Genomic DNA, 71817 nt, shown 5'->3' on the forward strand with positions numbered 1-71817 from the left:
TTTTATTATTTGCGACAGTTACATCTGCACGTATCGGTTCAGCCAGGGCCATCTGGAGACGTTCTTCAGCGATATACACTAGATAAAAGGAAGGAATGCGATATGCGAATGCGATACGCGATAGAACGAAGGAATTCGATATGAGTAGCACAGCCTTCTCATTTATGCCAACATAAAACCGGTGGCCACAAAGGTGCCACACCAGACCTTGTAGAATTTCCGCGCTTCCATTCCAGCGTGCTCACAGCAACAAGGATGATGACGAAGTTGCATTACCGAAGCTGGGTTCCAGTAATGCTGTAGCTGATTATGAAAGTTCTGGCTAATGCTCATTCTGATTGTGGTCATCAGCATTCTTATTTTCATCACAAATAATGGGCCATCGCAATGCCATCCGTCCGTGTATCAGAAGCAAAAATAAACACAGAAAAAGCAAGAGGGTCATCTGCACAACAATTCTTATCCAACAAATTTTATTTCACCACCAGTAATACCACCAGACCTCTAGGGAAGTTTGTGATGGTAAGAGCAAGGCTAAGATGACCTAATGTGCGACTTCAAAGAAAGGAAGAAACTGTAGAAGAAAGCTAGGGAGGTTAACCAAGGAAAGACGAAGAACTGTCCATCTGACTGTGCTACATGTGTAAATGGGAACAGGAAACTTGAAAGGAAAGGAAAGGACTGGCATAAAATAAAGGATAAAAAATTTGGGAGAAAAAAAAAACATGGCATGGAAATGGCCAGTACAAAGGCAGCACCATGGGCAAAACAAAAGATAGGCATAAAAGAAGCAGGAAAAATGACAAAATGGGCAAACGAAGGATGCTGCATGTTGGTAACACCCCTACAGCCCCTGTGACTGTTTTTCTCTCTTAATCACTGCAATCTGCTTCTTTAAGGCAAGAACTGATTTTGCTACTTCAGCTCCATCTGGTCTAAAACCACTGAAATATGTCTTATTTTCTGTGTACATAATGTAAATAGGGTACATAATTTCTAATTTTTTAAAAATTTCTCCTGAAGTGTCTGCTCCTTCGTGGAAGCTTTCGTGACTAACTGCCTCGTAGAAATGCATTTGCTTTGTTCATTTTTTGCTCTTTTATGCTGACTCTGCTTGTATTTGTTTATTTCATTCTTCTCCTCTTCTCCAGTGCTTAAGTATTTTATCATGGAATTGTTTTTTCTTCAAAAATGTTTTTTGGCTTTTAACCCTGTCGGTTTATTGGCTTTAAACCTGCCATAGCTTTGCTGGAAATAGTTCCTCACACAATTTTCCTCTTTCTTTTTTCTGGGAGAGGAGGCATGAAATTTTAAAAGGTAAAGAGCCCTGCAGCGACTAATGAACACTTGCACTACTTTCTTTGTAGTTGGAAGTACTGAAAGCTATAGTTCCACAAACCCAGAATGGAAATGCGCGTTCTACATGATATCTTCTAGTCTCTGGTTTGCTTTTGTCGAGATTTTGTTTAAGCTGCTATTAAATAGAATTATTGCGACGTAATGTAACCTGACAACATTAATCATGTACCTGTGTGACGTCCCCAAGCATACAATTAATGACAAATCTTCTAAGCGTACCTAGAAAAACGGAAAATCTCTTGAGAGAGTTTCTTGATGCACATAACTTAGTAATATTAGGCTTGGGTATTTCACGGTTATTGAATCTAAGCTAATGCAAGGGCCACTACCTAAAAGCATTTCAACTGGAGAAAAAAGTTGACACAGGTGCTGCAAAGGCCTCGTAGACAGGCACCGGCACAGAAAGCGTGTTTGTGTAGCATAAAGTACACTCACAAATACGATTTCCATTTACAAGCATTTCTTGGAAGCTCTATCCAGTTCGAACTTCCATTCGCTAGAAAAGCAAGTAGTTGTAAAGAGCACCTCAATAGATTGCGAAAACAATCAGCTGACGCATTCAGGGGGGGGGGGGGGGGAGGCGTGTGAAACATGTTAAATTAGCGCTGTACAGACGGGGGACAACCAAGAAAATACTATACAGGACGAGCGCTGCATATCAACTGAACTCTTTTGCCACACACAAAAGGATACATACACAAACAGCACATGCGCGAATACGGGGGAAGGCACCAGGAAAAAAATCAGGGGAAAAAAAGCAATCAGGGGGAAGTGATTTCTTTTTAAAGGAAGAAGGAAAATAAATGAACTGGGGATATTATTAAGCTCTCATGGGAGCTCACCTGCATTTAACACAGCCCGGAAGCGGGAATAGTTTGGGAAATAGGATAGGAGATAGAAAAGTAAAGATTAGAAAGGTGAGGAAAGAGTAGAGAAGAGTAGTTCCACTGTGGTCGATTCCGTCGCACACAACACACCACGAACACTGTTGGCTGGCGTAATGCTGCGTCCGGGAGACAAGCCTCGAAGGGAACGGTGAAGCGCGGAGGCAAGCATGGTGCGACGAAGAGCGAAGTCTGCGGTGGTCCCGACCGCTTTGGAGACGGGTACTGGGGGCGGCGGGAGCTGGCACTCGACCGCCCACACCAGCAGAGCGAAAGCCGGGCGACGTCCAACGGCCCGCGCTTGCAACAGGCCGCCGAAATGAAGACTCTCCGAAGCACAGGAGCACGAAAAAACACCTCCGCTCAACTCCGAAGCGACGACCGAACTCCCCTGACGTACCCGCAAAAGCTACCTCTCCGAGCGTACGAAGTACCCACTAATCTACGCGCTACTCTTCTCAGTTGCGGAGAATGCAAAACTGCATCTAACGCGGCAGCATGGCACAAAAGTTCGCTACCTACCACAGGAAAAACTTCACACAACGTTTTTGCACAGCAAAGTTTTCACGGCGCACTCACAGCAACGGTGGCTGCCATGATGGAATGCGTTGGTTACTAGGTGAATACCGACTACTGCCGCCAACTCTGGTAGGCAAAAAGGCAGCGGGCAACGCTGTGAGGGTGGCATCATGTCAGCGCCCGGGTGTAGCACGGTTTCAATGCACGGGCTGGCCGGGCAGCTTTTCCTCTAGAGTCAGTAGTATTAACTCTATGGCGCTCTCCGCCGCTCACCCCCTCTCCTCTCCGATAGCAAACACTCTCTCGCGAGGGGCATTGGATTGGATTCGATTGGAATGGATTAAAGTGGATTGTGTTGCGTCATAGCCGCGGCAGACGCGCTGGGGCCGGCGCATGTGCAGTGTTCTCTCTTCCGCGGTTCCCTCTCCTTCGGGCGCGCTGCGCATATAACCGGTGTGCCGTTCTCCGCCGAAGAAACATCCACGCTTGGCTCAAACACCTAGAGTCCACGCCGCTTTACAAGTACGCCAACGTCGTCATCGACTGGGACCGGCTTACGCAGTCCCCTCAATGTTATGCGCGCTATAAAACGCGGCCCCTTCGCCGCTCCGCCTATGCATCGCATCTACACAGGGGTTCCCGCGAGGGGAGGTGGGAGTTTTGACTTATGAAACCATACGCGTCAGCATGTGTCCAGCAAGTTCGGTTTAAGCGTAGAGTAGTTACTGAGTTCATTTTTGTCGACGTCTGTCTTGTCTGCTCCAGACCCGCCGCTCGACCGGCAGACTGCCCCGACGATTTCTCAGTAACTCACGATGTCACCCGCGTTGTCCCGTGACCCGTCGTAGTCCGCACCGTCGTTGTCCGAACCCCTCCCCCTACACTATATAAAAGAAAAGACTATCCGGCGCCAGGTTTCGATCCCTCGACCCTACGGGCGGAACGCAATGTACATGGTACTCTACCCACTGCGCCACAGAGCCGACACAGAATGGGACGCTATGAACGCGCCTTATATCGTTGACTCATTCAAATTACTGCTGACGAGCTCTCTCTCGTCAGCAGTTGCCACAAGTGCAACAACATTAACGTAACGCAAACTACTTAACGTCGTGCGCCCCCGGAAATGCTCTGCATTTGATCGTGCCCCTCGCGAGGGGGATGTTTGACGCTACCTCTTGCAAGACCGAGTGCAACCGCCGAGAACAAGGTCCCACGAGCGGCGCGCGCGCCGTGGACTGGTGGCGCCATCTGTCAGCTGCGACGCGAACTATCATCAAGGCAGTCAGAAAACCGAACGCGCGAAATACAAACTGGGCTTTAACAAAAGAACGCTGTTTTTATATATACTTGGAGCTATGCTCAACTGCTTGCTTACTAATTGGTATAACATTTCCTGCCGCGCAAGTTTTGCTCGCTCTTTGAGGGTTAAAATTCCTGCTTTAAGGTGGGAAACGCGTTGTTCGGCGGTCGCCGGTTGCTGTCCTTTCGTCTGCAAGGCGACAGCTGTTCAGCTTGTCACAGAGTACTTTTCTCTTGTTTGTTACTCCCTTCGCGTGCTCGCGCTTCGGACATCCGGATTTTCTGGACTGCAGCAACACTGAGGCTTGCAAGAAATGTAAGATAAACGTGATTGATTATGGTAATAGGTTATTTCTTACTCTTGAAACAATCAGCTGCATCTTATAAAAACGCATTAGAAAGGCACGCGCTAATTAAGGGGTGCGCTGACAGCGCCGCATTTCCATTTTACTTGTCCTTGAAGGAATTTTTGTTCGCAATGTTTGTCACCCGCTTGGAGCACAAGTATGGGTTAGAGTGACAGTTCGCTAAAACAACAGAACAGCTTGTGGCGTATAACTTTTAATTACTATTGATATAAAGAATTTGGTGTATACCTCTTTTAATTACCAGTATTTGTAAATGTGAAAAAAAAAAACGAACAACGCAGCAATCCCGTCCAGAACACAAGTCACAATGACAAGACGGACCAGAGCTACTACAGCCATGTAATCGCTAGAAACTATTTTTTTTTTACCCATGCAAAATGTCAACCTATTGTGTTATATATGGCACCAGCTAAATAACTCCGAATTTAATTTATTATGGCGGAAAACAATCATTGGCAGCATGCATTTAAAAAAGTGTAGAGGAGAGGACCCCCCCCCCCCCCCCCTATCTATTTCCAGGCAGCCCGAGCAACAGAGAACTAGTGTTCTCTTCTGCAAAATCCTTTTTTTCCCATTTAGCCTTCCCCCTCCGATTAGCACCAAAAGCAGCGGAGGCAGCCTTGGGAGCCTGTTCTGGACACGCCACAGCTGTTCTCCACTCTTTGGTCGATGCCGTGCACGACTGAAGGGCCACATGTTTTCGTTTATGCACGCGGCAACACTGCACAGGTGCAAACGCATCGCCCTCGTACCAGCTGCACCTTCTGCCTTTCTTTTTTGTGCGGGCGGCGAGAACAACAGCAAAGGGCAAAAATCTATCTGAATCCGTCTTAGCTTATAGCAGTTTTGCTTACTGCACACAAGGCAACCATGTTTTGTCGCAGCAGTGTCTACATGGTCATGGAACATAACAAACACGGGAACATAACAGAAAACAGGCGTGGAACGTTGGCGGAGTCCCGAGTCCTGACAAGATGTTCTGTTGTTCCCGCCGCAGTATCACCCTCACTCCCAGCGGGTCAATCTTAGGGACGAACGTTGCGAACAAAATTAATTCAAAGATCAGCAAAATAGAAATGCGGTGTTGTCAGTGCACCCCTTTAACAGCATGTGCCTTTTTAATGCGTCTTTCATAGGAGGCAGCTGATCATTTCAAGGTTTAGAAACAATGAATTAACAGGAATTCTTGTAAGCCTCAATGTTTCTGTCGTCCATAAAATCCGGATGTTCAATGTGGGAGCACGTGAAGAAAGTAGCAAACAAGAGAAGAATGCGCTCTGACAAGTTGCACAGGTGTCGCCTGGACGACAAAAAGACGGCAGCTGACGACCATCCAAGAGCACGCTTTATCCCGTGAAACCGCCGGGGCGCTCGGCCGTTCGAGCGGCGCGTAGCAGACGACCCGTCTCTAGCAGACGACAAGACAAGCACCGGCAAAAATGGACCCAGTAGCTACTCTACGTGTAAACCGAACTTGCTGGACACGTGCTAACGTGTATGCTTCCATAAGTCGAAAGAAAATTTTACCCGGACCTCACCGTAGCGCGATAAATGCAGCACGCGCGCAGCGAAAAAAGCACGTGACGAAGCGGCGGCAGCCACCGCGTACTCCCGCGGAGGCTGACTGAATAAACTTTATTGAAGTAAAGATGGAGGAAAGGGGAAGGGGAGAAAGGATGAAATAATCATAGGTGGAACCCTTTGTCCAGGGCTCCAGTGGCTTTTGCTCCCGTCTTCGCCCGGCTGATTAGGTTCCTTTGGATCTGTAAGTCGGGGCTGGCGAGGGCGGCCTCCCATGATTCACGGGAAGCCGGTGGCGGGTTCTTTTGGTGTTCGGCCCCTGCCCAGAGGTGTGGGCAGGCCCACGTGGCATGGAAGAGGGTAGCAGTCTCTCCGCATAGCCTGCAGTCTTCTGTGTAGTCGGGGTGCCGTTGTTGGAAAATCTTCGCCCAGCGAGATTTATGTATGAAGGTGTTCGTTTGAATCTTACGTAGCATCTGGGCTTCACTTGCTGTTAGTTCGCGATGCGGGATTGGATATGTAGCCCGCTCTTTTCTGGTATTTTGTAGGTATTCCCCGTACGTAGTGGTGCTTGGGTATCGTAAGGCGTCAGTCACAGGGGTGTGGTGAGAGAAGTCGCACGCTCGCCTGTTCGCCGCCTCGTTACCCGGCAGTCCCTCGTGTCCGGGGGTCCACGTAATGTTGTGAACTTTCTCGAGGGATTCCGGAAGTACCTTTCTAAGTGCAAGTGGTATTCTTCCTGCCGCTAGCATTCGCAAAGCCGCTTGCGAATCGGTGATGATGTTGAGGCCGCGGCCATTTCGTTCTCCCCAGCGAATCGCGAGAAGGAGGGCTCCGGTCTCCGCGTGCGTTGTGGTGGTGTTTCGCATGGTGATGCAGTCTATGATGTCCGCTTCACGGGTGGTCACCACTAATGCCGCCGTTTCTTCGTCATACTTCGCTGCATCGACGTACACCGTATTATCGTGATGTTCGAATTTTTTTTGCAGGAAATTGACCCTGGTCTTTCTTCTTTCTACGTGTATATTAGGATGCATGTTTTTGGAAGGGGCAGCGCTTTGATGTGGGATCGTTGTGCAGGGTTTAGGTCTGTTTCCGGCTCTTGGCGTCTGCGATCGGGTGGATGGCCTACTTGCCATAGGATCGCCCTCCCCGTGCGGGACTTTTCTAGTCGTATTCGTTGTGCTTGAAGGGTGGCGTGTTTTATCTCTTCCATGGTGTTCGTGAGCCCCGGGTGAGTGAGCTTCTCATTGGAGGTGAACTGGGGTAGGTTGAGGGCAGCTTTGAACGCTGTGCGGATTATGGCGTTGATGTGCTCTTCGTCCGACTTTGGGAGATTTTGAAATGGTAGACTGTAGCCAATACGAGGGATAATCATTGCTTCCCTCTTTGTGTCTTCTTCCCTCATTCCAAATTTCCGGTTGTTTGTTAGCCGCTTGATTATGCGTGCCAGTTGGGAAGATTTAGCGCGCAGTTGCGTTATGGTGGTGTCCGCTCGAGCATTTCCTTGCAGGTGCATCCCGAGTATTCTTATTTGCCTCCTCTCTGGTATGGGCGCTGTTCCTATATATATATAGTTGTACTGGGGTGTTTTTGGACATTTCTGTGGTGCAGTGGATTCGTAGGAATTCCGACTTTTCTGGAGCGCATTTTAGGCCGTTCTCCAAAGCAAGCTTCGATATCCAGTTCACTGCATTTTGAAGATTTTCCGCCTTTTCTTGTAAGGAGCCTCGGTTTGCCCATAGTGTAATGTCGTCTGCGTAGATCACGTGTCCGACATTTTGGAGTGCCTGTAGTTGTTTGGCACTTTTAATCATGGTGACGTTGAATAAGAGGGGGGATATGATAGATCCCTGTGGGGTACCGATGTTTCCCTGCTGGAACGGAACTGTTCGTAGTTCCCCCAGGCTGATCGTCGCTGTCCTGTTTTCAAGGAAGGCCGCGACGTAATTGTAGATTCTTTCGCCACAGCCTAATTTGGTCAGAGAGTCTAGTATGGCTCGGTGGGTGACATTATCAAAAGCCCCCTTTAAAGGGGTCCTGAAATGCCTTCCGCCGATGCATGGATGTACATGTAACCAAATAAAGCAATGTATTAGCAATCTCCTCCTGCAAGAATTTTGTTAAAGCGATGAGTATTAGCTGAGAAATCGTAAATCAAAAACCGCGCATTATCGTCGCGCCGTATTTCCTCCTCCTTTCAACTGTTTCTTCGCTGTTGGCCTCCCCTCCCATGATGCTCCGCTCCTCAGCGGTGACGAACTTCCGCTATTGCGCTCCCACAGACTGCCGTCTGCTACGGGCCAGCCCTTTCGGCTTTTTCATCTTTGTTGACCCCATGGACACTCCTCTAAAGGCTGGAAAAGTGAACGAAGGACCTGGCCGCATGTGTGCGGCCTGGCCTTGCCCTTTCGCGGTGTACGTAGCTGCCGTTGGTATCGGCGGCGAATTTGCAGCCGCGCGGGGAGAATCGCGCGCTCGTTCCCTTTGGTGCACCGCGCACTGTTTATCCAAAAAGCGCGGTCTCAGATGTGACCCCGCTGGTGCCGGGTGTTATTTTGCGGCGGTTGTAATACCTACTACCGGCGGCATGTGAAAAAGGACATTTTAAACCGACACAGAACCCGTGCACAAAACGCGCCGGATTGGATCGCTTTATCAGCGGCGATGAACGGGAAGGCGCAGAGCAAACCAACGCCGCACTCGATCAGCGAGAACCCGTGTTCTGACAAGCTGCACCCATGTGTTGCATTCAACACTGACGGGAAAGCGTATGTTTGCACTTGTTTGGATAGTCGTAAAATGTCCAAACACTCCGGCACTCCGATAGCAGATGAGCCGGCGAGACATTTCGGAAAACATTTGACAGATGGCGCCGTATGCATTAGTGTGTCGCTACGCAAAACTGATTAGACCATTAGACGCTCTACCGCTCTACTAAAACTCCCCTCGCAGTGTTTACGTAGCGGGATGCAAAAATTTAGCGTTTAGCGTATGCAAAGGCCACAAACGCTGTACTAAAACTCTATTAGCAGCAAAATAGCGTGCGTATGTGAGGCCGCTTGCGTTTACAAAGCTGCACGCCGAGCGCGTACGTTTCAAACCTAGTGACATCGTTTAAATACACTGGCAAGCACAGTGTAACGTAGTCAGATATAAACCGTATGCTCAGGCGATAAGCAAGAGCTTGTTTTATGTGATTGCGCATAAAGGCCCGTTCGCACTTGCGACGAAAGCGAGTGCAAGCGGCAGGAATTCCGTCGCTTTGTCGCGCGACGATCGTTTTTGTCGAATGGTCGATGGTCGGGACAAATTTTCGTCGCGCGACAGAATTTCCGTCGCATTCGCTCGCTTTCGTATGGCTTTCGTCGCAAGCGGGAATGGAAAGTTCTGCCGCTGCCGTCTGCGCCGCAGCTCGGAGGTAACCGCGCGATCTGCTCGGGCCGAACGACCGCGCACACTCCCGCACGGCAGCGCCCCAAGCTGCAGCCGGCCGCGTACATCGCTCCCGGCGCCCGCCTGGAGCCCGCCCTCGGCACACTAGCCAGTATATTTCAGGCACTATAATGGAGGACATATTTTTTGCTTCCGATTAACCTAGTTCTTTGCCCCTGTGTTTTTAAATACGTGAAGTGGTTAGCACGTCGTCCTCACGCAGCTCTGTATCGTCGTAGCATCGCTGATTGTCCGAACGAAGCTTGCAGCTAAGCCAATGCAGTGACCGAAGCTGTGTGTGTGTGTGCATCGCCTCCTGTGTGTTGTGGACGCGTTCGTTTCGCGATGAAATGCGACATTGTACTTCTGCGGGTGGATAGTGCTTCCCATGGTCTGGATTATCTTTCTCGAATGACGTACGACTCAACCTCGCATGGGGTATGTGTAGTGGGCCTGGCTAAAAGCCTTCTCGCTTGCGCGCCAGAGTTGTGACTTGCTGTTCGTCCACGCAAACCGGGTGTGAGGTGAGTGCCGAATTTACGACGGGCAGGAGGAGGCAACCCATCGTCTGTCAATCGCGGTTCAGACTTTCAACGCATGTTGTGACGTTGCGTTCGTTCGAAACGCATCTCTGGATTGTTTTGAAGTTGAATAAAATGTACGCGTCAAACCCTGGCATTCGGCTCAGGGCGTTCTCTGCGGTTGCACCAAATAAGTGTCACGGGGCTTTCTTTATGGTACGTACTCATGTAACATAAAATCCATGTCGTGCTATGGCCGTGTTGCATTCAATACAAACGGTTAAGCGTTTGTTTACACTTGTTTCGTTTGTCGTAAAATGTCCAACACTCCGGCACTCCGCTGGCAGATCAGCGGGCGAGCCGATGCTGAGCAGACGACTCATCTCTTTGCCGGAAGTGCGTGAAAAAGCCGCCCAATAGCAGGATGTCTAGCTCATGACGAACATATGGGAATCGATGATGTAGACATGTGAAGATGGCGGCGTCCAAAAACACGAAGGGAAGGGTGAGAAAAAAGCGACAAACTTTGCAACAAAAGTGTGAGCTTTCCGCTGCGCGTAAAAGAGTAATACTTGGCACAGATGATGTTGACGACCCTATCTAACGATTGCGCTAGTTCATTTAGTGTGCTCAAAATGCCTTTCAGGGCCCCTTTAAGTCGAGGGCTAGTACCAGGTTTTCCCCAGGGACTTTTTTGTCCAGTACTTCTTTCTTGAGTAAAAGGAAGGCATCTTGCGTTGAGAGATGTCGTCTGAAGCCGATCATGCTGTTCAAGAAAATATCGTTGTCCTCCATGTAATTGGTGAGCCAGTTGGCCACAACTCGTTCGTACACCTTACCCAGGCACGAGGTAAGGAGATAGGGCGTAAATTTTCGATTGTGGGGGGTTTGCCTGGCTTGGGGATGATGGTGATGTCGGAGTGTTTCCACTCTGATGGTACCTTGCCCTGCTGCCATAGTTCTTCGTTTATATATTGAGCGAGGGCTCGGATATGACCGTCACTTAGGTTTCGAAGCATTTTATACGTGATGTTGTCTCGGCCGGGCGCGCTGTTCCTGGTCATACTTGCCAGCGCATGAGAGATCTCCTCCTGCGTGATGTCCCGGTCTAGCGTGTCATTTTTTACACCTCCATACGTCGTCTTTGGTTGTTCTGTTGTTCTTCCCAGGGCCCCGTATCTGTGTTGTAGGGCTTGCAATAGGTCAATGTCCGTGCCGGGGTAACTTCGCGCGGCTCTTGTTAGGTGGTGCGTCGTAGCGCGTTTCGCGGACATGGGGTCCATCATTCCACGTATGAGTTTCCAGGTCTTTGATGTACTGAGGGTGCCCCGTAAGCGCTCACAGAATGAATTCCAATTTTGCCTAGACAGATCACGGGCATGATTCTGGGCGCGTTTGGTGAGTTTCTTTATGCGTGCTTTTAATCTCTTGTTGTGCCTTTGCTTCTTCCACCGCTTGACTAATTTGCTGCGCTGTGCCCAGATTTTTTCCAAGTATATGTCGACGTCCGGTGTTGCTTTCGTCCTGGTGACGTGCTTGGTGCAGGACTCGTGAAGCTGTTTTATTCCTTTAGTCCATTCTTCTAGGTTTTGAATGGGTTCGTTGTTTTGTTCGTTGGCTCCCTTTTGTCGGAATTCTGTCCAGTCGGTGAGTCGCGCCTGCCCCAGGGGTTTACTGAGCGAAGATGCTTGTACTGTAACCCGTATGATGCAGTGGTCGCTGCTTATTGTTTCCAATGTGTTTTGCCAGAAGATGCTCCGGTCAGATTCCCATGTGAGGGCTAGGTCGGGGCAAGTGTCGCGTTGCCCCCTTTGGCCATAGCGCGTGGGGTACATAGGGTTAATAATGAATTTGAACCCGAAATATTCCGTTGCTGCGATGAGCTTGTTTCCTTTCTTTGAGTCGAAATTGTATGCCCAGTGGGTATGTGGGGCGTTAAAGTACCCCACTATCACCAGCTTATTCTTCCCAGCCCCGCGAGTGGCCTCCCAGAAGAGGTCTTCGAATTCCTCTATTGTGTGGAACGTAGCTTGTACGAACGGGGCCAGTCGGCTGTGCGATGTCGTCTCACGTACGCTGAAACTGTATGCAGGTACCATCGGCGTACACCAAGCATAACCAAGCGGTCACAGGTCAACATTACTCAAGAGCGCCTATTTTGCTGCGGTCTGGAAAGGCTGGCTGGGCCCCCACACAATACATAATCACAAGGAACTCTCTCACGTTTTCAGATAGTGCTTCTAACAATATGAACTCCGGTTTATCTACGTTGTCGGCCCGAGAAAATCGGAGCTTCGTCCCGCTTTCGGATACGCGACTGCGAAGGCATGCCTGCGAAGCGACGGGCACGTGACGCTGAACGTTTCACGCGATTTAGAGAATCAACCCAACGGAAACGCCAATTATCGGGGTCCCCTCGCGGGAAGATGGGCGTAATTTTTTTGTGCTAGTCTGACTGCTTAGTAGGGATGTCTTCCTGGCTTCTTCCCACCATTCTAACCTTGTTTTACTAACCTTTTCTGCTTTCCAATTCGTTTTTCCGTTAACATTCAAGCCAAGGGCTTCCAGAAGCTGGATGTCTCCCTCACCGAGGACTGGACGGATACCTTTGCACTCCGTTGCAATATGTCGCATGGTTTCTGGATCCCTGCCGCAACCTGCGCACACTTCTTCCTAGCTGTACCGGCTCGCGGATAAGCGCTTTTGTCCGCAAGCAGCCCGCCCGGGTTTCCAAAAACCAATGCACTCCCTTTTCGTATTATCAAAGAACTTTTCATTCGTGATCTCCCGCTTCCCGATTCTATGGATATCTAAGGACTTCTTTGCGTCCATTCTTTTTAAAACGAAAGTGTTTTATTCCCGGATACACCAAGATTTTACTGACATTATATCCGCCACGGAAGTGACGTCAATATAACGAAGCAAGCGGCCTGTAAAGGATGCACCCCTACCTTTACCTTTAAAGGGTGCACCCGCTGCCTTTATTAGCTACGAGGATGAAACTTACCTGCAGAAACAGGGCATCTGCATAGGCTCGTGTGTCGCACCCGTTTTGTGCAACATATTTTTATCCGATGTTGACCGTGCCCTGCATGACGTACTTGACACCGATGTTGTTGCCAAAGTTTTTAGATACGTGGATGACTTTCTTGTTCTTTTAAGAAAGCGACCTGGTTTTACTAATGACGAAGCCATTCCTGATGTTTTAAAGGCCTTTGAGGCGCATATGGAAGGTTTAACATTCACCCATGAACTTTCATCAACTAACCAAATACAGTTTTTAGACATCACGATCACTTTTTTAGATAATCATTTATGTTGGAGCTACCACCCAAGGTGGAAAAAAGAACTGCTTCCTTACGATTCAGCCCACTCGAAGACCGTAAAAAGAGCGATAGCCACTCAGTGCACCCGATCATCACTCATGAAATCCTGCCCTCATTCTATGCATGAAAGTTTCGATGCACAGCTATCTCGCCTAAAGGCCGCGGGTTTCCCGGAGCCGGTTATGACCGCTGTAGCGGAGACCTTACTGAAGAAGCTGAAGGTCAGTGAAAGAGCGAATATGACAGAGGAGCAGCAGAGAGCCACTAAGCCTCAAGTCGTACCATATGTCCATAGAACATCCCATAACCTTAAAAAGGTCGCCGACAAGTACGGGATTAAAATGGTATTTTCGGCCCCTGTGAAACTTGCAGGCATGTGCTCACGCATCGCAGAAGGAAACAAGAAGCGTGAAGGGCGCGGCAAGAAGCACGCCAACCCCTACGTGGACTGCAAAGTGGGTGTGGTATACCAAATACCATTGAAGTGTGGCAAAGTCTACGTAGGGCAGACCGGACGGTGTATTAATGACCGTATGCGAGAGCATGACCTCTACGTAAAAAACAAAACGAATGCCCACTTGCCCGCTCACTGCCTGGCCTGCACAAATGGGGAGTGTGAACCACTGTTAAAAGAAGTTCAGGTTCTGCGCAGGTCCAGCGACACGAAGGCACGGGAAGTTTTAGAGGCTTACCCTATAAGAAAGAAGGGAGAAGGATGCGTGAGTGACACATCGGTGTTTCTTCATAAACCAGAGATTATGTATCTTGACATGTGTCTGTAGCGTTGTGTTAGAGCTGCCTGTAAAGATTGTATTACTTGTAGGAATGCGCATGTGTGACAAGATAATAGTGCACTTATATTTGTGTGATCTGTTCAATAAAGTTTAGTTGAGAGTTTGCGCTCGTACCGTCCGTCCTGTGTGTGGTCTGTTTTTCGCGCAAAGCCCGTGTTTATTCACCAAGGTGCACCCCTGCACTCAGAGTCTTCTTGCGGGGAAGCAACCTTTAGCACTAAAGGGTTGTTCGTTTTCGGGTTTTATATTTTAACACGAAAGTGTTTAATGTCGGCATACACCAAGGTTTCACTGACGTCATATCCGTCACGGAAATGACGCCAGTACACATTTGCCGAAGCGACGCCAGCAGGACGTCGCTCGCCAAGCACACCCACAAGACAGCCGCCGACCCGCAAATCATGCTCAGCTGCAGATTTCGCTGCGCATTTCACTTTCGTGTTTTACGGACCCCTATGACAGAGGAATCAACCACAGTTCTTTTTTTCCCAGTTCGTTGTCTCCGATGCTTTCACTTCGTATTTTATTGCCCTGGTCGTTTCCCCTGCGCTTCCAGGTTCCATATAATTTGTCATACAAGACTTCTGGTTCTTTTTATCAACTGTGTGTCCGCACTTTTCGTGTAAAGATACCGTAACACTCTGGCCGCCCATCTCTGGTCATCAATATTTTTAAGTCGTTCTTCAAAACATATTTTGCTCTGCGCTTCTGTCACTTCAAAGGAGGCCCATCCCATGTCTCCCTGCACTGCCTCAGTTGTTTTACTGGGTTTGTATTTCGTTACCCAGGGTATTGTTGCTTGTTGAACGAATACCGATTCGTTACGGGCGGGCGTCGTCATTAAAGAGCAGAACTTCCGACTTTGCTGTGCTAAACTCTTATCCCAGTTCAGTGGCTTCTTCGCCGTACATATCTGTGAGTTGCTGCAGACACTGTTGGCTATCTGCTACTAGTACCGAGGGCCGGACACTTCAGCTAGTTTCGGTATTGGAAATAAAGTGTCACCATGATGGTGGTAGCCAAGCGAAAATTCAGCAACTTTAGCATATGTGGCTTTATCCTCCCAAAATACGCAGCAATAAAGTAAAGCGATATTATGTGTAGAAATAAAATGTGTTCTTGGCAATTTCCTTTTTTTTACACCTTATATATTTATTTAGTAGCTTCATTCGTTGCGCTGACGGGCGGAGCTTTCGCTCTTATCTCTTTTGCTGCCATCCTGTTCGTCTGCTCCTGCCGCTTTCACTGTGTGCACGGGTAGAAGTTTTGTAGTGTGCCTTGAAGGTGAAAATTTTGGTGTCTGTGAGTGTGAACGGGCTCAAGATGTCATAGAAACTGAGAAAAATACACAAGGCGTGCTGCGCTGACAACTCGGGGAGGAATAGCACAGCGAAATTTTTCCTCTTCCCAGCGGACCTGCGGCAGGTAAGCACACTTTTTATTCAGTCTAAGTTATGAAGAAGCAAGCGCTATCCTTATAAAAAAAACTGCTGGGTGAACAAAAAAAATATTCCGCTGTTGCTTTACAGGGAATTTATTTTTGTTCGGTACAACGCGTTTTTCAGTAATGTTGTAAGCATGTGAAGCTACTTGTCGACAGTTTGTCTTGAGCCGATTGATGCCAGCGGACGCTCAGACGGAAATTTCGCTTCGTTTGCGGTTGCTCTTCTTTTTTTCTTTTTTTTACGGGAGAAAAGCTTGCAAAGTATGTTTGCCCAATGTGCTTAAATGCTTCTTTGATAAACTTGTTTGGATTTAGGGCGTTCTTATAGTGACATTACCACCTTTGAATGTTTATTACAACAATGCCCCCCAAATCATTTACGTAGCAGCTGACCGCTTGCATTCCGTGTTGCGAGAAGTTCGAGTTACCTGCGCGACGGCCGAGCTGCGCCCCGCTTTTCAACCTGTAGTACTAGGACACGATTTTTGTACCTTCTTTCCACTCTCATCGCTTTTACGTGCTTTTCATTTGGATCCATGGTAGTATTTCTTCCACTTTTCTAGCTATAGAATGTTTCTTTTGAAGTGCGAATGCACTTCTTAAGCGAGCCTGAAGCGTCCGCCGCCGTCCGTATAGCAACAGCTGCGGGTGCGCGCGCTCCTCGTCTTCCTTGGCAACGGGGGGAGATGGGCGCGCGCTGCCTGGCCGCTGACATGGCACATACCCACGTGGGGGATTGGCCAGGAATCTCCTCGTCTTCCTTGGCAACGGGGGGAGATGGGCGCGCGCTGCCTGGCCGCTGACATGACACATACCCACGTGGGGGATTGGCCAGGAATCGGGCGTGAGAAGGGCTAATGCACCCGCTTAAAGGAGTACTGACACGAAATTTCAAAGCTGAGATACGCTCTAGCAATCAAGTACAACGACAACACAAATAGGTGTCTGTGAATAAATGCATCTTTCTTTCTTTGTAGTTGTGTGTGTGTGTGTGATCTCTCTTTCGCGAACATTACCGAACCGCGCAAATTCAACTCCTGCATTCGCACTTTCACATTCTTCCCCTCGGGTAAATGCGGGGAATTTTTTGAGCTAGCAAGTTTACAAGAATAAGAAGAAAAGTGCTTGTTAATGGTGTGCGAAATGTGCTGGTCATCTGCACTTCATAATCATTTTATTATTCACGAACATGTGTTATTATGAAACGTCATTTCTGTAGAATTGTATTGTCCACAGCGAATGAACGTGGTGGCCTCTGCAGCAATTTTCTGTAACCGATGTATTGTACGAAGGTGTATTTTATGTTTGTGTAAACGACTTTTATGTTTGTGTACTTAGATGCACGGCTTTATGTTATTGCGGCGTGTATTGAATTTCTTCGTTCGCGATACGTTGTTAACAAAATCAGTGAATAAACCACGTTTCCCACCCACTACTTTCTTTTGCCCAAACAAAATTGACACGCTTCCGGGCGTGCTGGCTCGCGTGTATTGAAGTAAGAAAGATTTCCAAACAAATGCTTTGCGCACGTGCTGAGAGTCCAAGTAAATCAGCGACTGAAAGCTGTCGAAAAGATGAGCAGCAGCAACCCAATCTGAAAAGAAAAATGCAAGCGGTGTTGGTACCCGCTAGCGGCAAACGATAAGCGGCATGGCGTTTCCTCCTCGCACATCTATATATACGAAAGCGTTGCCACAGTAGCATCAGTGATTTTCTTGTTTTTTGGTTCGACAGTTTGGCCTACCAAGCACCACGGGACAAATTGCCACCAGTGACGCAATCATCGCTTAGCTGGGGGGTATACCAGCTGACCTAGCCGCGGTAGTACTATGTTCAGCAGAGTATTGGTTTGGGCGAGTCGTGCATAGTGAAGTATCGAAGCACAGCACAAGACGAGGAACAGAAACACAGAAGACGACACGCAGAGCATTAACTTCCAACTTTCTAATTTCCAACATTCACGTTGACGTTAGAGCTCTGCGTGTCCTCTTCTGTGTTTCTGTCCCTTGTCTTCTGCTGTGCTTCGATACTTAGGTAGTACTATGGCATCTGCATATATCAGTCCCGGGATATGTTGTTTCACTTCCTGTCCTTCGGGGCTGTAACATAAATTGAAGCCTATTTTACAGTGTTCAAGTTTTCCTTTTAGTCTTCTTCTTGTACTTTTCTTGATTTATTGTTTGATTGATTGCTAGTGGTATACCCTTTGAAACGGGGTGATGACGTGTAATCTTACCAAAAAAAGAAAACGACTATATCTATGCTTTACACTAGGGGTTCTCAAACATGTTGGTCTCAAGGAACCCTTCTAAGCTCCATTAACTGCCAAGGAACACCCCCCTCCCCCCTTCTCCCGCTATCATGCAAGCATTTTTCATTCGGTTCATGCTAGATTTTTTTCCTGTCGACTTTATGCGAGCACGTACACTAGTGGCACCCTGTCTTCAAACAGGAGAAATGCGCATGGGGTAATATAAGGCCGAGATGCAGTTCAATCGTTTAACCGCGTGGCCTGTTTCCGAGCGTGGATGGCTACAAGCTGCTTGCGGGGTTTATTGCGCAGCCCACACATTTCTCTTGTGCATTGAGGTGTGCTTATTGACACTCGGGCTAGCCATCTACGCGACTTGGCGAGTGTGGGACCAGGGAAAAGTTATCAGTGGCTCGCGGAGCCCGGAGAAGGGGCCTGCGGAACCCCTCGGTTCGGCGGAACCCACTTTGAGAAACCATGCTTTATACTATTCGTTTAATACTTGCGCTGCTCTGAGAAGCGTGTATAGATGCTCTGAGGGCAGGCACTTTTTTCTGTAGCTCCACTTTTCGTCCACAAACATTCTAATCTTCTTCTAGTTGCCTCGACAGCCTTGAACTTAACTCCCTCTGTTCTTCCCTTAAATCCTAGGGCTTCTGGAAGCCGAATATTTCTCTCTTGAAGATTTGGATGGATGCACTCGCATTCTAAAGCTATGTGCCGCATAGTTTGTTTCTTTTCCACAGACCACGCATACCCCATTATTTTTTTTTCGGTATACTTCCCCACAAAGCTCTTAGTTCTCAAGCAACCTGCTCTAGCCTCAACAACCGAAGCACTTCTCTGGGAATTATCGTAGAAATTTTCCTTTCTTATGTCCAATTTCTCCTCCCTGTGCATCTCTAACGACGTTTTAGCTTCCATTTTTTCTCTCCATTTATTCGTTTATATCTGCCTTGCTTCTTCTTTGGTTACCTTGGCTGTCTTTGATCCTCCACTGTTATTTCCGTATTTCATCGTTAGCCTTCTAGTTTTTCTTAACCCCTGCGCATCCACGCTTTTCATGTATAGGTACAGTGCGGTCCACTGTTAAAGGGAAACGCTGACACCGAGAAGTGGCGAGAATCGGAGACAGCCGGCACATGCGCACTGACCACTCCAGGCAGGAGAAGCCGCTCTGTCGTCTGCTACGGCGCTTCGCCGTGCCCCACAGATCCTTCGAGTGCGGAATTCCCCAGCTATCGCAAGTTGAGCGGTGCAGCGGAGCGCCGTAGTAGATGGTAGTAGACGACAGAGCTGCTACTCCCGCCTCATGCGGTCAGTGCGCATATGCCGGCTGTCTCCGATTCTCGCCATTTCTATGCGGCGGCGCTTCGCGGAGCGCAGCAGCAACGTGCTCGCCGTTTCCCTTGAACAGTGGACCGCACTGTGCCTAAAAACTGTAGCTGTTCACCTACACATTGATCCATTGCTCTCAACCTCCTCTCAAAACATATGTTACTCTGCGCTTCTCGACCTTCAAACGACGCCCAGCCCATATCTCCCTGCACTGCTTCGTTAGTTGTTTTATACCATGTGCATGCTGCTAACGACAAAGGGCCTACCATTCGCTGGTTCACTTCAAGACATGAATGGGGGCGCTCTAGTCGCTCGAATTGACCACACGTGCCCCGCATGAGCTCCGCAATTTTTCGAGTGTTGAGCCGAAATCCTCGTCTTGGACCACAAAGACCAGTGCCAGCGGACGCCGGAAGGTGTAAGGAACGATATGAAAACGTTTTTTGGACATTCCTACCCTTTTCTGGTGGTAACCCACCTCATTGGAAATAATAAAAGGGGCGCTGAGCAGACGAAGACGAAGTAGAAACATACACCACATACAGGCGCCAACTTCCAACTGACCCACTTCCTTCGTTCGTTCGTTAACCCACCTCGTTCGTTCGTCACGTCGGAGCTAGGCTTAGCCGCTAGGCCTAGCTCCCCACAACCACCGCGGTTATGGAAGTCGTAGTCGGAGAAAACATCGATCCCGCCGAGCTCAACCAAGGCGGCTGGACGAATGCTCGCCGCAGACAACGAACCTACCTCGACGCCAGGAACGGTTCCTTGTAAGCACCCAACTCGAACAACCAGCAACCCACCGGCATCGCCACTTCCCGAGACGGACATCAAGATCGTACTCCGACCGAGAGGGGGACTGGATCTCAGGTCAGTGGCTCAAGCCTTTCTGCGGATGCCATTTTTCGAAAAGCCAGCCTCCCGCAGAATCTGGTAGACCAAATACGGGTCCAACACGTGGCCAACTACCTGCTGATAGGTACCCCCTCGGAATAACGCGCACAAAAATACTCCGTCGTCTAATCCCTCACATTCAAAGGGCAGCAGTACGAAGTCGTTGCACATGTGTCCGCTCCCGCCAACACGGCAACTGGAGTGATTTTCAACATCCCCGAAGACGACGCACCCGAAGAGGTTTTCCAAAGCCGAGCGACTACAATCTACAGATTCTCGCTGCGAAACGGCTCGGGACCTCCAATAACGCTCAGGTCCTGTTTAATGGCACCCGGGCCCCCTTCTGGATTCGTTACCGAGCCGCGATGTACCGCTGCAAGCCCTTCCGACGGAAAACGGAGGCGTGCACCGCGTGCTGGCAGCCGGGGCACCGCCAGGACGTATGCCCCAACGCAAAGCCACCCTCAAGGTGCCCTAAGTGTGGAACCCCTAACCCCGACGACAACCACCCGCGCCTCCCCAAATGCATCGTTTGTGAAGGCCCACACATAACCGGTGCCACGGACTGTCCCCGCCGCTTCCAACCCCGCAGACGCCCCCAAACCTACGCTCAAGCTTGCAACCCAGAGAAAGATAAACAGGACGCCCAACCCTCCAAGCAAGAACAACCCAAAGAACCCAGAGGAAGGAAACGCCCTGCCACCGGTCACCAACCCCCTTCCAGCCAAAAGAAATCACGTCCTGGAGGACCCCAGTGGCCCAAGAAACAGCCCATACAGCCATCTCAAGACAGACAGCCGAGCGGCGACGAACAAGTGGGCGGCTCTGTCTCCCTCTCTAGCATCAGATAGGAGATTGAGTTGCTCAGACAGGATAATTTCGCTTTGCGCCAGGAAAACAAAGCTTAATATCGCAAATCGAAAACCGCACTCTAGAAGAACCGAACACCCCACTCCCCGCAAAACAACGCAGGGCAGTCGGTGAGACCTCCCTATCTGCAGCTGAGAATGCCACGCATGACGAGCAGCATGATAAGAGAATCACTGCCCTCGAAGCAAGCGTCTCGTCAACCTGGAAGCTCTTACACGAGCAGAAAAATGAATTTGTCGAGCTTCAGCAACACCACCAAACTCAGCAGGCTAATATGTTAACGATTCAACCCAATCTCCAAGTCTCCAAGGTATATATAACATAGATAACCTCCGCGCTGAACTGCTCACGTAGCTTGCTGCGGACGAGCACCGCCGTTCTGTTCTCCGTGGGGTCCGTGCAAGTGACGTATCCCGGGAGTTTTGGTTTCCCGTTTGTCCCCTGTAGAGCAATTACATCGGGCTTGTTTTCTTGCCCATCAATGTGTAACAGTAGTTCCGCTTCTTTGTTGCGAATCCCGCGGCAGTTCTGTTGGTATATAACGGTGGTGTACCCCCCCCCCCCTCCCCCCCCCCCTCCCCCCCCCTTCCGGTCTTCTGCTTCTTCCTTGGCTTCTGCATCATCCTCTTCGGTCGTCACGAGTCGACCGCACCTTTCCGCGATCGCGTCTTTGATTCTCTCGGCCCGCTCCTTTTTCAGGGTCACGAAGCGGTTCCTCACCGACGTTGTGGCTACACTTAGCGCTAGGCGCTCGTGCTTTACCGAGAGCGTGTGAAGCTGATTCTCGACAGCTTCCAGTCGGGCGTCTATTTTGCATAGCCTTTCGTTAATTTGGGTAATTGCGGCCAAAATGGCCGTCAGCCCTCCTCCTCGCGGGATCTGTTTCGTTGCCGTGCTCGCGGTCTCGGCGGCCTCCGCTTCCTTTCCGCTTGCGGGGCTCTCTTCGGCGTCCATCGCCGCTTGATTTTTTTCTGCATGTTGCGTGGCCCCTGCCGCGCTTGGGGCCAACACATCCATCGTGCCATTACATCCAACGAGCAAAACCATCCAATTTCGTGCCGTTACATCCAACGAGCAGAAACATCCAATTTTGGCCACTGCATCCAACGTGCCATTACATCCAACGCGCCAATACATCCAGCGGGCCATTACATCCAACATGCCATCTTTTTCTAATTTTCCTGCGCGAACTTACTCGCACGTTACGACCAGGGGCGCGTTAGAACCGCGCAAATACGGTATTTCGCTCCCCGCGGCCCGCCGACTCAGCCCTACGAGAAGAGAGCCAACCCGCCCCCTGCCCCCGAGTCGACTGGACTCGCCGCGACGGCTCTCTGACCCAACTCGTTCGCTTATACATGGGGGTGTCGAGTCCACAAAACCTGTTCATTTCGACTCAACGCGCCCTCGTCGGGTTCATTTAAACGAGGCTAATGACTTTTTTTTATAACGCAAGTGCTTAATAAGGCGTTTTTAGGAATGCATTACGGAAGGCACCTATTATAATCGTCATACCTGTCACCCTCTCCATGTATGCTTTTTCCCCCTTCCCCCACCCCCACAAAGAGTAGCAGGTCAGAGACTATACGATCAGGCCGACCTCTCTGTGTTTTCCTTCCATTCAATAAATTACTCTCTCTCTCTCTCTCTCTCTCTCTCTCTCTCTCTCTCTCTCTCTCTCTCTCTCTCTCTCTCTCTCTCTCTCTCTGCAGCACGCTTCCGTCCCGACTTCTTCGTAGTTAGCAGGGACTGCGGCGGGTTTACAGTGTTTGTGAATCAAAAGTTGGAAATGCTGTGTAATAACGTTCAGAGAACGCTGAAATGTTTTCTGCAGCATACATACAAATATTCATCTTCTCAAGGACTACTCATTTGGAATTCTTTTGAAAGGAACAATGTAAATATCTGTTACGTATTGATGTTTTGCTTCAATATGCGCAATGTTTTGATTTGGCTCAAGAATGATGACAAGTATTGACATTGCCACCAAACTTAGATGTTTAGAAATGGCTCTCGTCTGCATTAACTTTGGCCGGGCGGCTGAACCGGGGGACATGCAGACAGGCAGACAAACAGACATAGAGAGAGACCAAACTTTCCGCGTTTAATGAGCCCAAGAAAGACTATCGTCTTTTAGAAGTACTGATGGTGGGAGCTGCAGGTGCGATTTATCTCTGATAGGAATAAACCCCATAAAATTATGATGCGTATATTTCCGGCAGAACGCTGAAAACCACAAGAGAGCAGTCCTGGCAACAAAATAGCTTTGAATATTATACAGGAGTCTTTTCAACTACCAATTCACAAACACAGTAAACCCAGCATAGTAACTGCTAACGACGACGAGGCCGGGACAGAAGCGTGCGACAAGGTACAACGGGTGCCTTCGGTAATGAATTGATAATGACGTGGTATGTGCATTGCGTTATCAGGACAAAGCAACGCCCACAAATACGGAATGCCAGAATATTGCAAGATCTTCTTCATTACGTTAGGAAGACACAGGTTACTTTGCCCTTGCGGTTACACTTAATTACGCAGCTGTTATAGTAGTTTCTGGAAAGTGAAAAAAAAAAAAAAAGTTACTGTCGCTGATCTGTTTTATAAAATGCTGATCACGGTAGATCGCTAAAGAAACGAAGTAATGAATGAGCCGTACATTTTCTGGTTACGGTTATGCAAATAGATAGGCGTGTTTTTACAAGGCCGCATAAATTTTTACTGCCCTATAGAATAAAGCAGAAATACGAGCAACAACAGTTGTAATAAACAGGTTCGATTTGCGTGCTTGCAACTCCCATGTTAACAATGCACGGTAATTTTGCTGCCTCGAACGCTCGCCCAAATTCATTTTTGTACCGAACTGATCAGTACCGAACCGCCCTGTACCGAAATGTCCTGTACCGAAATGTGCTGTACCGAAACGCCCGTGTCCCGAAACGCCTGTGTACCGAAACGCCCGCGTCCCGAAACGTCCGTGTACCGAAAATACCGTACCGAAACGCCCTGTACCAACCGCCATGTACCGAAAATACCTAGACCCAGACGCGTCAACATATATAGGCAGGTTTGTGTATGTAATGCACGGCAGAGGCAATGTAGAATGAAGCTAACTGCAGGTTAGGTAGTTAAACAAAATAAACCCCGAAAATTACAGTGAAAGCCGCCAAACCACACTTTCGATAAAACGGACGTAGGTGATTCGACGAAACGGCATTCGATAAAACGGCGTACGATAAAACGGGCATTTTTTCGATAAAACGGCGTTTGATAACTTAGAACTCTTTGGGACGCCCACACAAAAACCATGATAAAATAGAAAGATGATGAACAAAAGGCTATCCGCTTTATTTATGTGCGCAACGCAAATACTCATTTATATTGCTTTAACTTTACAGGAGAATGAAATAAAAAAAACGTAGATTTACCTGATTAACAATTAGGTAAATAAAATAAATGCCTACATAACTGTTCTATTTTTTGAAAAATTTTTTTTCGACAAGCTACTAGTCCGTTGTTCTTTTAGTTTAATTACGCGGGGCCGCATGGGACACGCCCCTTCCATATATAGCCATCTTCGTACAATCGCCATGTGGTCTCCGCGATTGCTTGGATCGCGAATTGGTTGGTTAGTGCAAAGGCATCTGGTGCAACCTAGGGAAATCATGACAACCCATTTGTCTCGCCCATTGTTGGACACCTTAGCTTCCCCCCCCCCCCCCCTTCCACTTGCGCCCCTCCTTCAAACACACGCTTAATTTGTACAGTTAGCTCCTCCGCACCAGCCTTAATTGCATGTTTCACACTTACTTTCATTTTGTTTTAATTCTCAGTCCCTGCTTCCTCAAGATTCAATATTCCCACATTTTTTTCAAGTCATTTTCACCTTAGCTTCCTTCTGAAATTATATGACAACCGGGCCGGGGTACACGGTCTCCGACGCATCACCGAGTACACTCCAGAAAATGCTAAAAATTCACCATGACCCGGAACACCTCATTTGCGGAAAAGAATCCACGTGGAAAACCGCCGAGGACGCATGACCAAAGTCTCGTTGGCTTTGATGCCTCCCCCCTTCACACGTCCCCCCCGTACTGCTCTCGTCCGCCGCCCCAACAGTGGTCCTGGACGTGTTGAAGAGGCTTTGTCAGCCCAAGGTGGTCCCATTAGAAAACACGCTCGCTCACCCGCTACAACCCTCCGAGCGTCGCAATCATACCGACGGCACCCCCTCTCCAGGAATCGTTCCTTGTTCGTCTTCGCTCACCCTGCAGCCAATTAACTCCTCAGGTCGCGCCCATCCTCGAGTACCGCGACACTCCTGGATGCCAAAATTCTACAAGTTTTATTCCATTGTACCAAGAAACAAATTTGGAGAGAGAGAGAGAGAGAGAGAGAGAGAGAGAGAGAGAGAGAGAGAGAGAGAGAGAGAGAGAGAGAGAGAGAGACTGTTCCCAGAGGGTGGGGGAGAGTAGAGAGGGGAAGGGGTCGCGCAGACATTCGCAGAGCGAGTGATAAAGCGTGTCCGGCGCGTCACACAGGGGACAGTTGGGAGAGGAAAACAGGTGAGAGTACGTATGCACTAAGACTGATGGGGACGTAAATTGAACAGGCCAAAGCTGTGGTCTCGTTACAGTCGTCTTCCAGTTTTCGACGTCGGCATTACACATTGTAGGGCCACAAGTGGCACCCCCCCCCCTCCTTTACTGAGGGGCTGGTACCCGGGGCCGGCCCCCCCCCTTAGCGACGCCACTGCATCTACGTCGCCGCTCAGAATTAGCAATAAGTGAACTTTTCAAGACCAATCCATACAACATGACCGCAAACAGCCGGGGATCGGCAACATCACAAGAAATGCACAGCCTATTCTCGAACAGTTCGTGAAATGATAACCTGTGCATGGAAGACCACGAAATTTAGCATCGTGGGCCTGGCGACGCCACCGAGCCCACTGAAGCTTAAGGGCGTTGACCTATTTTATGCTGTTCCTCAGAGGTGGCTGGAGTCACTGGGTTACCGAAACTCTTATCAAGATAGATTACGTGACGCACCGCCGAGTCAAACCGGGGAAGCGATATGGCTGTAGCAGTGGCCTGGCCAACTTATACGACGCTGTCGATGTCACAGACGCTGTGTGTCCCAAAGGCGCCGGAAACGAGGGTGTTGTACTAACTTGCCCCGACCCTCTACCCTCGAGAGTAGTTCCAGTTAGTGTTGGTCGGGGGGGAGCGTGGGGAGAGCTGTGAGCCATATGTGCAAGCGTCTTATCTGATTGGGTGTCCCAGGACGTCGAATCAGCAAGGGGGAAAAGTCCGCCTACAGCAGGGCTGCGCACGTCGTCACCTACCAGAGGGTACAAATACCTCAGGTCGTCGTTGACTGCTCCAGTCGAAACGTTGTCGCCTTGCCTGTCGGCAATCTCTCCCCAATTCGACTGTGTAGCCATCCATCCCGTGGTGTTCTGAGCGGGGATTCAAGGCACGGTGTCTGCTAGTCCGTTCCTTGTGCCTGGCGAGTGTATATTTGCGCGAAGTTTGGCCCAGTATTTTTTTTTTTTTTTTTTTGCCTCGGAGAGATATTTTGGTTAGTTCTCTCATAGAGTTGTGATTGTTCAAAGTGTGCGGACGATCAGCGAATACAGTTCGGCAGGACTGCCCGGGCCGGCTTTCTCCCTAACGGAAGAACCTTCGTGACGCGACCAGCGGATTCACTAAAGCACTCAACGAGCTGCACGGACATGACGAGTGAGTGTGTGGGGAGACTACCTTCATTTGCATTTTGCTTCGGGACTTGGTTTAATCCAATGGGTACGTTAAAAATCCGAAATGAGCTACACATCAGATTGACGTGGTTGTTTCTGCCCCAGTGCCGTGATTTGGCTTTCCGTATTCGGGTTAGGGAACCAAACGCTAGAAGAAGAAACAGAATATAGCTACCCCGGTCAGATAATTAGTGCTGACCCCAACCACGAGAGAGAATTCCTGCACGTAACAGATATGGTTTGGGGAGCACTCGGCAAGCACTCCCAAATAATGCGAAGTAAGCTACCTCTGTCACTCAAACAGAAAAATCTACAACCAGTTCATACCGCCGGTGATGACATACGGAGCTGAAACTTGGCACCTTACTAAGCAACTAGAAAGCGAACCTATGTCTCCTCAACGGGCCATGTCCCGCCGCGGTGGCTCAGTGGCTAAGGCGTTGCGCTGCTGAGCAAGAGGTCGCGGGTTTGATTTCCTGCCGCGGCGGCCGCTTTTCTGATGGAGGCGAAAAGCAAAAAACGCTCGTGTGCACGAGATTTCGGCATACGTGAAAGATCCCCAGGTGGTAAAAATTAATCCGGAGCCCTCCACTACGGTGCGCCTCATCGCCTGCGTTGTGTGGGCGCGTTAAACCCTACAAAGAATCTAATGTTGTCGAAGTGTTTCGTGGTTGCGAATTGCATTTATACACCCAGTTGACCCAGTTTGAAACTAGTCCAGGAGAAGGGGCTATCCCCCACTACTACCCTAGGAAATGGTCAGCCGAAAACCCGCTCACAATGTTTCCTTGACAGCGAAGTATAGGCTTCGTGGGTACCGCGTGTAGAGATAGCACAACTGCCGCAAAAAACGCGCTTGATATGGTTCCTTCGGGATGAAGTAGGACTAAGATGTTACAGCATCCACAAGTGCGTGCAAAACGGTCCCCGGACAACGAAGTGAAAACGCGCGGTCGGTTTCCGGGGGCAATGAATGAAGGCGCCCCTCTGGATCCGCACATTTCGGCGACCAATCATCGCCGCCAAATAATACACGCATTTTGTTATTTATATTTATGTCTTGACAGTGTGGTTGCCGTTGTTGTTTATATCCTGACTGCCATTGTTTCCAACCAACACATGATCCCAAGTGTGCCTTCGGCGCGAGACGTTGCCGTCATCGTGCTGTAACCGAGTCGGCACTTGTTAGTCGTTGTTCCCAAGAATTTTTCCGTGATTTTTTTGAAGCGCTTCTGTTTTTCTTATGTATACCTGACACCCATTGTTCTTTCACACTTTTAATTTTCGCTTGTGCTCGTTCTTGCGCGTCTATATTCTGCTATCAGTACTGGCTCCGCCGTAACTGCACCTCTTCTTCCCGAGATCTCTTTGCCTGTATGGAGTATTGAATCTCTGAAGCTTTTTTTCCTCTCTTAGCGCTCTAGAAGCCGTTGCTGCTCTACTATAGCAAGTTTAGTTTACGTGTCCCCCCTGCTTCGTGGTTTTCGTTTACCCCTCCCACGGTTCTTGTTCCTTACTTTGTCTATTTCTTTCTGTGTACAACTAAACACAGCTGGTCATTAACCCACACTTTCGTGGGTCGGACCTCCAATTCTCTTTCGGCGTTATTAGAGTTATCTGTTTCTCGCTTCATTTCGGATGCTCGACTGCCGTTGTTTACCACCCTACGTCTGCCCCTCCACGTTCAAATTTCAGTGTTTTACGCCTATGGTCGGTACCGATGCTGCTTTTTCCTCCTTCATCCATTGTCGTTTGGTTTAACCGTTCGTACGTGTTCTCTATGCTTGAAGGTTCTATTGCCACGTTATCTGCCAGTAGCATTTCCCAGTCGTCTCTCTCCGGTAATTGCGGCAGGCTCCGGTCCGTGATCGGACATTTCGGTGAACAATGTCGCGAGCGAATGTTGTTTGTTGTTTATACTTATATCTTAATTTATAGTAAGGTTTCAACGTTAGATAGCTTTATATGAGCAAAAGATAGGCCCACGTGTTGCTTCGGCGCGTTAAGTGTATAGATGAGAAGAAATAATGCTTTTGGTTTAGGAACTGTCCATTATCCTGGCAGCCCTCAAAATTTCGAAAAAGAACATCTCTCGGCATTCCCTCCTATTGGTTCTTGGAAGTCACGTGGCAAGCTGCAGTTTCACGTGACAAGCTTCGCATTGCTAGTAGAGCGCCGGTTACTAGTAGGAAGTTGATGTCTTGGAATTGTACTGAAGATTTCTGCACAGCAAGCGAGAACCGAGGGATAACGTGAGCGTCATTACAGCTTCACCCAATCGCTCGTTACACCCGACGATAGCTAGAGCCATGTGCCTCCTCGGGCGTACTGTTTTAAAATTGGAAGTGGATATTTGGCCGTCATACACGCGCGAGCGCAAGTTGGCCGGCAGTGTTTCCTCATTGGCTTGCGGCGGTCACGTGATTAGTGCCGGCATGCTGCTTGAGAACGTGCTTTGCCGGCAGGCGGTTTTCTTTCGCAAACTGCCGTCGAGCGAAGAGTGCCGACCTTTTGCGCTATGAGCTATTATTTACTATTATTATTTGCGTTATGAGCTATTATATATATATGAGCTATTATTTGCCGGCAGCTTTTCTTAGTTAGGGCATATTCTAGCTCCATTGGAAACGGGCTGTCCGGTTGTAATCTCGCCGCAGTTCGACTTAGCCACGACGCATCGATCCTCCGTCAAGGGAAGGGTGCCGGCCTTTTGCGTTAGGACACCTATTTTCCGGCAGCTTGGTTTAACTAAAGATCATATTCTAGGTCCCCTTTAAACGGGCTGTGTCAGCGCAAATAAGCGAAATAACCCACCCGGTCGTGCTCTCACAGCAAAACATTATTCTGACACAAAATGCCGGCACTCTTCGTTCGCGAAACACAACTGCCGTGAGAGCACCACCGGGTGGGTTATTTCGCTTATTTGCACCACCACCGCGCGTTTAAAGTGGACCTAGAATATGACCTTTAGTTAAATCAAGCTGCCGGCTCATAGCTGTTCTGGCGCAAAAACCGGTAGCCTTCACTTGAAGGAGGATCGTTGCGCCGTGGCTAAGTCAAACTGCCGGCGAGATTTCAACCTGACAGCGCGTTTTCAGTGGAGCTAGAATGTGCCCTACTAAGAGAAGCTGCCGGCAAATAATAGCGCATAGCGCAAAAGGTCGGCACTCTTCGCTCAACGGCAGCTTGCGAAAGAAAACCGCCTGCCGGCAAAGCGCGTTCTCAAGCAGCATGCCGGCACTAATGACGTGAGAGAGGCAGCAAGCCAATAAGGAGAGACTGCCGGCCGAATATCCACCACCTTTAAAATTTTGTATATTAGCGTAATTGAACAGTTGCGGAAATGTTTGAATTAGGCGCTAGGGCTGGTGCAAATTGACCATGTAACTACATCTATCACATCCTATTGCACTAGGTTAACTCGTAAAATAGGGCAAGTCGTCATAGGCCATCTCGCACTAGGGAAACTCGTAACCTAGGCAATTGAAAAATTGCCCATCTCGTCGCAATTTACGTTTTTTGTCAGTCATGTTCAAATGAAAAGAATACAGGAATTCATTTAATTCTCTACTGGAGTGTAAACATTCTTACACCCTTGTTTACGTAACGTTTCCCTGATGGCCTTCGAGGAACATGCCAGACCAGACAGCGCAGTTTGTTGGTTTTTTGTGTGCTTCGTTCAGGTAATCAATCGCATGAGGGCACTAGGTATAATAGATTTCGTTTGCTTTTTTCTTTTTTTTTTAATTTTACACTCTTACTTCTAGGTAATCAGGTGACGGAGCTGTATTGCGTAGACCTTCGCGATTTGGTTCTGTATTTTTGGTTTTTAATATATTTTTTGTTTTCTATTTCTTCTCACCAAACATGATTGTCAGTCTTTTCCAACAGAGCTCAACTGGGTAACTTTCCTTTCCCTATTCTTGTTACATTGATGTACATGTACACCGATCCCGCAGATTCCACCATGCTTTGGTCGTGCGCGCGCCCTTCTAGTGGTTCAACAACAAACGCACAGAAATTGAAGATAGGACAAAAAAGGCGACTTTTGACTTCCCCCCCCCAAAAAAAAAAAAAAAAAGAAAAAGTGGGACAATTGTTTTAGGGGGAGAAGAAAAATAAAGGGGAAAGCAAAACTTATGTTAAAACCAAAAAGCCAGTTTCAACCACCACCTGCAAACAAACGAACAGAGAGGCCAACCCACGAACTACAAATAGGTCAAGCTGGAACCATGAAGCCATTGACTCACCCCCTCCCCTCCCCCCGTGCCCTTCTCCTCGACATCCCCCCAAAATGGAGCTGGGAGCCGAAATTTCCGCGAACGAGAAGGTCGGTGCTACCAGTTTCCCTACTACGGGATCACCTAGAACCAGATGCCCGCTTTGACCAGTTCATACCACAAGCTAGCTTCAGCACTGTGGAGGCTACATTGTTATCAATAGTGCGCCCACTGAGGGCGCCTAATCCGCCGTGAAGGGGGTCCTGAAAGGACACTCCCTTCTCCTCTCTCGGCAAGTGGCACCGCACGGCCCTGGCGCCTTTTGTCGCTTCCTTCGCGGTGAGTTAGGCGCCCTGAGGGGGACAACAATGTAGCCTCCACAGTGCTGCAGCTATAGCTTGTGATATGAACTATAGGACCAGTTTTCCTAGTACGAGTTGGTTGCGACGAGTGGGCCTGTTCCCATTGCATGTACTGGAGGGGGGTTTGGCTGTGATGTGGTCCGCTCGTTTTTGAAATCTCGCCGTTTGAGCAAAGGTCCCAAAGATGCCGACGGAAAATTCGCAGGCCGTACGCCGTAATCCTCGGGCTGTGGGTTTCGGACATCGTTAGGCACGTTCGCTTATTATCTCACAAGAAACGTACAGCAGCAGCTCGTAGACGAGCCAACGCATTCGGCATTATTATCTTAAAAAATGATCACCTGATAATTTCAACCCATTAATCAATGCACACATGGACACATTGCTGTCTAAACAAAATATGCTACCGCGCTGTTCCTTCGTCGAGTTGCCTGCATATTTTCAGTGCCTGCCGGCAGGCTTCTGCATGCCGTTTCTCGCCGCCGCGATGATTTTTGCGTCCTTCTCAGTATCGAAATCTTTCTGTGCTTTCTAAAGCTTTCTGCGTGATCTGGGCTTCAAGTTTATCTAAAGTGTCGATGCAATAACCAACAGCAAGACGCGCTTTGCCGGCATCAGTCTCGTGCTTTTGCGAAACACTCCGTGGTTGTGTTGTCACGTGCTTTGTAACGAATAATAAAGGCCGAAGTAAAATAAGCATTGCAGCGAGAGAGCCAAACATTTCTTCTGCACGCGGGTACTTCGTCAGATATTTTTAACCAGCAGTTTCTCGTGAACGTGATCTTCGAGAGCCAACAGAGGGTGACTGCCGGGAGAAATTTTCAGACATTTTGCCGCCTGCCGGGAGAAACAGACACTGCCTTTGATTTAATTATTTCTTTTAGAATCTCTTTTTTATCCTTCCTGCGGGCGCCATGGTTTAGATGTCTCACTCTGCCTATCTCTCCTTTTTGTGCTCCCCAATGAATGCAATGTGAGTAACTATGCTCAATTCGATTCAGTTTTCCCGCGTTCGCACGGCTTGCGGGCCATCTGTTGGGACATTTTATTTTCATTAATCTTGGAAGTGCTAGAGGGACTCTTAACAGTGAAGCTGCTAAGCTTGAGCTTGGTCCGGTGGTGTTAGCAAAGAAAAAAAAAATGAAAAAGCCGCAGAAATTCAGGGAATTGTCTATAATGCCGCTTATTATTCTAATGGCGCTTGTCTAGAGTATGAGTTTTTTACAGCCAAATATAGCTATGAGTAGCCAAGGACGTTGGTTCATTCTATTATTCTGAAGTTATTTTGTTCCTTTTTGCCAATGATGTTATATTTATGCTGTTATAGTGATGAAGTGCCCTTAGTTCGCTAATGGACGTTTTTCCAGTAGCAATCTGCGCATGCGCGGGATGCCGGTGCGCCATTCTTGGCGACGCCTTCGGCAAACTAAACCAAAGGGCGCCGCTCAGCTTTCTGCTTAGAGAGCGGCTATACTTTCTAGCGCTGCACGTTTTCAGTTCCATTTTTTCTTTGGTCAGCTCGTGGTGGGTTCGTACAAGCACGCAAAAATTTATTTCTAGGGAGATGGACAAACGTTTGGGGCTGACCACGCTGCAAGCACATGGCTGCCAGTGGGGGAGTAACGAAAATGAAAAAAAAAAAAGAAGAAGTAAAGAGAGGCTGCTTCGACCACTGCAGATTTCATGAGAACGCGCGCTTGCTACCCTGACATTGTTGTGATAAGTACGGGTGACGGGTGGGTGCGGGAGGGAGGAACTGCAGGACCAGGATATTTTGTGCTCCAGTTCTCCGAAAGCCCGACTTTTTGGTGGGCGTGCCTGACTGCTCACGGCCGGACTCGACTCTCCTCCCGCGCTCCCCTTACGGCTTCGCAAAACCGGCTCGGTGCATGGGATTTTTTTCTGACGCGCAGTTGGAAAGGCTGACCGCACGAGGGCAGCACCACCTCGCTGCATTAGTCCCGGAACAACGGGTACCGGGACTAATGTATGCAAACGACATATTGTTGATGGCGGACAACCGGAGAAGTATGCAGGGGTTGATGGATATATGCCGCGAAGAAGCGACGCACCTAGGGCTAGCCTTTAGCAGAGAAAAATCGGGGATCATGGTCTTTAACGACGGCACGGAGCACGAAACAGTATCAGTGCAACAAGTAGAAATACCATTGGTGAAAGAGTATAAATATTTAGGACTATGCAGGTCAGCGCGACCTGCACTTCTTCAAGTGCTGATCGTCAGGGGTGTTGGGTGGTGTACTTCCGTATTTTCGCGCGTATAACCTGCCCTTTCATACAACCCGCACCCCACTTTCAGTATGCGAATAAAAAACAATAAAAAAATAACTCCCGCAAGGCTTGAAAAATAGCTAAGCTGGAGTATTTTTTTCTATGTAAACACTGAAGGACACACCACCGCGCATTGCATCAGGTTTGAAATTGTTTATTTGTTGATTTGATTGATTGTGGGTGTTTAACGCGCCGAAGCTACGCAGGTAATGAGGCGCGCCGTAGTGGAGGGCTCCGAATTAATTTTGACCACCTGGGAATATTTAATGTGCGTGCGCCGAAATCTCTAACACACCGGCGTTTTTGCTTTTCGGCTACATCAGAAAAGCGGCCGCCGCAATCGAACCTGCCTCCTTGGGCTCAACACCAAAACGTCATATCCACTGAGCTTTAATTGTTTACTTTTTCGGCGTGCTATTTAATACTAATTCGAATGCAATCATCATTTTAATAAAATTAACTCGGTATGACGACATATTTACCTAACTTCCTACGTCAAAAACTTTGAGAGCACACTCGCTCGCCTACATGATTTTTTAAATGGGCGACGTATAGCAGGCGGAAACATCGCTTCAACGTTCCGAAACAAGCTCGTAATGCGAGTTTTCCTTGTGAAGAATATTCCGGTGATACGAGAATTCCTCGTGCGAAATGCCCTGTGACGAGTTGGCATTCCTGACCAGTTTACCTGTGACGAGTTTGCCTATGACGAGTGGACTTGTGACGAGTGGGCCTAAACACGCGCAAGACAAGAGCAAGGCAGCTTGAGCGTCGACAACATAACCAGTGAGCTTTCGCGGTGGCATTTCCGCATGAAACGGGGCAGTTAGTGTAACCGATATGGCTAAGATTCTTTTGTTCTGGTGTATAAACGATATATACGCCAGGCAGTTGTTTACGCAATAAGATCAGAGCAAAGTTCGCGTGTGTACTATATTTGCTTGCAACATTTCTGACTCGAGGCGCACCGTGACACATAGTTTTATTTTATGGACAGCTTTATACAATTTTGGGAAAGAAGCATATCCCCTATGACTATACCTGAATAAAAAAGCAACACACCCTACATGAACTGTCTAATGTAGACGTGTAAAACGCAAAAAAATTACACCATGGACGAAGGAGGACGACAGAGACAAGGGCTAGTTCCAACCAGCATTTAAAGATGCGGGTTCGATTCCCAGCCACGGCGGCTGCTTTTATGATGGAGGCGAAAAGCGAAAATGCCCGTGTGTTTGAGATTTCGGCGGACATGTAAGATACCGAGGTGGTCAAAATTAATGGGGAGCTTTCCACTACGGTGCGCCTACTCGCCTGTGTAGCGTCGGCGCATTAAACCCCATAATCAACCAATCAGCATTTATTCGTAAAAACGCTCATATATTACACAAAAAATGCGTACATCAGCGAAAAATTAGATTCCGCAGCGTATATAACCATCTGTCAGGCGAGAAAATGGCAATATATTTTGACATAGCTCGTGTTCTTAAGCATAGATAACAACTAGGCAATAACCACCAACTGTGTGACACCCAGTACCCCCCCCCTTCCCCCCCCCCCCCCCCGCACACGCACACACACACAAAGCAACGAAAGCTGGGTGCGACAGTTTGTAATTATTCAGGGGCAAGATGCGCAATTTATTTGTCCCATAAACCCAATGACAGCATGCTTATGCGATTGTGACCAAGGCGAGCCGTCTAAAATGTCCAAATGGTTTCTATTGCGAGCTGGTTTTTCTGGTTTGCCATCCCAACAGTCTCATTAAAGAGAAGCGTGCATTCGCATTTCCGGCAATGTGAACTGAGTTGCAGTGTGCGCATTCTTCACGGCCCGCAGATGCTCGCGCAAGCGCACGTTCAAGCATCGCGATGTCTGCCCTACGTATTTGTGACCGCATGGTAGGTCTACAATGCAATACAAACTTTCCCAGGAGTCCGCCCTAATCTGCACAATATAGTCCATCAGGAAGCAAGGTATGAAACACCAGTCCTTAAAAATAAACAGGGTAGAAAAACTACAAATGCAGACTAGTTGTCCAGTCTGTTTAACTATAATGATCCCATCTGTCGTTTACAGATTAAAAAAAATATATTCCTTGTGAGCTGTGTTCCTACCCCGCTGTGCGAGTTTTTCCGGTTTATTTCTGGTAAAAACTGGCAAGGCCTGGATATTTATATACAGCTTGGCAATCCTGCTTCACAAATCGTAAATCCGATTGCTGAGTCGATAGCAGTTAAACGATGAGGCTCCAACTGACCAAATAATGCTAGCTTGTTGGAAGGCAACAGCACTACGATAAGGCTCTCACTAGTGAATGTAGTGATTTTAGGTCCTTGAATTCAACCTGCAGAACACGAAGCCATTTCTCCACAATGAGCCTTCAGGACATCTTTTCATGGCGCAACCATTAGTTTTCGACGCTATGAGTGCTGGCCAACTTTACCAGGTTAGATGCGGGCACCTTACTGGACAACAGTGCATATTCATCGGAGGATGTGCAACAATGCACTTTCCGCGTGTGGGGGCCCGTGTTCCCCTACGCCTCGCCTGCACATGTTTCCGCGAGCTGGGAGCCGCCATTTTGGGTAGCCGGCGCGTCACGTAGGTCGTGTCCTCTTCATGACCCCGCGCGACGCGCCGAACCGGCTTGCCGCGAACGTGTGCGCGAGGGCGCGAGGGAAGGAGGACCAGTTTGTCACCTTCCTTAGCGCCACCCTCTCCCCGACCTGGGGAAGATCTCCTCTCCCCTCCGAGCTGATCTGCGGGACGAACGGGCGCTCCGCCGTGGAGTCGACTGGGCGATTTGGTCGGAGTCGGTTGGCTCGGCTGTGCCTACGCCGAATGCCCCGATGACGGTGAACCCAGTTGGCTCCACGGACTCTGCCGAGAGATTCTGCCCTGATCGGTCGCCTCGGGATGCCTCCCTTGCTCCCGCGACCGTGATGACGGATATCGAGGTCTGAGCCCAGCGGCTTGAGCGAGCGACAGGAGCCACTGTCTCCCCGCGAGCGATAGTCGTGTTGTCTGGTGTATGCACTGTATCTGCCAGGCAATAAAGCCTTACTTTGGATTGCCGGAGCCTGTCTACCGCATGTGAGTACCCGAACCCGTGCGTGAGTCTTCGGATTCCGCAGGGCTAGTGTACGGCGCGTAGCGTTCTCTAGCAAAGCTAGCCGGGGTCCTCTGCTATCCCGTACGTTAGCCCACATTGGCGCCCAACCAAGGTTTTTTGCGATGACAGGGCGGCACCCCCGCTTCTCGTTGCTTGATTCCGAAGTTGAGGGCTGGTTGTCGGACGAGATTGCTTGTGGTAACGGCTTGCGGGACGCCACTGTCGACCCGCTGCTGCCCACCACCGCGCTCACGCCAGAGCTTTGTCGAGGCGGCGCCGATCTCCCCGATAACCGACGCGCCGCGCAGGAGAGTTACGGGAGCCATCCCACTTCTGCCGGCGTGAGGCACTACGACAGCGCGAGGGATGATTACCCAGTCCCGCGCCTGTTGGCCGCCACCACTACGCCCAGTCCCCTCTGGGGCCCAGGCAGCGCTATCCTAGCAGGCAACCAAAGCGCCGCGCGGGAGAGTCACGGGAGCTATCATCCCACTCCTGCCGGCGTGCCGCACGGTGTCGGCGGGCGGAACGCTTCTTGCGACCACCTGCCGTCACCACGGGCTGCAACGAGATCATGCCCTCCGGGCCTTGGTCGTAGCAACCCAGCGGATATGTTTGCAAAGGAGGAGCTGCGCCGCAGCGCTAGCGCACCCGACCCCGCCGTGTACGAGCCTCCCGGCTCTAGCGGTGCGGCGGTCGCCTCGTTCGCCGGCGCGTTTGCGCCACGAACGTACCCCACCACGCAGACCTCGCAAGCGGTTACGGCTAGGGCGCACGTCGCCTGCCTTACGCCAGCGTTGTCTCGCGAGGAACCACCCCTGCCTTCAGCAGCAGTCGATCTCGCACAAGCCCTGATCAACGCGGTGCGCGCACAACCGAGCGTCAGGCCTAACAGCTCGCTCGGTAGCCTCAGAATACCCGAGTACGGCGGTTACTCTGACCGCATGAGTGCTACGGAGTACCTCGAGGCGCTTCACCGCTATCAGGAGGCGTCGGGTATGGACGACAGCGTGATTATAGGACGTGTTCTGCCTATATCGCTGACCGCCCAGGCTGCACGGTGGTACCGGCTGGTGGGGCGCGACGCTCGTACGATGGGAGAATTTGAAGCGCTCTTTCTTAGCGAATTCCTGCCCCCAGATTACGAGCGCCGCATGTTGAACGAGCTAGAGATGCGAACTCAACACCGAGATGAGTCTCTGCTCGAATACGTCAGGGCAATGCAGGAGTTGTTTTTGCTTGCAAAGCCCATGGCGTCTGAGGCGGAAAAGGTTGAGAGGGTGACGAGACAAGCCCACCCAACTTTTGCAGCGTACCTTCGAGGCAGTCAGTTTGCCAACCTCAATGAACTGGCCAGCGAAGCAAAACGCATCCAAGCCGATATACTAGCTGCTCGCACCTCCCCCAGCCCACGCCACGCTGGAGCCAAGGTGCGCATGGCAGGGTGCGTCCCCACCGCCCATGCTGCGCGCCGCGGCAACAGCAGCGTACGCGGAGAGCACGGAAATAGAGCCGCGCGATGTGTCGGAGCGCGCGCTCGACCCGTACTCGTACGCCATGCGGGCGCGTTCTGACGCCCAGCAAGGCATGCCGCAGCACGGCTACGGCCGGGGACAAAACGCGCATGAGGAACCCAACAGCTACGCCCATGTGGAAAGCTCGAGGGGACCGAACGCGCAGCGCGACAGTCAGGGAGCAGTAGCGCACTCGGAACCCAACCGCTACGCCCGTGTGGCAAGCCAAGGGAACCAGCCAGCGTTGCGCGGACAGCGGCCTCCGGCTGCGCAGTCGCATCGCGGCATCGTCTGCTACAAGTGCCGCGCAACGGGCCACTATGCCCGCGCGTGCACCGCTCCCTGCCCGGCGCCGGAAAGGCAGCGCAATTCGGGAAACGCCAGCCGCCGTCGGTGAGCACTTCGTCGCCGACGGCTATGGCTACATTAGGTGGTGAGCCTGAGCCCCTAATCCCGATGGCGTGCAGGGTGAAAAGCCCCAACGCACTAGCGCCTTTCATCGCCCTTACGATCGCTGGTCGAAAGTTTGCGGCGTTGCTGGACAGCGGAGCGTCTGCTACGCTGTTCGGCGATGATGTCCTCGCTCATTTGCATCGGAGAGCTATTCGATTGCGAGCTTGCGACATCACTTTCCACCTAGCGAGCGGGAAAGCCAACTCAGGCGGCTCGGCGAGGTTGGTGGTCCGATGGGAGAAACGAGTGCGACGCCACAGATTCTTACATCTCCCGGGCCTCACAGTGCCTGTAATTCTCGGCCGTGATTTTCTGGCTCGTACAGGCATTGTAACGGAGGGTGTAGGCAAGGCGTTCATGCAGCCCTACTACCGTTTGCAAAGCTGGCCGAGGTATCGGAAGCGCGCTCCGCTCCGAATATCTCGCGCGCGCGCGGCAAAAACGCAACGCTGCCGGAGACGCTTTGCACTCCGGAGGCCGCGCGAGCGGGCAGGGAAGCCATGTCTCCCACCCGCGCAGCCGCCGCCGCGACGGTAGCTCGACGAGCGCGCCTTGCGCTTCCGAGAGCTCGCGCGGGCGCTCACCGCATCTCGCGGCGCCCCACGCACCCTCCCATCGCGCAGCGTAACAAAGGGAGCCTCGAAGGGACGGCTGCCACCCCGCGCCGAATCCCGGGCAACCCAACCCTTACCGCCCATGCCGGCAGTAGCCCCTGCCTACAATTCCGGTACGGCGTTCAGCAGCGAAGAGTTCTTTAAGGGTGAGCAGAACTATCCGTTTTGTAAATAGCCTGTACATATGGATATATTGTTTTTCGTTGTTGTTTTTGTTGGGCTCAGGGAAGAGCCGTGCTCTGAGATGGAGCGAGGTGGCGCGGCCACCGGGTGTCCGGTAACAGCTGGTATTGCTGTCGGCACCAAGTTGTAAATATTTGTGAACCCGAATCATTGACAGGCCAGGAAGAGCCGAAAGTCTGAGGAGGGGGGCGGCGCGGCCGCCGTGGCGTCCGCTAACAGCTGGTATTGCTGTCGGCGCCGAGCGCAAAGCAGTTCGTATTGCTGCAGGCGCGTTTATTTGTTTGATTGTTTTGCTTTGTTTGTTTTCTGGTTGTTCTTTTTCTGGTAGGTTACGTTTCTGCTCAACCTAAGGGGAACTTCTGCTGATATGCATCCCATCGAAGGAGGCCTCTAACCCCTTCAAGGTGGTTATTCCGCGCAGTCTGCAAAGAGCGATTTTTGAGCTCTTTATGCGACTCGCGGGCGGCCGGTCACGAGTGGGGCCAAAGGCTTACATTTTAAGTTCTGCCACACCGTGATTTGGCTTGATAACCTCGAATGTAGTGTGTGATACCGGGGGCGGCCTTCTGCCCTGAGCACACGAAATTCAGAGTTATCGAATCGCTGCACCAGTGTTAGGGTTCCTGTGTTGGCCCTAGCCTGGCCCGAGCACCCTGCTTTGCTTTCCCACTCGGAGAGCAGCAGCAGGGAAGTTGGGCGTTGTTTTGCTGTTACTCCCGACTTGTTTCTGCAGCACGTCCCCCCTGGCGTTTGCCCCCGGTCTGGTCATGTCGCCCGCAGCCACACCACACGCCGCCGGTTCCGGAAGCTGCTGGTGCCTACCATCCCCGGCAGCCCAGGCCCCGTCCCCAGGCCGCAGCCCGCTTGACGCGGTCCAGCGACGATCGAGATGCGGCCTCCTGAGCAGGCACCCCTGGCGCCTCTCCAAGGCACCTGCCACGGGCGCTTCACTGGCAGCACACGAGCACTCCAAAAGCTGCTCTTCTGGGCTGGTCCTTGGCGGGCCTAGCCTGCACACTGTCGGGGCCACGACCCCGTGTCGATGGGCTCTTCTGGTGCCCTCACGACCTTGGCGGCCGTCTCTGCGGCGGACGCTGGTGGCCTTGCCGGACGAACGACTGGCTTAAGAGGCCCCTCCTGTCTGAGGAGACGTCGGCCCGCCTGCTGCCTCGGCCTGCAGTTTACACCTGCCGCCCTCGTCTGCGGTTTACATCTGCTGCCTCGGCCTGCTATTCCTGAGCTGCCTTACCTCCGGTGACTACAAAGACGCGCTGGACTGAAGGTGTGTCGTGGACTGTGGTGTGGTGCTGCTTGAAGATGGGAGAACTGTTAGGAACTTTGCGGACCTTTGTTGACCGGGGGCGAGTGCTGTTAATTTCGGGGTGTGTTGTACTTTTGCTCGGCAGCGGTTGTCCAAGCGGTGCTGGCTCGGTCTTGAGGAGGGGGGATTGTGGGGGCCCGTGTTCCCCTACGCCTCGCCTGCACATGTTTCCGCGAGCTGGGAGCCGCCATTTTGGGTAGCCGGCGCGTCACGTAGGTCGTGTCCTCTTCATGACCCCGCGCGACGCGCCGAACCGGCTTGCCGCGAACGTGTGCGCGAGGGCGCGGGGGAAGGAGGACCAGTTTGTCACCTTCCTTAGCGCCACCCTCTCCCCGACCTGGGGAAGATCTCCTCTCCCCTCCGAGCTGATCTGCGGGACGAACGGGCGCTCCGCCGTGGAGTCGACTGGGCGATTTGGTCGGAGTCGGTTGGCTCGGCTGTGCCTACGCCGAATGCCCCGATGACGGTGAACCCAGTTGGCTCCACGGACTCTGCCGAGAGATTCTGCCCTGATCGGTCGCCTCGGGATGCCTCCCTTGCTCCCGCGACCGTGATGACGGATATCGAGGTCTGAGCCCAGCGGCTTGAGCGAGCGACAGGAGCCACTGTCTCCCCGCGAGCGATAGTCGTGTTGTCTGGTGTATGCACTGTATCTGCCAGGCAATAAAGCCTTACTTTGGATTGCCGGAGCCTGTCTACCGCATGTGAGTACCCGAACCCGTGCGTGAGTCTTCGGATTCCGCAGGGCTAGTGTACGGCGCGTAGCGTTCTCTAGCAAAGCTAGCCGGGGTCCTCTGCTATCCCGTACGTTAGCCCACACGCGTCACAAATTGTCACACACGTGGCTGTAACCGGCGCTGCGCCGCCGTGGTCTAACAGCGGTCTAGCAGCGCCACCCCCAACTTGCGGCGGCAGGCAGCAAGACGCCCCAATGCGAAGGCCGTAAGGAGAGCGCGGGAGGAGGACAGTCGAGTCCGGCCGTGGACTGCCATTTTTAGTTCACCGTGGCGGCCGCTAGGCGGACCGGTACTGAAAAAAGGTCCATTATGTTTTTTTTTTTCCGAAGCAGCAAGGCTACTGCAGATTTGGTCCGTTTACGCTATTTTTATTTGTATTTCTTGTGTTCTTTTGCGGACTTTAGTTTATTCTTCGGGTTTGGGGGAGATGGTTAAGATGCATATGTTTTATTTTGTCAGATAATTTTTATGAAAATTGTATTTTTATCTCCCTTTCTGCTATTGTAACGATTAAAGGTGAAAGTTCCACCCAATGTGTATTTTTGTGGAAATGCAGGAGTTACATGGTCCTGGTGGTGGAGGCGCTCGAAAAAAAAAAGTGCTACGCAATAGGTTAGAATAATTCAGCTGCTTAGGCTTGCGGTACTCTGAGAGAGACGAAGAAACGCACAACACTACGTCGTCTGTAAAGGGTGCACCACCGCAGATGGGGTATTATAGCAGTGAAGCCGGCTTTAAGCCTGTTCGAGTGTGAGCCCGAGGGGCATATGCGTATGCGCATCCCTTACTGTACCATTTTAAAGGTGATAGTCTTTTAAATGCAGAGCATTTCAGTAACTCACGATGTCACCCGCGTTGACGTCCGTAGTCGTAGTCCGCACGCTCACTGCGCATGCGCGTCGAGTCGAGGCGATAGCGAACACTCTCTCGCGAGGGGCATTGGATTGGATTCGAACACTCTCTCGCGAGGGGCATTGGATTGGATTGGCTTGGCTTGGCTTGGATTGGATTAAAGTGGATTGTGTTGGATTGTGTTGCGTCATAGCCGCGGCAGACGCGCTGGGGCCGGCGCATGTGCAGTACTCTCTCTTCCGCGGTTTCCTCTCCTTCGGGCGCGCTGCGCATATAACCGGTGTGCCGTTCTCCGGCGAAGCAGCATCCGCGCTTGGCTCAAACACCTAGAGTCCACGCCGCTTTACAAGTACGCCAACGTCGTCGACTGGGACCGGCTTACGCAGTCCCCTCAACGTATATAAGCGGCGGAGCGCGTGTTCGGAATTCAGTCAAGGGCGTCTTTGCTTGGCTTTCGCTTGACGTGACGCTTTGCTTGACTCGAGTAGATACGACGCATTTACTCGAGTTCCCCCCGCGGGAAGATGCGGGCGGATTTTCTTGGGCTACTAAAACACGAAAGACGATGCTGCTTGCACTAGAAGCGCAAGGCTAGAAAAACAGTGGAGCTGGTGGTCGACCGGGTAAACTTGGCTTTACCCCTCAACACGTAACCTAGCCTCACAAGAACTTCGCAAAGCCTAACCAAACTTAGCAAAGTCTAGTAGAACTTATCACAGCCGGAAGAAGCTAGGTCGGCCCCCTGCTCCGCTGTTTCTCCAGCCTTGCACCAGTAGTGCAAACTGCGTCATTTTTTTGTAGTATTTATTCTTGCCACTGTTTCTTCCGTGTTTTTAAACGTTTACTTTTAATTAGAAAGAACCTGCTGCTGTCAATTAAGTACTTACACTTCGTATAACATATGCCTCATGAATTATTTTTCCTGAACAATATTTGTTGGTACGCATAATGCATGCTACCAGTTTCAGAAGTTTGCAATGGTCTTGGGTACATGTATATCTTCAATGAACCACTATTTCAACCAGGGCTGTAGCCAGGAACTTTTGCGAGGGGGGTGGGGGGTATTGCTTAACCGAAAGGAGGATTTTGCCCAAATGGAACACTAATTATCGCCTCGCAAAATTTTGCAGGGGGTTCAAACACTCCAACCCCCCATCTGGCTACGACCCTGCTGTCAACTTTTGGCAGAGCGGCTGAATCGGGTGACAGATCGATCAAAATTTTTGCGGTTAGGTATCCCGAGAGAGGCAATCATCCTTAATGAAACATTTCACCCTCTTCTGAAGCGAATCGAGCCTTTTTGTTTAGGATGTTCCAGGTGACTTCGCCACTGTGAGGTGAGCATTACTCCAAAATTGGCGACTCGCTCTCCAGTAGGCGACAATCGATTTATGCGGTTATGCCTTCCAACCAATTGTATATCGAGTCCCGCATATAATGGACCTTTTTCCAGTACCGGTCCCCCTAGCGGCTGCCACGGCGAACCTAAATTGGCTGTAAGGCATTCCCCCAAAAATGTTTGGCTTTCGGGGAACCCGAGCACGAAATATCCTGGTCCTCCAGTGCTTCCCGCACCCACCCGTCACACGTGCCTGACGGTGCCTCTCACATTAATGTCACGGTAACTGGCGCACGCTCGAGTGACTAATCTGGAATAGCCTAAACACCCCTTTTCCTTCACTTCTTTTTTTTTCATTTTCGTTGCTCCCTCACTGGTAGCCACGTGCTCGCAGCGTGGTCAGCCTGAAACATTTTAGATGCGAAGCATCTCATAGTCGGGGCTATGTCCCTCCCTTGTCGTTGTCGTTGTTGCGCCGTCCACACCCCCACTGCGCATGCTCGGCTTGCTGAACGCCCGGTGGTGTCTTACCCTTCAATGGCTCCTGGAGCGACAGTGTTGGCGGTGTCTTCCTGGGCCGGCACGAGACGAGCACGCTTCACGCGCCTTCGACGTTTCATCGTCGTCGGCGGCGGCGTGCGTCGGCGAGTCTCGGCGGGCTGTGATTACAAGCAGCCCACAACCATCCGGGGAATGTGCATCGACCTCATCTTCAGCAACTTTAGGGTTCATCCACTGCAACAGCCCTTGACTTTACATTTCACAGACCATAAGGCGGTCATAATCAAAGCGAAACGCCAACCACAGCTCGACGTCACCTACGTTGAACATGATGATGATAATGCTTAAATAAAGACAAACTCGTACCACGTACAACGTCTCTCTCTCTCTCTCTCTCTCTCTCTCTCTCTCTCTCTCTCTCTCTCTCTCTCTCTCTCTCTCTCTCTCTCTCTCTCTCTCTCTTTAATGCGTCTCCACTCTAACACCCCCCCCCCCCCTCCAATAAAATTACACCATCTTCCCGTAGGGTAACCCTGAGTAGTATGCGAAACAGCCATGGGGTCAACGCAATTTCCCATTTCGTAGTTCCGGTAAGTGGAAAGTGTGGTAATTACCATGAAAACCGAACGGTAAATATAACGGTAGCTACGTACCCCAACCTCACGGAAACGACGAACTGAAAGCTAATGGGCACTTGAATCGGCCCCATGCCTGCTTCGCATACTACTCAGGATTCCCCTATGGGAAGATGGTGTAATTTTTTTCCACTTTCCTTCGAAAGCCTTTCTTGTGTGCACGTATGAACGCACTGCGAACTGCCCGAAAAGTGGAAATAAAAAATGGCAGCATTTCCACTCCGTGGATGATGGCGAGGGTGCGGAGTACGGGGATTCGAAATGACATCGAAGTCGCAACCCGAGTGACATCCGATTTGCGCCCCGACCGTCATTCGATTTGAGCCGTAAGTTGCTACCTTGGTTATTCCCTAAATGAAACTGCAACTCACGGGTCAAATCGAATTTCGCTTGATGGTGGTGTGCGCACGGATGCACGCGGACGGACATTGGGAAGTCCTAAGGTTCTTCGTACGGTTAATGGCGAGGGAGTAAGCCGTTTGACTCTCGGGTACGAACTCACGGTCGTAGCCCAATGGTAAGACGACTGACACTAACTATGTCTGGTCTACCAGACACAGGCTCGAATCCTGCCAGTGCCTGTGTGATTTTTTGCCATTGTAAATGCCATGCGCACGGACGCAGACGGACATTGTGATGTCCTAAGGTACTCCGCACCTAAAACGCGCAGCCCTAGCAGGCATACCCGCTCCCCAAGCAGCAAGCTGAGGGGGCGCCCTTTTGTTTATTCAGCCCGAGGCTACTGCCAAGAATGGCGGACCGGCAGCCCGCGCATGCGCAGATCGCTAATGGAAAAAGGTCCATTCGCGCACTTGTATGAAAGCGTTCAACTGTCAATTGAAGGCTGCCGTGCAGCACAGACGTTAAACAAAATGGACGACAAAACTGACAATGTAGCCAATAAAATGCGAAGTGCGAAGTTCTTATTCTTAAGCTTAAGTAATTTAAAGGGACACTAAAATGTAAAAGCAGGTTGGCCTATATCGGTAGAGAACTGGCATATGTAAGTGTACTTCTCGCAGCAGCAGACGTTATAACACAGAAAGTGCCCAAACGCACACAAACAGGATTAGCCCTTCCGTGTACTTACTCGCGCTACATTTGGTGACATCATGACTTGAAAAGTCAAACGCAGGAAGGGACGAGCAAAGATAAAATAAGTGTGGGCGACAACTTTTGCTGAGCCACGTGCGTCTTAAGACGCACAATATAACCTGGGCTAGCAAACATTTTAGAATAGGCTGTGTCAGTTCCAGTCTTTGTTTCAGTTTTGATTTTGTTTAAATGTTTCGCCTCGCGCGCAATTAAGCGCAATCAAAAGATGCGTCCGTGTGGGTGAACGCGAGAGCCTATACTGTACGTATTTTCCGCTAGCACGCATATGTGTAACAGTGAGAGGAAAAGTCGGGGGTTATTCGGAGGAGGTGCGATCGGCTTGAAACTGCATTCAGCAATTGCACGTTTATATTATGCAGGGTGTCCTAGCCATCATGCACCGAGACTTAAGACAGTATAATTTTCGTGGAAAGAGTGTTACGTTTGTGTTTCTTTAGTAATGTTTGTTTTTTTCTGTTTAAGTTGAGTAACTTTCTGAATTACACGTCTTTCTTGTCGTGTTTTCACTTTTGATTGAACTGTTTGGCTCTACTAAATGTGCATGTCACGTTTTTTTTTTTCAATTTTATCGGCTGATTTGTAAATTAATGCGGTAAAGTGTTAGTGAATGGTATGTTTGTGTGTATTTTTTATTTCTTTTGCGATAGCGTTTTCTTTCTTTATGGGCTTCGAAAATTTTGCTAGCTATGTTGTTCCTTTACTGCGTGATATAGGGAAATATTGTATATATTTTTTTTCTTTTCGTTTGATTTTGTGATGTGTGCTGCTCCCGGCTTCGGTGCAAGTTACTTTGGGAGGAATGGCCTCGTCAGGCTGTGCCCTCTTGCCCTTCTCCTGAGATGTGAATGTACTTTCACCCCTCGTAAACAAATAAGGAGCGCGTGTGGCAGATAAGGCACAAGCTCGGCCGCGATTTTTCTTCTCTATTTTTCTTTATTTCATTCGGGCTAACTCAGAGACAGCCTGTTTGAGGACATTGCATTACGAGGCGGGCGGGAGCACTGTCACGTGGTATTTTTCATATTTCGCGGGGATTCTTTATCACTCAGTATACATATGAGTACGCATTTAGTTCGTCGCTGAAAATACTGCAGTTAGATGGCTTTCGTGGGTACCTACAAATTCCGCATTGACACTTTATAATATTAAGAGTACTACTCAAGTTGGATAATTAATCAATTAAGTCTAATTAACGAAAAGAATACTGTACGCTTCTCTGCAGTAATGCAAACATTATGCACTATTTCTTATCCCGAGCAACGCCATTGCTCTTTTTAAAATATTCGTGCATGATAGCCGGGACACCTTATATACCTGCTCCCAGGTGGCAGCACATCCTTGGAAACATTACCAGGGGCGGGGCTTGATGACTCACTTTGCCGTGGCGCTGCCATAGCAAATGGCGTCAAAAATAATTCTTATTGTCTGCGAATCTCTGTGAAGGATGTAAAAGCCAATGAGTACAAGTGTCAGGAAGATGATCACGATAGAGTAAAGTTGAAACTAGACCCCTGGCTTGTTGGAACTTTGGGACGTGCTCCTTAATGCCACGAAAAAAATTGGAGAAAATTAGAAGGAAGGAAAGGAAGTTTTATTATCTCTAAGCACACAAGGCATCGTTGGCCGTCAAGCGAAAACCCATATAGCTACGAAGCGTCTCATCTTTCAGTTAAAAGAAAAATCCATTCAGCCTTTAAGACAGTTTTGTTCAGTTGCATCTTCATTGAGTATCTTACGTGGTATCTCAGTTCCCAACCAAACAGAAAATACACAACCTATACCAAAGTTATTTTTAGTGAGCTCCTATGGACTAAGAGTAACCACTTTTTGTTACTGCCTGCTGTTATTGTTTTGCTATTGTTGCGTTTGAAGGTTAACCCAAAAAAAGGAACCATTCAAACATGAACATTTCTGGATTTATATTCTGTAGTGCGGTAACTATGGTGAACGTTACTAATGTCAACAGGTCTTGGGCACAATAACATCTCAGGGAGGATGCAGAACAGAATATTTTAATCCAACGGTTTATCGTCGGGCGGTAACCGTTTGGAGAGATACTTTCAAGTGCGCGGTTGGGCTAGTTGGTGCCTAAACATCATTGTTTCAGTGGCGCAAGAGAAGACGCTGAACAGACAGGAGTATACATCGCAGCGATAGATTCTATATTCCGCTGCGTGTATAAAACTGAAATATTAGTAGCTGGTACTGGTTTACTATGCTAGGTTATTTTTTATTATAAGTTATACAGGGAGATGTATTTTTCCGCACTGCTAAGCTTCAAGAAAACCATTAAGATAACATCCATCCTAGGTTTATTTGTAAAAGCTACTATTCCAGTGGCACGATTAAACGGAACCGCAGAAACACCATTAGCACTCTACCATAATATTTCTTTATGGTAGCTTTTGTTGGAGGCAACCAACCATGCGCAGGGAGAGGTAGTGGTCAGTGAACCATCGCCCTTTCGTCTGTTTTTTCTATCAAGCTTAAATGAGCGAAAGTTTCATTAAAATCACCGTGGTTGTTGTTCTGACAATTAAGTCTTTTCAATGAACAAAATTGAATTTTTCTTTGTTCCTTTAAGAGCCTTGCCTGCTAGCTGTGCTGCAGGTGAAAAGGTGTGCTTAGCGGAAAGAAACTGCATAACTCGTAACGCACAACGTGCGAGCTAAGCAAGTTGTTTCTTCTCCTGAACTCTGTCGCAATTCAGAATTTGATGGCTTTAAGTATTTTTGGCACCGTTTCTAGACAAGTATGCCAAGTAACTTTTCTTGCTCCATTCTCGCAGACGCCTACTCAAAGCAGCTCAAGGAAGAGGCAGGGAGGAAAGAGGCACTTCATGGAGTGGAGACCTCAATTCGTGACGTGTACGAAGGTGAGGACTCAGCTGGCGTTGTGACCACCCTTTCCTCGTAAAACTCTCCAAAGCCACGATTAGCACGCTGGTACCCGGAAAGTGCCCGTGAAAGGGCCCGAAAGATTCACGGGGTTGTCATTTTGACACGAAAGTCCGTCTTTCAAGTGAACCAACCCTGAATTCACTATTGCGGTCCCTTTATGGGCCTTGCTTGTTATAACTGCGCTGCGTGACAAAATTTTGATGCAGGGTGAGGAACAAAAAAAAATGAATGACTCGTGCAAAAATAACAACGTGTTGCCCGCGCCAAAGCGCAACACGATTACAGCATGCGAGTGATTACACGATTACACCTCTCCTTCACTCCGAGTTGTTGATTCAGTCGTCCTTGCACTACAAACGACTAGCCTCCTTGTTAGCTCAGTTGGTAGAGCGACTGCTCCGGTTAAGCGGTGGTCCCGGGCTCGAACCCTGGACCAGGACGAATTTTTCTGCAACTTCCAAGTTTCTGAGAAAGCTGTATAGATTTTCTTGGCAGCCGTATGGCTGCATTGAGGTGGATATCAAACTTTCCTTCGAAATGATGCTTATTCTGTGGATCTTTGGCGAATCTCGGCATGAGGTGGCTTGTAGTATTTTTGTGAACCATTGCGGACAAGTGCGCTAACTGATTTTCCTGCGTTGTTCTTCAAGCCCTCTGTCCACAGCCGGAAGAAGTGGCAAGCCGGCAACGAGTCGTTCGAAAACTGGAGAGACTCATTCGTCAGTGGCACAGAGGTGAGAACGCGACTGCTTCCTCAAGCGCTGTTAAAACAATTTTTCCCCTTCGAACCCCCCAAAGCCACGTCTTGGGACTGAAGAGACTGAAAGTTCACGTTAGTTTAGTCACTAGATAGGGAAACTGGTTGCGCATGCTACTTTGGTCGAATGAACTGGATTGTAACTATTATCGAGCAGGACACTGCTTTGACATTTTCTGGCGGTCAAAATAGAAGTTACACGCCGAATAATCTTTCATTTTCAGAATGTGTCGCGTACATATCCAACATTGTAAATATAAAACATGTCCAATATTGTAAATGTAAAACATTACCAACAGTGGTTTGATTCGTGGCCGGGGCGTCTGTTTTGTACCAGACGAGCGAAAACTGAGGACGTGACCAAAACAGTCGCGTGGCCAAGATTGAAACTACGAAAGCGAGGGCGAACATAGAACTACTGTTCTTGATACCAGCTTGTCCAGTACCCCGGTGGGACCCGCCGTGGTGGCTCAGTGGCTAAGGCGTTGCGCTGCTGAGCACGAGGTCGCGGGTTCGATTCCCGGCCGCGGCGGCCGCTTTTCTGATGGAGGTGAAAAGCAAAAATGCCCGTGTGTACGAGATTTCGGCGCACGTTAAGATCCCGAGGTGGTCAAAATTAATCCGGAGCCCTCCACTACGGCGCGCCTCATCGCCTGCGTTGCGTCGGCGCGTTACACCCTACAATCAATCAGTACCCTGGTGGGGCAACTGCACTCGTGTTCTTTAACTGATAAAAGAAATAAAAGGAATTCTGAACAGTTAGTTCTTTGTAAGGGCAATATAGAAGTTACCTTTGGTGTTCAGAATTGCACTGCTGCATGTACCACAGAGTGTTTCGTGAAACATGACGCAATCTCTGCATGCAAATGCAGATGCCAGGTTGACTCTCTTTGGCTCATCCTGTAATGGCTTTGGATTCGTTGGGAGTGACCTCGACGCCTGCCTGACCTTTGGCAGGAGCAAAGACGGCAAGGTGAGTAGACAGAAACGCTAGCTTCCCACAGTCTTTTATGCGCAATGGAGGGACCATAGCATGATAAAGGCATTTCCTCCCAGGACATCAATCACAAGAAGATGCTGAAGGCGGTTGCCAAAAAGTTGGGCAAACGTTCCAAAGTCCTAGAGAACGTCACTGCCCTGACCAGACCCAGGGTACCAATCATCAAGTGTCTGCACGTTCCCAGTGGCCTGGATGTCGACATCTGCGTGCACAACACTCTGGTGAGCACTGCATCAAGACTTCCTCATATTGCTGATGCGTCACTTGTTGTCTCACAGCTTGGTAGTACGCAAAGTGGTTCTCTTAAAAAAGCACAGTCAAATCTTGAAGCATGAGTTCATCTTAAGATGGAGGCCTGCTAAACGTACAGCCAAGAGAGTTGTAAAAGTAACGGAATAATCAGGACACGCTTTCCAGTGTACGAATTATGTTACGTGTCTTGGCCAATTTACGTGCGTGTAATCATTCTCGTTGACTTCATGGAATTGACTGCGAGCGTGTTATTCATCCATGAAGGCAGGAGTTCGACGGCTTTACTTCAGTGCGAGGCTAAGCTGCAAACTTTTTGGTTGCTGTTTGTAATTTTGGGGACTACATCGTTGCACTTCTGTCTCGGCTTAATGCATTGTGCAGTAAATCTTAGACTATGCTACTTTTGTCTGGCTGAAAGCAAATTTGAGCTTGCAGCTGCAATGTTCTCGTGCCCAACGCTCTAAATATTCTGACTGAGCAACCTGCACTAGTGGGCAAAGTCTTTGAGTAAAGGCACGCAGACTACAAAAACAATAGCGTCTTGCTCGTTTTGGTAGTTGTATTGACGAAAACTGGTTGAGTCACTCGTAGATTTCTTTTTTTTTTTTTTCGCTTCTTGTTTCCAGGCACTGCAGAACACAAGACTTCTCAAGGCGTATGGAGACATTGACATCAGGGTTCGGCAACTTGGCTACTATCTCAAGTATCTTGCCAAGGTGGGTATCTCGGCGTGAAATTACTGTCAAAGCAACGAGTCCCAGTGCAAGACCCCAAATCACTTAGTGATACAAAGCTATGCCTGGTATAACTGCTGATTAGCCCCTAACAAACGATGCTGAGCGAAGCATCTTGTTTTTTTTTTGTATGACCCTACATATCTTCGCGGCGACACAGACATGTTAGCTTCCTGTTGCTTTGCTCCAGAGTTATTTAACTGTAGTCAAGCTGGGAAGTTTTGTGATCGAAGCACACTGGCTGGAAATGTGAGTTGTAACGTGGAGTATTTTTCTTAATTGTGCACTGGTCTGGTAACGTGATCAGAGATTGGGAGGTGCCTATAAGTTGAACTGCGTCGTAGGATTGCTAAGGAATCCCCACGACTTTCCAGACGAAAGGCATTGGCGACGCATCCAAGGGTGGCCTGTCGTCGTACGCCTACCTTCTCATGGCAGTGTTCTACCTGCAGCAGTGCCGGCCCCCCGTCGTTCCAGTGCTACAGGAGGTAAGCTCTGATCAATCTCTCAGATGCCAGATAAGCATAGCAGAATTTTCTACTGGAATCCAGTTAGTATATTCGGAGAAAATTTAGCTGCCTCTTAATACCTGATACAATGCTAATACCTGATTGCTTATATTATTGAACTTTTCAAAGCATGCCACAAGTAAATTCTTGGGCGAGTGAATACCGAATTTAAAACTGCCCATGGAGTCTTGCAGCCACGTTCCGCTTTGTGCGTATGCTCATGCAGTTGCGAAATTCTGACTGCAGCTATCCAAACTTAAAAAAAGATATCGCAGTTCTTCTCGAGTGCCTGTGCTTTCTTTCAGTGTGGGAAGGCTCCCACTGCCCACCTTCCGCCTAACACCCGCCTTTCATGTGTTGCAGCTGTCCCCAGAGGGGGAGGCCCGACCAGAGGTGCTGGTTGAGGGTTGGAACACATGGTTCTTTGACGACATCAGCCGCCTGGTAAGCATTTGCATAGCCTGTAGCAGAGACGAGATCGAGAGGACAGATCGTAGTCGTCTCGTTGTTCACGGTAAATGAAAAAAAAAATTTGAGGCCTAGGTATTGTCAAGACCAGGACAATATTTACCAGCGTCAGCCATCTCGGTGGAAAGAAAGGAAATGTGTGTAGAGGTAAATGAGCTTTCGAGGGATAACAATGGGAGGGATGCCAATCCAGTTGAAATTTAGACTGCAACATAGTTTTCCCCCTACCATTTTTACCACAGGATATGGCTTGATAACGTTCAAGCGATGGCGCAATGTCACCGCTACTGCACAAAGCCACTCGTGGCCTTCACCTCTGATTCATGCCGATTTTTCTTGTTTTATTTCAATATAGAAATTTGTTAATTGCCTTACTGCCACAAATTAACAGACAGCTTCTCAGGCACAATCTTTCCTGCAACTAGCCGCCAGCTGCATGCGGCCGACCAAGGCATGCAGCTTCGTAAAGCGGTCTGCTCATTGTACTAGTGCCCCCTAGTCCATAATTGCACTGAGCGGAGAATGCTATGCAGTATGGGCAGTTTCATGCTAGCTTTGCTCTTTCTACACCAGATGTTAGGGCATGCGCTACTTCTTTGCTTTGCGTCTGCATAGAGGGCACTCAAAAGTTTTTGACACGGAGACAAGAAAGCCACAGGAAGCTAGACTATACTTGCACATACGGTTTTGCTGTAAAAAAACAACTAACCCCCTTTAACTTTGTAGATAATCCTACTTCAATATTTGTGAACCCGTTTTAGAGCTTTATCCCTTGCCTTATGGGTGCTACATCAACGCATTTTTTTTTTACTCAACGGCGGCCTCCACTTGTCCACGTGTGGGCCACAGTGTTTGAATCTTCAGTTGTGGCAGCTTCCAGGATGGCTTCAGCATTGCAAGAGGGAAGTCAGTCTTGGTTTTTACTTAAACAGCCTAACACGCTTCCGCTCGCTGATTATACCGAGTAACTGTTAATTATTAGTAGCGACTCTGGTTAGCCAGTAGGCGGGAACGGTTTGATGGAAAGGGCAAAAGTCAAGACGGACTGCTTTCTTGCACGATGTGCCACAACATCAACGAGGGCGGCCACAGTAGATCACCTGTAGGACGACCTCCGCTGTGCCGGATGAGGATGCTGGGTTCATGCCCATTTGGGAATCAAATTAATCTGCTTTCTAAGCTGGCCACACCGCTGTCTGGTCCACGAATTGTAACTCGATCTCCCGCTCTTTCCAACGCAGAAACAAGTCTGGACCGGGGTCGGGCAGAACAAGTGGTCAGTTGCGGAGCTGTGGCTTGGTATGCTCCGTTTTTACACGTTTGAGTTTAGCTTCAACGAACATGTAGTGAGCATCCGGCAGAAGGCTCCAATGACCAAGTCGGAAAAGATGTGGACCTGCTGCTCCATTGCTGTCGAAGGTTGGTCACCCTCCTTTTTTTTTTAACGCAGTGTCTAGAGTTACGTCCGACGGAACTCAGAATTTAAAACGAGGGTTACGTCCGACGGAACTTTAAGCCAGTTTCTAAAGCTACGTCCGACGGAATGCAGAATTGAAAACTAGAGTTACGTCCGACGGAACTTTAGGCCAGTTTCTATAGCTACGTCCGGCGGAACCCAGGAATTAAAACTAGAGTGACGTTCAAGGGAAGTTTAAGCCAATGTTTTGAGTTACGTCCGGCGTAACGTAAAGCACACAAAAAAATTTTAGATAACGGCACCAAATACTGTGATGCTCTATATGTGTAATCTGCACTCAACATTATTGAAATGGTCGCTGGTACGACACATGACGTCAAATTCGAAAACACAAAGGTTGCTGCTTTACGGCCAAACTGGTTCGGAATGAGTAAATCAGAGTTACGTCCGACGGAAACCAGAATTTAAAACTATGGTTACGTCCGACGGAACTTTAAGCCAGTCATGTTCGACAGCGCTGGTTCCGCGTCGGTAGAGCAGTCAGGAGCGTGAAATATACGCCCAAACTACACCTGGGTTGATGGAGTTTTCTTTTTTAATTAAAGGATTAAAGGAGTACTAACACGAAATTTTCGTGTTACGTTTTTTTCGCTGCTATGCGTGCCTACCAGCCCACTAATCATAGAATGACAGATTAGACGGTCGAGCGCAGCGTAAACATTCATTTACGGTGTCGTTTATTCGTGCCAGTTTCGGTTTCCACTGAAAAACGCCGAGCGGCCGCCATAGCAGGATGTATCACATGACGTCACCATTCTTGCCGCATCGCTGCCTCTCGGGAAGCGCGCGCGAGCGAGCGAGCGCACGCGCGCGCCCAGACCGGCCGAGGTCTTCGCCGTCCCCGCAGGCCCGGGCAGCATGACGTCAGTCCCAAAACCATGACGTGTACACACGCCCGAGCAGCGCGCGCCAACCACAGCCAGCGCGTCGGCTTTGTCACGGGAGCCCCGACGTCGGCAGTTTGCGGCAAGTAGCACATGATGTCATGTCGGCCCGCTCTGGGCTTTCTCGTGCGGGCGGAGATTAAAATGGATTTTAAATATGTTTCGCTGAACTGTTGCTGTTTAAACTTGCTGGGAGATATCTCCTGATAAAAACGAAGCGTTTTACATAGTTATCACAGCTTTGAAATTTCGTGTCAGTACTTCTTTAAGATTGTTCTGTACTTGTCGTTGTGCACTTCTTTCCATATCCAACCCATGCAAGCAAAGGAGAAGACGGGAAATATCAAAATAGAACCTCCTGCTGTGGGCACAGTGGAAGTTTGTAGCGTCTGCAGTTTGTGCCGAGAACGAATTTACATGGTCAAGTCTTTTAACAAATGTAATGAATAGGTCTGGGCGTCGGTTAAATATTTTAAACCGATTAATCAGCTGGCTTTATGCGCCGAGACCTATTAATTACATTTGTAGCAGACGCTACAAACTGGCACTGCGCCCACTGCACGAGGTTCAATTTGGTTAATTCCCATCTTCTCCTTAGCTGTAATTTTTTTGTGATTTACGTTACGCCGGACGTAACTCAAAACATTGGCCTAAAGTTCCGTCGGACGTAACTCTAGTTTTCAATTCTGGGTTCCGTCGAACGTAACCCTAGAAACTGGCTTAAAGTTCCGTCGGACGTAAGTCTAGTTTTCAATTTTGGGTTCCGTCGGACATAACTCTAGACACTGCTTTTTTCGAATTTCAATGCTTGCAGTCGGTTGACTAATCAGGTACACATGGCGACCATTTTAGAAGTCCCAGGCTGGGAACGATGCATCCTGTAGAGACGATATACGTTCGCCAATACATAGCACTCTCATAGGCTGTCACTTGGCTGCTGATTTAGACCACTCCGAGGAGCCACCTCTCTTCTGATTCTCGTCAAGTTTCTCAGCACAATCGCTGTGTTAATCTAGCACTAAGCATGATTAAAATGCTCAATAAAGGAGGTACAAATCTGCATTACTGAATTATGAGTTATACTTGTGCAAACATATGTAACTTTTCACACTTCTACGTAGACACCAGGAGCATTAAGGTGGCTAGAACCTAACATTAAACTCTGCATTGTCAACCGTAGCACTGTAGGAATGTGTCATGCGAATGAAAAAAAAAAAAACAGCTTTTGGCGTCTTGCACTGCAGTGATGCGTCATGCAATGGGAATCGCTCAAGAGCTCTACTTTAACGCTTAGTTGAAAAATAACACCAAGTCTTCAAAAAAAAAAAAAATTGGGATACTCGGCTTGTATTAGGCGACCGCACATATTCACTCTCCTTGGAAGGCGATGTTCGTCTATATGGCTGACTATATCGCTGCAAGTGCTCACCCCTTGTGTCTAACGTGTGGTTTGCAATCTATTTTCCAGATCCTTTCAAGTTGGACCACAACCTGGGCAAAGGAGTGAATCCAATGAGTAAGTGATCTTAAATTTCGTGCCCGTGCTTTAAAACTGCGTAATAGTTTTTTTCCCTTGCGACACTGGCAAAAAGATGGGAGCGGAGGTTGACCCGCCACTTCAAGGCGTGTGCTTGTTTCCCGTTTTTTTCAGAGAAAGCAGAAATAAGCTGCGCCTTCTCCTGCGGATTGGAGGAGTACTTCAAGGAAATTCACGAGCTTCCTGAAGCTTGGCCCAAAGACGTGGTAAGCCCGCCATCTTGTTCTGAGCTTGCATTATCTTCTTAGTAATTTTAAAAATGTATCGCTGCTATTTCTTTGCATATTTAAATTTTATGTTTTGGGATAAGAAGCTAATAGCCTACCGGAAAATGTGAAACAGTACGACAAAGATTGATCTCGTCAATATTTTTAGCTAAACACTTAGAGGACAACCACAATAAAATTTCACCTCGTACAAATTTGAACATGGAGTGCGCACCATCCAACGAACTCCGACATGACCGGGACGTAATTCCATATCACCAGCTCTTTGAAAACACACTTGCTTCCATTGTATATCTAGGAGCATTTGAACTGCGTACTTTGATTTAGCTTTGTTCTTTCTTCTTTTTCTCTCTTTTTTTCTGTAGTGTTTTGTATATCGCCAGTAAATATTGCTCACCCACTTCCCGCTCTAATGCCGTTAGCCCTGAGAGTTTGAGAAGTAGTATATTAGCGGATGCATGGCTATCCTATCTTGTTTGAAAGCGAAGCGTGCATCCGCTCCACATTTTTGGCTTACAACAATGATTCGAGGTGCTCAGAACAGGTATTTGGGTCCCCATTTTATGCTTCCGCAGAAGACTGCACCTAGATGTTCGAGCTAGCCAAACAAATGGATCATAACACAATTCGCCAGCTCTCTGTCACTCACAATGCTCGACTGCTGCGTCGTAAATTATTTGGAGGTTAACTTAGAGCTTTCAAAACCAAATTTGGTGCTTCGATTTGTGGCTGTTTTTGTTTTACAAGACCAGGAGTCTGCCCTGTATTTTGACGCACCCAATTGTGCTCTGTCCTGCTTACAGGACCATTCGGACTCGTGGCCAGTGACCGACGATGGTCCCAGTTCTTGCGGGTGGGACCCGTGCATTAACGGGTATGGCCCTCACACCGAGGACTGCCCGCAGTCAAAGGCTTCTTGATGTTGGGACGTTGTCGTCCCACCCCTGACAACCCGTTGCTGCATACGGGACCCGAGCTGCTGCTGCGTACCCGAGCCGAGCTCCGTCGCTTCCGACATGCGTGTGGTAGCGTGGTGAAGCGAGCGGCCAGCCAATATTGCAGCCTTGAAGAATACCAGAAGCAGAAGGCAAACTTAACTTGTTTACTTCATGGCGAGAGATGGCCGAAGCCAGACAAGAACAACGCCCCGACGGGCGATGTTACAGTACAGGACTCGAGCACAGTGACAGCATAGATTCACTGCTCAAACAGGAATGAGCTACAGCGCTTGGGGGGTCTTATTTATACCCGAAGCGCTAACGGTCAAACAAGCGTTCCCTCTAGATTGTACACACGACACGATCGGCACAGACACATACAACACTCTTTCCAGAGTTCGTGAGCGGTCGGTAGTAGTGGCGCAAGCTGATTCTGAGAGAGGGGAGAGAGGAGGTCTCCGCAGCGGCTTCCGCGTCCTTCGGACAAGTTGAAGCATGCCTCGTCTGCAAACGCCAAAGTTTGAATCGCGCCGATAGCGAGGTGCCAGCGATCCAGATGTGTGGCAGCTTGTTTGAATCCGTCGGCTGCAAGCGTGAGTCACCGACAGGGAGGCCTGCTCGAAAGGCGCACGTAGTGGAGGCTTCGCCACACAGCCGAGGAGTATTGCACAAAGCCCAAAGCACTGCGGCCCGCTGATTCGTAACAGCTTCTCCGCCGGGGGTCCGAGATCCCGATGGATAAGCGTCTTCAACCATTGTCCGTAGGGATGCTTTCGAAGAGAAGTGCTCGGCAGACGCTCGCTTCCAGGGCTGGGCTGTACGACACCGAGCTGGAGCTTCACCGGGCCGGTCACTGGACGAATAGTGGCTCCCCAAGAACGTCTCTGGCTTGGTCAGGCAATGAGCAGAACAACACAGGAAGACACAACCGCATCGCCGGCAAGTGCGAAGACAAATCCACACTGAAGCTCTACCAGGCTTTTAGTTGCGATAAAATACGTGAATAACTAACTACACTAGTTATATTTTTACCCAGCAGTACTTTAGTCAAGTACACAAACTTGAAAGGTGACATTTCGCGTGATTAGAAATCTCCCACACAAAAATAAATGTAATCGTAAAGGGTGAAGCCTGCTCCAGGAAAAACAATGAAATTGATAAAGTCAGGCGTCTACAGACCATTTCTCGCGCTGAGAGCTGCGATTTTAGCTCTCTTTATTGCCCTGAGTTTTCCTCTTTTTGAATCACACCTTAGGTGCGCCTGTTCTCTGAAATCTGCTGCGACCGGTCAAGAGGACATCGGCTTTCCGAGACGTATCTCGAGCGCGCGGAGAAAACTGATCTACGTTCCACCGCTCGAGCAAGGATGCGCTTTCGTTTTCGGCCGCTCCGAGGTCCGCTGAGACCCGGCGCAAAGAGTGCGTACGGCGCTGCCACACGCAGGCGCGCACAGGAACTCTTCCGGCACATTTTTGTGACACCGTCGGTAAGGGAACACCGCAGGGCGTTTTTGTTCTCTTTGCCGGCTGCCAAGACTAATCTAGGTATGGGCGGCCCGGTCTCAGACGACGGCTCAACCCCAGGCGACACCGAAATGGCTACGTGCTCGGCTGGCCGTTGCTCGACATCGAGTATCTGAGTTGGAGGTGGAACGCTAACTGCTCGCTCAGTTGTGGTGCAGTCATTATGCTTAGCCACACCGTGAAAACCGCTCAGTGTCTCGACTTCGTGCTCTGCCCCAGCGTAGCTCGGTTGTGAACTCCCGTCCGGAGAAACACCTTTCGTTTCAACAGACTCCTGTTGCCTCCTTTCGCAAACGTCATGGTTTAGGCTTTCCCGCGGAACGTCGTTACCCTGAGAACTGCGCGCGTTCGGGTAGGTAGCCGTTTTCAAGGCCTCCCGTGAACTTGAGCACTCCGAAGACGACGCTGACTCATCTCCGCTCACAGTACGGGCCTTACACACAGTGGACTTACGCTGCCCTTGGTCGTGAGCCTCCGGAAATGCCCCATCTTTGCTATCTCTCTGAGTCTCGCCGTTCCTCTCAGAGGTGGCGACACTATTCTTACTTGAGCCCTTCGCAGCGGGCTCAGCTGATTCTTTCCTCGGCAGTTTCTCGAAATTGTACCCTTTGTCGCGTAACAGCTGATCCGACCTGTTCGAGAATAGGTACCTATGTTCCGGAAGAAGTTGTGGGGATACTGCCGCCTGCGTGACAAGTTCACCAAACAGACCTCCGATGCTGACCTTAGCAATCGGAATGCGCACGTTTCGTGCTGCTACGGCCTGCTTCACCCAAACACTCTGTCCCGTCAGCTGATCTGGTTCAACGTACGAAGGGTGGACCATGTCTACCGTCGCCGCGGAGTCGCGAAGAACTCGGCACGGTTTACTGTTGGCCACGAGCTCACGTATGTACGGCTCCAGAAACTGCCTGCTGTCCTCACTCTGATCTAGCACGTGAAAGACGAGTTTTCCCTTCTTGCAACTCGCAGCGAAATGCCCCGTCTCGCCTCAGTTGTAACACGCAGCCTGTTTGCGCGCTTCAAAGGTTTTTTTTCGTCGCTGCTCCTCGGCGTCTGCGCTCTTTTCGTTTTCCCGACCTTGCTAGCTCCACCATCTTCCTGGGGAGCTCTGCCTTTCGACCCTGACTTATCAGGCCTCGGCCTGAACACTTGTTGGCCGTCTTTCGGCCCCTGCGCACTTCGACGTGCGACGAACTCGTCGGCTAGCTGAGCTGCCTGATCCACAGTACTTACCCCTGGCCTATCTTGCACCCAGAGTCTGATGTTTTCTGGTATACGGCGGTAAAACTGCTCGAGACCGAAGCACTCAACTACCTTGTCCTCCTCTCCGAAAGCCTTTGCCTCTTTGAGCCACTCTTCCATGTTAGCCCTCAGGTTATAGGCGAACTCCGAGTACAACTCGCCCTTAGGTTTCTCGGCTTCACGGAATTTCTGGCGAAACGCCTCTGCCGACAGCCTGTACTTACGCACAGTGGCGTAGCCAGGGGGGGGCTGACCGGGCTTCAGCCCCCCCCCCGAAATTTTTCCGGCCGTCGCCGTGCTGCCTGTATGCATGCCTGGTACGTCGCCTGTTAACAAAGCTGCATATCCTTCGAAAGTGCCACCTACGCAAGGGTGTTAACACAAAACCACGGCCGGACTCGACTCTTTTTCCGCGCTGCGGAAAGGGAGTCGAGTCGGGCCGTGACAAAACGAAGCGCCTGAAGGGTGCGAACCGCTGACGGATGATTGCGGAGGGGGGCAGCCCCGAAAGCCACGGCGCCTTCGGGTAAGCTCAGCTCACGGGACACCAAAGGCATGCGTTGTGTCCCTTTGTGCGAGACATGTGACAACACAGAGAATAATTGGCCGGCTGAGTCGTTCTCAGCAGAGGAGATTGACTCGGCCGGGGTAGCAAGGAGTGGTCCGACCTAACCCACGGCGGAAAAAAAAGGGACCGCCGGCCATTGATGGTTGAAGACTGGTACGATGCAGGCCCGAAAGGGAAGAGACGATCTTTGTATGTTAAACAGAACAACGTGCAAGCGGCGGTGGCTGACCATGCACGGCCGCTCCATCTAGAAAGGGGGAGATCAAGCGGCCGTGGGCACACATTGAAGACTCGTGCAAGGTAACTGAAGAATGCGGTGGGGCTACGTAATGGATGAAACCTGCTGTTTAGCTGGATGAATGTCGTGCGCGGGCAGCGGGCCTTTGCGAATGAGACACACAGCAAGGTATGCCCCTCTTCCTCGCGCCAGCGGGCCCTTCATTCTTCCTTTTAAGTGCGAATGCACTTCTTAAGCGAGCCTGAATCGTCCGCCGCCGTAGTCCGCATAGCAACAGCTGCGGGTGCGCGCGCTCCTCGTCTTCCCTAGCAACGGGGGGAAATGGGCGCGCGCTACTCTCCTCCTCCTCTCTCCGCTCAGTGACTGCGGGTGTTGGGCGCCTCCTCATGGCACATACCCACGTGAGGGATTGACCAGGAATCGACGCATACTCCGGCGACGGTATCTTCGTGCTAACCGCCTACCTCGCCCCCAACCTCTCGCGCGAAGCGGTCCTCCAGTACGTGGACGCGGCTATGGAGAGCGTCTGCGCGCGTTCCAAACCCTCGGATCCCGTCGTCTTGGTCGGCGACTTCAACGTCGACGTCCGCAAGGACGGAGAGTGGTTGGTCGACTACATGCACGCCACGCACTTCATGTCGTGCGTACCCCTCGACTCGCCCACCACCATTAACGGCGGTTTCATCGACCTGGCCTTTGCGAGAAACTGCCAAGTCCGCACCGTCCTCCAGGACCCTTTGACGGTCCATTTCACGGACCACAAAGCGATCCTTCTAGCAATCACGTACAACGACAACACAAATAGGTGTCTGTGAATAAATGCATCTTTCTTTTAAGTGCGAATGCAACCGTGCATTCGCACTTACACACTCTCCCCCTCGGGGAAGTGCGAGGGAATTTTTTTCACGTTTCTGTCGAGCCCGGGAGGGTTTTGTTGGAGTGGGCTCAGATTGCGCGCACTGAGTGTCCCCTTGCGATGGCGATGTTGCGACAATCAATTTCACCCCTGCGATTAGGCAGCTTTGTTCGGTGGTATTCTCCCTTAACCTAGGAAACTGGAGAACAGCGGGTCGAAAAAAAGGCGCGCTGCGGCTCCCCGAGCCAGTCCCAGACTTTATCCTAAATGTGAAGGCACGACGGTCACCAGCCCTACGGCCCCTACCACAGGCAGACGGCGTCGCGACAGTAACAACGATCAGATGGCCATATTCTACCTCGATCACAACTAAAGCCCCTCCATTGCGTCCACGGCCGCTTTTTCCCTGGACGGCGGCTGCCCAGAGTAGTGCATATTCAGGGGCCTGAAACACAACTGCAACATGCCGCGAGGATAGAAGCGTGCCTTGTTTTGAGAAGCTCATGTTCCAAGTGCCAACACCCAAAAGAGGCCTCGAATTGTAAGTCATTTTCTTCCAGCGATTAATCCTTGCATGATCACTGATGTCTTTTGGCGATGGAGCTTGCATTGTACGTTAAGTTCTGCAGTGCAGATCAGTTATGCATTCCTTGATATTTGAGTAATCATTTTCTTATATTTACACGATGCCACAGTACCTTGCGTCTGCGAGCTAGAAATGTGTATCTCGTTTTATTTCGAATGCAGTATTTGCGTTTGAATTGGTCGTTGAAAGCGCCGACGGTGGAGCGGATAGGTGATTTTTAATGAGGGAAAAAGTAAATTTAACTCCTGTACACGCCTAAATATTTTATTATGCGCGTAGTTGGTGAGGGTTACTGAGAGTGTATCGGGACAGCGTTAGTATCAGTACATGAAGAGTGAAAAATATATTTGTTCTGGCTGCAGTTTTAATAGTTTGCTTTTACTGGGACGAAACTCCATGTGAGGTAGCCGCTGTCGCATTGTGTCCGCGATATCGGGACTTTTGTTACCGCGTTTCATATCTACGCGTGCATCCACTGCTACACCCAATTTTAAACCCATAGCAGCGTGCACAGCGCAAGTGAAGGACCTTCGTACTGCTGGCGAAGAAACGAACGTGCCTTTCTGGTAGGATTTTCCTTTAACTCTTCCTGGCCTTTTTTGAAGTTCTGTGGACGCAGGAGTATCATTAATTCAAGGCCCAATCGGTCGTGCAAGACAACAGAATTTCCAAATTATATAAACGGGCTACAGCCGCAGGCCCTCTCAAGAACACCAGCACACCTACGCTCTCCTCCTCCCCCCCGCACATACGGGTGCGCGCTGTTGTCTTTCTTCCTGAATCCACAACTGCTACGTATACATTCTAAAATGTTGCATGAAGGGCATTTTGAGCAATCGCCAGCATTTCTTAAGTAACCGAAATTGACCGAGGAATTATCACGGTAAACAACTTTGCAATTTTTAGCCAATCGATCCTGTTGTAGCCTGAAACCATGCTTCAGTTTCAACATCACGGTCGCTCTCAGCCAAGGAAATAGTTTAACTGCGTCATTACTGTCCGCTTCATGCTGAAGCATGGTAGTCTTTGGTCATTCTGTATGCGGGGCCGTGCCAATACGCATGTTTTCTTGGTGCACTCCAGGAAACAAAATGCTGACCTTTTTCGGGCATCGTACCATGCCCGAAGGTCATGCTCGCTCTGCACAGCTGCCCAGTCCTCCGTTTTCTGGTGGACCAAGGAGATTCCCAGCATAATTTCCATTTCCCGCGTCTCTAACGAAAACTACCGAAAACTCCTGTGCGTCCTATACATTCCAGAGCCGGCCATGCTCATGAACTGCAAATACTTTTTTATCGTTTAGCTTTAAAACCGGCAGTTGGCTGAAAAATGGCAGCGAACGCGTCAGCTAAAAAAGTATGTCCTTTCATTAAAGTTTGAAACCAAAATGGTAGAACCGCATTATAACTCTTTCCTCAGATCTCACGACAAAATTCAAAACGCAGCAATATTTTGCTCAGCTTGCACAGAACATGCCTAACCGCAAGAGTATGGTCAGACATCGTCGTCTTTGCGTTATTATTTTTTCTTGCTAAATATAAAGTTCGATACAGCATCGAATGGTGAACTTTGCAGTGACTTGCTCTACCTCATCTGGGAGTGGTACCTAAATGGGGTGGCTGCTCCGGAAAAGTTACTGGATAGTACACGCCTTCAGGCAGACTATAGGGCATTTATGCACAAAGCATTGAAAACTTGACAGGTAATAATGCAAGTATTTGAGAACACCAAGCTCATTACAGCAGAATACATTTGGGCTGTGCCGAAATGTAAACCAGGTCCATTATGTTACAAAGCACAAGATTCTCATGTACGCCTGGAGACCAGATAGAAGCTACGAAATGGACTGCGTTGAGACTCAAAACAGAAGCGCAAATTTAAACTGGCATGACTTGACAAATACTGATGGCTGAATTATTCCGCTTTGCGTGTGGACTAATCCTGCCATGTTCGTGTAATTCTCGCCCTTAACAGCGCTGTTATTGCGCGTGATGTCTGTGTGTTTAGGGTTGATATTTGTTAAAATTATTGCTACAGACATAATTTGTATGTATCATTCATAGCCTCTCGTTTTTTTAAAGATAAAACCTGCGCTACACATAACGCAAGTGCATAGATTCGATGTATACTGCACAGAATGAGCTCCATTGGCCTTACACTGGCCGCTACTGTACGGGCGTCGAATGCAAAACGTTTTATTTTGCATCTTGGACAAGAACAACTAAATAAAAAAATCTAATTCTTACGGCCTACGTCATTTTATTGCGGATGTCACACTCACCATACTCCACATGTTGAAATAAAGTAAGTAATTGCATGAAACTATGGACGTTTAATGCAATGTCTGCAGAAGGTTCCCGTGCGTGCAATGTACGTCTAGTATCACGGGCAGAGATTTGCACCACGTGGTCTGCGGATTTCCGCCCAGTTTACAACTTCAGCTGGCACAAATACAATCATAATCAACACCAATATCATGAGAGAACCTTAAAGGGTCTTTTAAAGACAAAATACAACCTTGTTCAATTGAATAGCAACTAGCCTTTGGTAACTCGCACAGCTCCATTCCAATCGCAGGCGTTTTTTTTTTCAACCGAAGCAATGCAACAAATGTCAAATTTTTTTTAATTTAGCGCTGCAGTGAAGTGATATCGGCAATGGAGGCCCCTCTACAATCGACCAATCATGTTCCTTGGCGGTGACTTAACGTTGGGCGCCAATCGTACAAACAAGATCCTGAACTGTCAGTGAAATCGCCGCCGGAAAGTGGGCGGGGATTCGCCATTGCTTCAAACGTTTAATTTAATATATCGATTATTCCTTTGAAGTTTGCGATAAAACTGGTATCATTGTTATCGGCCCACGGCAGACTTTTTAATGAACCAAACATGTATTTTATCTTGATAGCCTTTAAGGGCGCTTGCAAACTAACGGGCTTTTTCTTCTTGGGGGGGGGGGGGGGGGGGCGGAGTCAACCTTAGCCCCTCCCGAACAAAAATCCTGGCTACGCGCCTGCTTACGCAGGAGGCTCGACTTGACGTTCTCGTAGTCCTCCGCCTCCTCCTTTGGCAAGCGGGCCCTAACGTCGGATGCCTCACCTGGCAAAAGCGTAAGCAGCTTTTGTGGCCATGAGTCGGCTAAATTGCGCCCTCTCGCACGTACGCTCGAAATAGACCAAAACAAGACCGATGTTTTCTCCTTCCTTGTAGGGTCGCATTAAGTCACTCATTCGCAACGTAGGTCGCTCAGTCGCCGCAGACTGCGCGCTACTGTCACTCTCACGCCTAGATCGAGATGCCACGATGTCAAGACGCTTCATTTCCAGCTCATGCTGTCACTCGAGTTGACGATTTCTTTCCTCGCGTTGGAATTCCTGATCTCGTCCCTGTTACTGCCTCTCGAGCTCCTATTCTCGTTCCTGTTTCTGACCCTCGAGCTCCTCACGCTGGCGTTCAGCCTCTGCAGCCTGACGTTTCGCGGTCTCCCTGTCATTGATCAACTCAATGCACTCTGACAGCTCATCATCTTCAGCCCCAATAGGGAGTATAGCCTGTATCAGCTCTGTCTTTCTCAGCGCGTCCGAAACATCCAAACGCGACTCTTTTGCAAGCTCCAACAACTGCGGTTTTTTCAACGCCTTCAAATTCATGGCGGGTATGGAGTACTGCTTTCCCCACTGCTCCAAAATTGTTTTGCGCGAATAACCCACGTGACAAAAACACACGCCCTACCAGCTAACCTCGGAAGCCTGGTAAAACTCAGCGAAGAAAAGACCCGCACTCACCATTGACCGCCGTGAATTCTGTGAAGTCCGAAGGCGCCTTGACGTCCGTGGGGTTGGATCTCGCACCGCTGGCTCCAGGTGTTACGAATTTGCCATCCGACCGCTGCCAACCAGTGTTGCGACGTTGTCATCCCACCGCTGACGACCCGTTGCTGCATACGGGAAGGCGTACCCGAGCCGAGCTCCGTCGCCTCCGACATGCGTGTGGTAGCGTGGTGAAGCGAGCGGCCAGCCAATGTTGCACCCTTGAAGAAGACCAGAAGCCGAAGGCAAACCTAACTTGTTTACTTCATGGCGAGAGATGGCCGAAGCCAGACAAGAACAATGCCCCGAAGGGCAAGGTTACAGTACAGGGTACAGGAAAAGACTGCGCAAATGGACGGCACGGATGAAGAAGGACAACAAGGCAGGCGCAGACTCGCAACTAATTTATTGAAAAAAAAAAAAAAAAACCTACGCACCTATATACCCTTACGCGCACATGCGCACAGTCGCATCCGTTTAATAACAAGAAAGACTCGTTTAGAAATTCATATTCACTGCAATACCCAGATAGGGACGCTTCGCTAACGCAGTTATCACCGTTTTTTCGTATATAAAAGGCCTCTATCAGTTCTCTTGCCACCTTTTCCTTTCCAGGTGTGGCTTGCAGGGCTTGTTTACACAGTCTTTGCAGTGGTGCGGAAGGTGCGAGCCAGTTTTATTCTTTATCGACAACTGGTGTTTTCTTAGCCGGTCGTTCAAACAGCGGCCAGTTTGGCCAATGTATACCTCTCCGCATGTAAGCGGAATCATGTATACGACCCCCGCCGCGCACCCCACATATGGTGTAGTATGTGCCTTCAGGCAGTCTTTTTTGTTGTCCGATCCTCTCAGGATCTTGGGGCACAGACTAGCCAACTTCCGGGCGGCAGAGAAGACTACCGGCACTCTTTGCCTGTTTGCTACATTTTTCACGTTGTGTGCCGCTCTATGAACATACGGTACCACCACCGGGTTCTTGCGCTTAGGAGCGTCCGTCGTGTGGGTGGCCCTTCCCGTCACCTTCTGTAGCAACGATTCGGCTACCGCTGTCAAAACTGCCACAGGAAAACCAGTCGTCTCATCGCCTCAATCAATCAATCAATCAATCAATCAATCAATCAATCAATCAATCAATCAATCAATCAATCAATCAATCAATCAATCAATCAATGCCAGCAGAGCCATTGCTGGGTCACATACTCCTTTTTTGTATGATTTGGTGATATCGAAGATGTTCGTGGAAATCTTGGTGTAGCATTAGAACTTTAACAGGCCGCCCGAGCAATGATGTGCAAATTGTGCCAAAAAAGAGTGACATGCTGAATCGCAAGACAATTCAGCATGTCACTAGGGATGTCACTATAGGGCGAATGTGGAGTATATATAGATGCTGAAAGTTGCCAGATTTTCTGAATGGCTTTTCTATTGCACAGGAGTGTAGGTTGCACATACTGCTTAAGGTGGCGTTTATAATTTTTCTATTCATAGTATTTTCTTTCTATAGTGTTTAAAGTTCTTGCATTCGTTTGTGTATGTATTGTGTTCTTGTTCCGCATATTTTTTGTATAGTGTATATAGCTGTATATTCTTACTGTATTGTATTGTTTAAATTTAGCGTATAAAGATATTGGTTGACTCTGTGAAAACATCAGTTGCGAAATTTTATGTTGTATCCATCTAATCAAACCACGTCATGTGATGTGAAAGTTACGCAAAGTGTTTTTGGTATCATGGTGAGCCCCTCCTGTGCATCTCTCTAGTCTTTTTTGCCTAGCTTTACCTTTCTCTCAGTGTGTCTTTATTCGTAAGGCGTTCAAAATAGTTGCGATAGATTTCATTAAAAGTCATCATCCCGGCTGTATTATGAAAATTGTGCATCAAATGCCATCCGTGATATCAATTGTGATGTGTGCCATGAACAAAGCAAGTGCAACCGTCGTTACATGTCTGTATATATATGTTTTAAAAGCACATCATTTTCCCACCAGTAGTGCACGATTTTGTACGACAGCTTGCAGCACTTATTGAGGTTATTAGGGGTGAAAGATGAAAGGTGTTTAAAGTTGGTACATTTTTCTGAGCGGCTTTCGCCTTTCTATGACGGCTGTAGCGGTAAACCTCCCAGCATTAGCATAGGACCGTAGGTTGTACATGGTGCCTCTGAGAGTGTTTATAATTTTTCTATTCATAGTGTTTTCTCTCTTTAGGTGTAGAGTTCTCGGTTGCTTCGATGTGAAAACACCAATTGTAAAATAGTACTTTTGTATCCATCTAATCAAACCATGACATGGAGAATAAGTAATACTCAGAATTTTTCAGTATTATGGTGTGCCCAACGTTGTGTGCATACCTACAGTATCTTTTTTTACTTGCGTAGCTTGTATATTTCTCACGTACCTGTCCCGGTGACATGTCCTAAATAGCATCCATAAATTTCATTAAAAGTCATCATCGCGATTGTAGTGCGGACATTTTGTATCAGATGCCATCAATTGTGATATCAATGGGGATGTGTGTCACGAAAAAAGCAAATGTAACCGCCATTACATGCTTGTACATGTACATGTTTTCCAAATTAGATCATTTTCCCACCAGTAGAGTACAATTGTCATCCAATGCGCCAGTAAAGATAAATTCGCAGAATGTGTCGTGCCCTGTGTTTTGGTAATGGCTACTTTACTGTGTTCGTTTCTGCATGCGGGGATGGTGGAGTTGGGGAGGGGGGGGAGGGCTCCCGGGGATTACGAACTCGTAACTATCAGCTCGTTATAGGCGGGTTCGGCTATATCGAACTATTGGATATATCGAACTAATCGAAGTGCATATTGCAGTTCGCTATAAACGGGTTTGACTGTATGCCGCCCTCCATACGTTGAAGCTCTGCTGCTCTGAGATACCGAACTCCTGCCTACTCCTAAACAATAGCTCGCTCGTTGGGTTAGCCTTTGTGGCTCGACCCATTGATGCGGCGTGATAGTGCGGGTACCTCAGTCACAAGCCCACTGCGTAAACTCTGCGAGTTTATAGACGGCCTGGGTCGGGTCGCTTGACGAGACTTCGCCGATACTGCAGCCGCGTTTCTCCCACCGGAACTCACAGAGGCATTGCCGATTCGCCAGAACGGTACAGCTGCCATTATATACGCCGCAAGAAGCTTGAGAAGCGCTGCGGTTGCTGTCGTATCTCCTGCAGAACACGCTCCCGGAAAGGTCTGCTGGAGGCCGCTCTGTATACTAGGATTGGTAGCATCACTTGAAAGCTACGTTTGCTCCTAGTTCACCCGGTCATGAAGTACGGCTGAAAGACAAAACAGCGATCGCATTCACAGGGCCAAGTACAGATTTTGCTGCTGCACTCATGTATGCGGACTAACTTGCTAGGAACCAGCGGGAGATCTACCGCATCGCCGAGAGGGCTCGGTGGCTAAGGCGTTGCGCTGCTGAGCCCAAGGACGCGGGTTAGACTCCCGACCACGGCGACCGCTTTTCTGAGGGAGGCTAAAAGCGGAAACGCCCGTGTGTTCGAGGTTTAGGCGCGCCTTAAAGATCCTCAGGTGGTCAAAATTCATCCGGAGCCCTCCACTACGGCGAGCCTCATACCCCAGGTGTGGCTTCGGCGCGTTGAACCCCGCAATCAATCAATCGGTAGATCTATTTTCGCAGACTCCGTAAAAAACTGTAATCTGCGGTATCATTATTTTTGAAGGCAGAGTGAAAAATTAGCAGTGGCTAAGCTCGGGTATGCCAGGATATACGTAGCGTGAGCTAAGGTTCAGCTTAGCTTTCCTGGTTGTCTAGGATTAGCTTGATTATCATGCTTACTGCTGCTTCAATGACACACACACGGTATACGCATTATGATACAAATGTATACTTATCAAGCAGCCCCGGCGCAGCGTCACCAATCACCCCAGAGCTGAGCTGGTTCCATAGGCGCACGCCGGTGTTGCTGCGACGCACGAGCCATCGGTTCCACACCCAGCCACCCCTCGCATGATCATCAAGTGAACCGGGCCGCCACGTGCGGAATGGAGGTCGGCGAAGACGCTGAACGCGTGGGGTGTGCGAGAGACCCCGGGCAGCAAGCAACGTTCTGTGCGCCGTGTGACGTCACTGCTCCTCGCGCATGCGCAGCACGGCTCTCCAGGAGCCACGCAAAACTGCTCAACCTCGGACCGTGTAGCTCACGCTACAATAGTAAGCAAACCCATTTTTCGCCCTGTACTCTACGGATGCGTTTCTAATAAATTTTATTTTAGTTTAAATCAATATACTTGTGTGAACTGATCTTCCTTGCAAAATTACCCCACCTTCCCGCGAGGGGAACCCTGTGGAGATGCGACGCATCTTGGGGGTTCACTTGGTGTTTCCGTTGGGTTGATTCTCTAATTGCGTGAAACGTCTGAGGAACGCGTATGATGTATTCTTTATTTCTTTGGCCGGTGCTGGAACGACCGTGGCTATGACGTAACGTGGCGCGGCTATGATGCAACACAATCCAACACAATCAACTTTAATCCAATCCAAATCCAATCCAAGCCAAGCCAAGCCAACCCAATCGAATCCAATCCAATGCCCCTCGCGCATGCCCTCGCGAGAGTATAGTGCCTAGAACAGTATATTCTAGGCACTATAGCGAGAGAGTGTTCGCTGTCGAAGAGGAGAGGGGGTGAGTGGCGGAGAGCGCAGCTCGCGCGGCGAGGAGAATGGGGGAGTGGTGTGGACGGACAACAACAATGCCATATGGAGGGACAAGGCGAGTGAAGGAGGTGCAGTCGCATCTAAAAAAATGAGTAGTATCGATTACGGTTCGCCATTCAGCTATCAAATGTCCACAGAGAGGCGTAGAATGAAAGTATGCGGTAACATCCGAACGTTAATGCTGCACGAAAGACATCAAGCCACCGCAATCGCTTTTAAGCGGGCTGGTGCGGAGTACCAGATAACAAAAATCAAATTTCCGGTGACCACGGCGGCTGTCTTTCGGATGACGGCGCAATTCTAGCGCCCCAGCAGAATATTACCAACGTGTGAAAATTTTCAAACGCGTTTTTAACTAACCCATACGACGCCACCACAGCCCGCCTCATGACCAACCATAGCCACAAGTGACTGAAAAGCTTCAAATGCCGGGTTGACTAACACTGCGGCGACCTGGGCGGGGTTTGTTGTAAATTTGTATGCGTTATAAAGTTGGCACAACCATGCGAACGAGATATTGCTCAAGTCAAACTTTGATACCGTATAATAATGTGGCTTCTACAGATGAGCAGGACCAGAAGTTTGAGGTGTGCGTTTATGATCAACTCCAACACCGAAGCAATTTAGGGCGCAACGCAGAAACCCATCAACAACATTGCCCTCTCCACGCAAGAGACAAAAGGTTAATGCAAACTCTATCAAAGCTGCTGAAATCATAAATTTAGCGCGTGGCGTGCCACAACACGGCGAAATGCGTCCCTATTTGCGAGGC

General features: G+C 49.5%; 1 protein-coding gene across 1 annotated transcript; it reads left to right on the forward strand.

The window, feature by feature from the left end:
• The first annotated feature begins 11288 nt into the window (after nt 1-11288).
• Nucleotides 11289-59856, forward strand: LOC144161817 (terminal uridylyltransferase 7-like). Its single transcript, XM_077692414.1, has 16 exons — nt 11289-11307; nt 13608-13694; nt 20549-20771; nt 40071-40266; nt 40347-40434; nt 48627-48713; nt 49389-49472; nt 50368-50468; nt 50552-50716; nt 51374-51463; nt 51856-51969; nt 52354-52434; nt 53700-53877; nt 56288-56335; nt 56471-56562; nt 57387-59856. The coding sequence occupies exons 1-16, from the start codon at nt 11289-11291 to the stop codon at nt 57501-57503; spliced, it is 1770 nt and encodes a 589-aa protein (XP_077548540.1). The 3' UTR covers nt 57504-59856.
• The last annotated feature ends 11961 nt before the right edge of the window (nt 59857-71817 follow it).

This window comes from Haemaphysalis longicornis, unplaced genomic scaffold (genome assembly GCF_048455015.1).
Source record: "Haemaphysalis longicornis isolate Haplotype H1 unplaced genomic scaffold, Haemaphysalis longicornis Haplotype H1 scaffold_12, whole genome shotgun sequence".
Taxonomy (NCBI): domain Eukaryota; kingdom Metazoa; phylum Arthropoda; class Arachnida; order Ixodida; family Ixodidae; genus Haemaphysalis; species Haemaphysalis longicornis.

Coding starts and splice junctions, on each gene's coding strand:
- LOC144161817 (XM_077692414.1), top strand. Junction 49,473..50,367: donor CATTCGTCAGTGGCACAGAG/GTGAGAACGCGA, acceptor ATGCAAATGCAG/ATGCCAGGTTGACTCTCTTT. Junction 52,435..53,699: donor TTGACGACATCAGCCGCCTG/GTAAGCATTTGC, acceptor TTTCCAACGCAG/AAACAAGTCTGGACCGGGGT.